Below are 72089 nucleotides of genomic sequence, written 5' to 3'. Positions count from 1 at the left end.
CTACTGTATACATAAGATTTCAATACTGAAGGAATACTGAAATACAGAAAACCAATACTGAAAATTCGAATCCTTCAGATTCGAATTTTCGCACTAATATTTAAAAAAAATAAATATTTAGTTTCAGCGAAGAAGTTCTTGCATCAATTGAAGTTTTATCACTTAATAATATTAAGTACAAATTTTACGGGAACTGATAGAAATTTAGAGAGACACATTGTGCAATGAACAGAATATCGTAAAGTTTCTATTATAGCATGAATTATATGTCAATCAAAATGTGAAGCTTATAAATATTTTACTGAAAAAGCTATTTAATGACAAAATTACATAAAATATTTAATTGAAAATTTTAGCAAACATTACTCCTGTCAAACCAGGTGGTCGCCAGAGACGGCTAGTAAATTAAGTAATAATAAGCAATAAGTAATGATATGCATTTATGAAATAATAAATTAGGAGTATTATGATTGAGAAGAGAGAACTTTGAATATTAAGAAATGTAACAATAGTTAAAAGAAAATGCAAATGCATCGTTCAAATTGGAACGAAGAGAAGGAGAGTAAAGCTTTTGCGTGAAAATGAAAGAGTCTTTAGACGCCATCAGCGGTTTCATGCTTTGAGACTAATGCAGTGCGAGTAGACGAATCGGAAAACAAACGAGAGCGTAGTAGCGGGAATAAGCTAGTATATCTCGGGCCACTGAATCTGAGGATGTACGAGAGCGGAGAAACTAGAGAGAGGGTGAACGAAAATCAACTGAAGACGCTGCAGCTTAAAATTGTTTTATAAAGTGTTATAACTGCTTCTGTTTGAAAATATTTTTACTCCGAGCAACGCCGGGTATATGAATTAGTCTTTTCTAGTTAAAAGTCTTAGTGGGATAAATGTATGAGTAATCTATGATTTTCCATTGAAATTAATATTTTATCTACTGAAAAATACTCCTAAAATTTGAGACAGCACATTTGTCTCTATAAACTGAAGTCATGCAAGCACTGTATGTATATGCGGGTATATATATATATATATCACTTTAGAATAACAAGATAATTCTAATGAAATTTTATGCACACGTTTTTAATTGGCTGACTAAAATTCAAGACGAGGCAAATTAATTTCAACTCATCTGTGACTAGGGTTGGCTGGATTTGTGTAAATATAATGAAAGAGCAGATTGGCATTAAATTTAATCCAAATGTTTCAACCAATTAAACAAAATATTTTGGGTAAATTTTCTGTAATGCACTCCCAAGATGATAACTGTACTTAAGACATAGGGAATGTTTGCACACAACGGTTATCGTAATTTTAATACATGCGCGCACTGTTGATCTTTAAAGGAGATATTTGATTTTGATTGATTTGATTGTTGATATTTAAAGGAGATTCGAGCCTCTCATCCGAAATATCCTAGTATTATAATATTTTGGTTTGATTCGTCTGCCTTTAAAATATTGTTTTAAAAAAACTTAACTTAAATCATAAAGGGTACACACACAAAACGCATTTAATGACGCTATAATGCATGTGTGTTTAGATGTAGTGCTAAAACAGTACAGTAAGTATTATTGTGAAATATAATAAAAAATATAGTTAATAAAATATAAATAAAAAGAAATAAATAACATAAAAGTAATTTTAAAAAAATTGATTAAATTTTTAAAAAAAACCCAGAAATAAAACTAGTATCAGAAAAAAAATTATCTTTTTATTTTAAACTTTAAAGTGGCATAAAAATGATTTTTGTGCGATTATATGTTTTGAAGTTGTTGAGGAATGACCTTAAAACTTTGTTCATTTTTTCATTTGTCTGACATTCATTTTTTTTATAAGCTGAATATCGTTTACATATTGTCTTAGCCAAATATTGGCAAAAACATAACATTATTCCTATCATAATTATCTTATTCTTATACCTGTTTTCATATCATGATGTTCAATCATAGACGAAAGTATTCTTGTACCTGTTTTCATATCATGATGTTCAATCATAGACGAAAGTATTCTTGTACCTGTTTTCATATCATGATGTTCAATCATAGACGAAAGTATTCTTGTACCTGTTTCCATATCATGATGTTCAATCATAGACGAAAGTATTCTTGTACCTGTTTCCATATCATGATGTTCAATCATAGACGAAAGTATTCTTGTACCTGTTTTCATATCATGATGTTCAATCATAGACGAAAGTATTCTTGTACCTGTTTTCATATCATGATGTTCAATCATAGACGAAAGTATTCTTGTACCTGTTTCCATATCATGATGTTCAATCATAGACGAAAGTATTCTTGTACCTGTTTCCATATCATGATGTTCAATCATAGACGAAAGTATTCTTGTGCCTGTTTTCATATCATGATGTTCAATCATAGACGAAAGTATTCTTGTACCTGTTTCCATATCATGATGTTCAATCATAGACGAAAGTATTCTTGTACCTGTTTCCATATCATGATGTTCAATCATAGACGAAAGTATTCTTGTACCTGTTTTCATATCATGATGTTCTATCATAGACGAAGTTATTTTTGTACCTGTTTTCGTATCATGATGTTCTATCATAGACGAAGGTGTACAGTTTTCTAAATTTAAAATTGGAGATAGAACATGTAGTAATTTTATCAATACAACAAAAATTCTTTGAAAGAAAATGAATGAGATTTGATACGATGATTTGGCTTGTCAAAGCAAAGTTCAGGACTTTCAACATCTAGATAAAAAAAAATGTTTGAAACCTGGTTTAAAATAACTTGCAGAAACCTGGCGAAAATTCATCTCTGCTTTAGTTAAGATAGCAATCATATTTTTCAACATCTTTGTCACTAGTTAGTATAAATAAAAAGACTGGAGCTATTTATAGACAGTTCTACAAAGAGTCTGAGATCTGCTTTGCAAAACGGCAGTTATTATATTTCTCTGTCAACTGCTCATTCAGTAAAACTTAAAGAGAGGAAATAAAATATTAAAACAGTCTTTTAGAAGCTCTGTTTAGAAACATCAGTGGTCTATTTGTGTTGAATTAAGGAAGAAGTAAACACATGGAGAGCATTAGAAAAAGAATGAAACAGCCTTTAAGAAAAACATTTACTGTAAATACAACGAAATATTTCCCTCCTCCACTTCATATATAAAATTTGGTTTAATGTAACAATTCGGTGGGATGGTAAAAATTTTAATTGCTTTCTACACATTTGGGAAAATGTTCCGTTTGCTGAGTTAAAAAAAAATGGATTTTCGATGGTACTGAAATATATAAACTTGTTAAAAAAAATCAAAATTTTCAGTATCTGCTATTCGTACCAGATTGATCATCTTTCATATTATTTTTGCAATTTTTTTTTCATAATATTTTTCTATAGCTACAAATTAGAGAACTATGAAACATTTAGAAAAATACTTTTAAAAGTTTTGAAACATTGGGTACTAAAAAATATATTTTATTATCAAGGGATCTGGGTTAGTAATATGGGTCATTTTAATGAAGGACAAAGATGATGGTAAATTATTACTGGAATATTCAAATTGAAATTTTCACTGAAATAAAAATAAGTATAAGGAGCGCTTGTTTCTGAATTAATTGAATAAATTTATTTAGCCTTCATTTTATTGTAGTTCATTCCAACTTTCTTTCGCATATCATGTATCTTTAATATTTCTTGAAAATTGGTTGACGGTTTTGTTATTATTTAATTTAACAATAATATTTAAAATTTTATGCTTTAATTTCCATTTCATCCAATTTCATGCGATACTGTATTGATTTAACTTCTAATTCACGCAGTGATTTTTTTTTTAGGATTAAATGATTTTAATGTATTAATTTTTTTAATAATAGATTTATAATGGAGACGGTTTCAACGCTATCTGTGTAAATATTATCTCTGAAATTTAATTTCTCTCGAAAATTAGAGCCAATCTTTCAAAAACAATGGCAGATTTACAATCAGAATCATGAAATAACTATAAAATTACAGGAATATCATTTGCAATAAAAACAGTGCCAGACAATATAATTAAAAAACATAGTATAAGCCCTTTGATATTTAAAATGTGAAGTTATTCTTAAAGATCTCAAAATGATATTCTGCGTCGTAATACATGAAAATGTTTACTGTCAAGTCTTTCGAAATAATACACTACAACAACACTACATATTCCTGAATATGATCCGCCATTACTAGTTTGAGACAATGCGATTATTTTAAGCTGTTTACTGTTATCGCGAGGAAACTCTGATCTGATTGGCATATTCATAGACATAGTCTCTGAAATGGTTTAAAATCTTCCAAAATAGTGACATTCAAAGCTTTATAACTCAGATATTTATGATCCGAGAAGTATGGAATTTTTGTTATTTGAAATGCTAGTGTTCCAAGAATATTTTAACAAATACGATTAACATGATTAGGTCATTGAAAAAAATTACGAATTCGAACGATTGATACAGAGTTTATTTATTGATTCGAACAGCATAAAATATAATTTTAAGAATTATGTGCAGTTTTTTTTTTTTAAATTGTTAACATATCTTTATCGCTGGTTGCTTAGAAATTAATTGTTGAATTGAGATTAGAGTTGCCATCTGTCTATAATAATTATACATTTCATGATGAAGATTTGATTGTTGCATAATTTTTGTTTAATTTCCACAATTTTTTAAAAATTGTTTTCATCATGTTATCAAAGATAATGTATTAAAATGGATCATTTAATATTTTCATTTGGCTGGGGTTAACATTGCCATAAAAATAAATGGAATGATTAATAATGTATATAATGAATGTAATGCCCTGGCAAATAAATTAAACAAGTAAAAAGGAATATAATACTTTCATTCAAGCGAATAGCAGAGCAAATATTAAAAAATATGTGTATATACAGGGTGTTCCAAAAACCTTGACCACGGCTTTTATTCCTTAAATATTAATCACAGACATATACTGTAAGTTACAAAGTTGCGTAAAAAAAGGTGCAAAATGCTATGAAATCAATTAAAATTTTCAGGGGACTAAATTTCAAAAAATACAAAATTTAAATTTTTATACGGACCCCGTACAAAAAAAAATCCCAGTGCGTAAAATGCGCCCCATCCTCAAATAAGGCCATGTACATAATTTCAGCAATTTATCACAAAATATCTTAAAGATATGAAACTACATAAATGCTGACTTAAACCACTTTCCGATGCCTGGATATGAATTCGCGATGAGGAAAAATCATGTTGGATGTTCGTGTTTTAGGGGTCGTACACAACTTAACAAAGAAAGTAATGATTGAATAAATAAATAATAATTTTGCTATTTATTGGTTCAAAAGAATTAAAAATTTGTAGAAATATTAACTTGAAGGAAAGATTACGTAAAGGAAAGATTACATAAGGAAGGATTACTTAAGGGAAAGAGTTCATAAGTTTTTTTACAAGTTCATTGACTTTGCTATTTTTAAGTTATATTCTGTAATTCGCGATATAAAATTTTAAAGTAATTTTCAGGAAGCATAGATTTTAAAATTTTATTTAAAACTAAAGATATGAAGCATATTTTATTTCCTTATGATGCATTCCTGCGTCGCGTCATCTGCACCGAAGCTGTAAACATTTTTTTGTGATTGGTTCTTCAACAACTCTGTTTTAACATATCTTTGAGAGTTTTCATGATAAAATTCTGAAATTTTGTACATGACCTTATTAAAGGATGGGGCATATTTTACTCACTGGGAATTTTTTGTACGGGGTCCATATAAAAATTTAAATTTTGCTTTTTTTGAAGTTTAATCCCCTGAAAATTTTAATCGATTTCATAACATTTTGCACCTTTTTTTTACACAACTTTGTAATTTACAGTATATGTCTATGATCAATAATTAAGGAATAAAAGCTGCGGTCAAGGTTTTTGAGACATCCTGTATATAGCTATAATATATAATATATAGCAAAAATCTTTATTTTTACATTCACAGAGATCTAAACAATAGATAAATCATCAATGAATGAATAGATGGACACTGCTTTAAACGGTGCAAGCGCCATATTTCGCTGTACGTCAATCGTATGGTGAATGCACAGGCATAAGATAACATATAAAATTATTAAAATTCTAAACCATTTAAGGTTAATATCAAAAAAAAAAAATCCTATAAAGTCCAAGTATTTGAAAAAAAGTCAAATAATTATTTTATCAGCATCTACTATAATCAGAAAAAGGATTTCTCAACGGTATTAAAGAATGAAGTCAATAAAAACTTCAATAAACAGCAGATTTCATTCAGAAGAAAACTAAATATCTTTAAAAAATTAATGATTGGGGAGAAAAGATATAGTAATTTAATATCTTTTTAAGTGTTTGTTATGGACAAAGGGGCTTAGTATCGAATTATGAAAGGTTCTAAAATCAGCCAGCGGAAATGGGCTTTTTTAAAAAATTTTTTTCTTTAGAGTTGTTTAATCAATAGAATTATGATTTTACGGCGTCCTGACATAGGAGTAGTGCGTCTTCTCTGTGATATGGGCATCCTGGGTTCGAGTCCCGGTTCGGGCATGGTTGTTCTTCATGTGTGAGATGTGTGAATGTGGCAAAAGGGGATGTACAAGCGAATGTGATGCGTGAGTAGCAAAATCGTACTCTTGGCCCTTGTTGGCGCTACTAAAAACAAGAGACGCTCCCTTTCGGCTCAAAATCACTGGATTTGAAATCAGCGGGGCTTGTCCATGACAAGTGTCATCAGAAACAACAACATGGTTTTTAAGTATTTGTTGATGTTGTTGTCAACAACAGGAGAGGTTTCTTAATAATTTCACTCAAGTCATATTGTATGTACTATCTTCTGCTAGAGATGGCCCGATATCATTGCGACTTTTAATATTATAATAAGATATCCTTTACTGGCGTAAGTTCAGAGCCTGAATTAAATGGAATTGATTTCTTTAGGAATGGGATTTGTTATATTTAATGGTTTAGATTTATCGATCAGCATATCAGTAGAATATTTTTTTCTGAAAGTGATTTACTTTGGTGTTCAATTATACATTTAGATTGTTATATTTCTTTTTCTTCATCACTAGATGAAAATCAGATTCCTGTGAAGTTGAAGCAATATCACAGCAAGTACGAACATTTGTTCAATTTGAGTAACAAATGATTAGATAGATCAGAAATGGAGTGCAATTTAGAGTTTGAAAAAGTTTTATCTAAAGTAATGGAATGTCAGGAGATTTTGGCTTCTTAAATTCAATCTGAGTAACAGAAACAGATAGGGACTGCAGGATTGTGGAATTTAATAAGAAATTGGGATGCACCATAAAATATTTGCTGTTTTATTTTTGTCCCGATTATTTCCTTTTTAAGTTGCCATCCTGAAGAATATAAAGTATGAGAAATTTTATAATTTTCTCTCACTTTTTTTTACAAAAGTACATTGAGTACAAAGGTACATTATTGAGAGGTACACCATACTCAAATTCCTGCACAGCATATTCAGATCACTGTCTCGCGGCAAGAAGTGCTAGAATACCTAAAATGTTGAGATGAAAGATGGATAGAGAGCTTTATTGTATGTTGATAATGTGGCCCAATTAAATGCTGAAATCGGAATTTTTTTGTGTGCGTGTTTAGAAGCTGCCAATTTCTCCATATTGATATGCCTTCCACTGCTCACTTTCTAATCGTATTATTCTTTCACTTCAACAATGAATAATTCATCGCAATAAAACTCCTTTGAAGGAGTTCAAAGATGCACATGGCGCGATTTGAATATTTGGAAAATTTATATATAGTTTATAGTTTAATTATTTGTTCTGTAAGTTTATTGTAACTACAAGTCACGGGAACGAAATTTTCAATATATTTTACCTCTACGATAATACCAACGAGACCGTTTTCAACTAAAAAGAAGTTACTGAATGAAAAGTTTCTTTCTGTATTCTTTTAATGAGCAAAAGTTGGGAAATTTGTCCCTGTTCAAGAGTTGGATACACTTTGTTGTCCACTTAAGGGAGCAGGTATCCTTTTATACGACATTGATAGAATTTGAAATTCGTCGGCACAGCCCACCAGTGAACCCAAAAAGGGATGACAGTCACCGGTTCTAGGCAGGCATTTCCAGCCTTGCCGCCTACCATGGTCAAAATCCCTATGTTCGGAATCATAGACCATACTTAACGCCAAACCCAAGAAAGAGACTCCTTCTCTTGATCCCTTGCAGACTAATCATTGGTTGGTTGCCAGCTGAATTGATATACGGGGACCATACACTATCCGTCTAGTGTGTCACCATGCAACACGAACACCTCGGAAAAAAGATGAAAGCAGATAGGCAACGGCTTTTCAGAGTGAGCTCTCTTGCTTATCGCTGAAGTTTGGAAGTTTATAAAAGACAACAGAAAGTGAAAAGGAAAGTAAATTGAAAGAGAACGAAGATATCCGGAAACGTTTTAATTTTCTTTTCTTATCACTGTTATTAAGTGGTTAGTATTGGAGCTTGATCAGGATGAATTTTGTGCCATAAGAAGTTTTCTTTTAACTTAAATTATGAACTCGTACATTAACTATGATATCTCATGGGTTTTAACTTAAATGAATACCAGAAATCAGTACATAATCCTCTTCATTTAATGTTATATAAATTGGTTGAGAAAGAGGAATGTTAACAACAGAAATAATACACAGGATTCTAGAATTTCTCTTTATTACACATGGTGATTATAAATGGATATTCCAACTTTTCAGGGCTATCAAAAGAAAATAAAACAAAATATAACTTTGTTGTTCATCGGGAATTACAAATAACAGTTGAAAATTTAAAATCATTATATTCATTATGAGCAATTCCAAAAATACGAGGGATATCAAAGCGATACAATAACTCATCCCATGCTCTTTCAGCATCTGTGATGAGATGCTTTGAAAGCTTGTAGGTATGACTGCCTTAAGTTTATGGACCACATTCGGTAGCTAAGAACAAACGCCTAATGTTTGATTAACTCCAGAAAGAAAATCAAGAATCACCATGCATGAATATCTGCATCTTTTCAAGGCAAATATTGCTCACACCAGGCATGCAGAAAAAATTATTGGATGAATTATAGTACCTCTTCTGTAGGCCTCGTACTTCTGGAGTGGCTCATATTGAAGAATTATAACTGTGTTGAATTTAAACTTTCAATTGCCATGTTTTTGATTTCCGATTGACAACAAGGGTGTACTTTGTTTTCTTTAAACATACTTGCAAAGTTGGGATATTTGTTTGTAATCACCCCGTATACAGTATACGAGAGACTAATGAATATAAAATTAGTTTTGGACAAAAAAATTATAATTGAAAGGAGAAGTTTCCGTCGTGCATCTCCTTTTATGGGCGATTATTGCCCGGAATATTATATGTACCTTAGTATTATTATATGTATTTTTCTTTTCAACAGATATAATCTTTTGTATAAACAACTAATTTTGCTTAAGCCTTTGATAAGCATTTGTATAAAGCTTATTTTGGGCCATCGATTAATCGCTACAGATGCTTAATTGAAAAAAAAAATCCTAATGAACGGAAATCAAATTAATAAACTAATGCAAAATTAAATATAAATTATGACAAATTCCGCTTAACTTGGTCGAATCTGAAATGATATCAAACTAATATCATTGCTAGGTTTGAAGTTATATTTTTGAAAATTCAGATCTTTCACTGAACCTTAAGAAAACACATGCTGTTAGTCATTTGTTATCACCACGAGTGAATTTAGTCTGCAGTTATTCTTACATAACTTTGTATCTATATATATAAAAAAACAAAGAAATCCAGTTTATTATTAATTGCCGAATGGCAACAGTCAAATATAAGCAAAACAGCTTACGAATTTCATACTGCTTCATTTACTGAACATTTTTACAGCTGTACTAAATCAAACGCTTCACTTAGACTAATCAATGGAGCTGGAAAATATTATTAGAAGCTTTATGGAGATAGTTCGTCATGTTACCAAAGAGAACATTCAGGCAAAGAAAAGAAGACATAAAAGAAATTAAGAAATAATCTTCAAACAAAAGGTTCAATAAAATGCAAAAATAAACTTAACCGCTGCTAGTAAAGTAATGGTGGTAAGACTTAAGATTTATGTACCGTTTCTTGCCAAGAGAACATTCATATCAAAATCGTGCCAGTCATCCTAAAACTCTCTAAAAGTCTGTAAACCTGGGTATATAAAGTATTTCAAAGTTGCAATAAAAATCGTCACAATTACATTTGACGTGAAATCGCTCCAAAATATTTCAATTTTAGCGCCCGTATATTAAGCTTGCGTCTAGGCGTAATCCTTATGACTTATCTACGGAAATTGATGCTCGTACCTTTTTAAACAATTATCTAATAAAAATGCTTTTTGTATTATCTTAATATTAAAAAAATTACCTTTTAAATTATATCAATTCCATCAATTCCATAATTCCAATTTTTCAATTAACTTTAATAATATTTTTTATTCAATTTGATACATTTTTTGAAACACTGTTTTTATGGGTTTCAAATTCTTTGTCAAAACCTTCAAGCACGTACTTTTTCTAACCATTTATTCAATCCGTAGTAGGGGTTTTCCTACCGCTTTTATTTAATACCATATTTTGCTTTATTTAATACAGTTTTAATCGAATTCATGTGTTTCAGTCGTAACAAATTAAAAAGTGAAAGTTTTTTTTTATCCCAAAGAAATGCATCCTAGTTAATAAAATTAACAGCTTAAAGAGTCAATGATCTAGACGAATAAACTGGTCGCCAAAGGCAGCTAATTTATGATATATCGTCAAAGTTGGAAAATCATTAAGAATGGCGCAATGTGATTTTTTTTTCTTGGGAGACTTAAAATTTCATATTGATTTTCAACGTGTTATTAAAAAAGTCATATGTCCTAAATAGTTAACATGGCATACAACTATTTGCTTTTAGAGTGAAGTTTCTTTAAGTTATAACACATTGCCGATGTGTTATAACTCGAAGCATTGTCAATGTGTCATCTCTATGACACATTGTCAGAAGAAACAACAGACACGATGAGACTTAGATAGACAATCAAAACAGACGCAATGTCAGATTTACTGTAAAGATCGTAAATATCTTCTCAAAAAACAACAAACGTACTCATAAAAATTCCTGTTTCAAGAAAAGGTTTCAAGAAAAGATTTTACACTTTTAAGTCAATTTGTTAGATAAGATTAAAAGCCAGCCATTTAAAGTTTTTCGCTATAGGAACTGATTTTTCCAAAATTTACCAATAAACCAATATTCCCAATAAATAACATGAAAACGGATTTCTTGAGCAATGGACATAACAACTGGAATAAGTAAGAACATTTAAATGAAGATGAAGAAAAGTCTACAGAATAGTAGATCAATGGTTTCCTGTAATAGGTAGAGTTTGAAACGAGAAAACTAGGAGAAGATCGTTAAAAAGTTGGGCCACGATGATTTGGAAGCAATTAATGCTTGGAGCAGATAGAGTAAGCTCTAAACAGGAGGAAAATTTTTTTTGTTTATATGTATAAGATGTGAAGAAGATATATATAATATTGATGAAACTGGTTTCGGTTATCACTCTATTACAGGCGATTTGTTATGTTAGAAGCATTTTGCATTGTTTGAATATAAAAGGGAAATGTACCACGTAACCGTACTGAGCTGTGTAAATATGTTTAATAATGACAAATGAAATTGTTAATTGTAAATAAAAGTGCAAAACTAAACTAATGTTTTAAACGTTTAAAAATAAAGGGTTTATTCGCAGATCAACATGCCAATAAAAATAAATGAATTTTTTTTGAAATTTTTCAGAATTAACTTTCGTTCTGGGATATAGCGATGCAAAGGGACATTTGTTGCTTCTTGACAATTATGCTGTAACCTTCGATTATATAATACAAAATATATAACGTATTTTATATTATATAAGTAGAATTATATTGTATAATATATAACGTATACAATAATTTTATATATTTTAAAAGCCTGGATATCAACCTGATATGTAAATATTAACTTTTCCTGTATTAGTTCGTTAATAATTGCATACATTATTTAATTTCCTTGGTGATTGGATTGTATCCTTACATAATTACGAAGGGAAACAAGAATAACATCGTTTTATAGCTATGCATTTAGAATCAAAGAATTCCATACCAGTTTGGAAGATTGGATAGAATGATAGGAGGAAAGAGATTAAAAAGGTGGGCAATCTATTCATTTTTCAACAGGGAGATGCCAGCGCATGTCTAATCAATTTCGTAGAGTTGGTATTGTTGTTTAGTGAGCTTCTCTGGATTTTCAATCCGTTGTCTGATACACAGCTGTACGATGAGATGGTATTTTAAAGTCCAAAGAGAGCCAGTTCATATTCCAGAGTCTAAAGGTAGTCATATAACCTCTATGGCATTAAGAATGCGTATTTACATGATCCAAAGGCAGTTTTTGATTTTGAAAATATATGAGTGCAAATAGCAGTAAAAAAAAAGCACGAGTAGTTAATCAAGATTAGTACTGTATACAGTAATATCTCAACTTATATAAACTTGAAATTACTCGATACCTGATTTTCTCTTTCGCTTTAAATATTTTCCTTCTTGAAATATGTTATAAATTTCAAAATTTAGCAAAATAAAACAAATAATGGAAATTTTAAAAAATCTTTTTTTTTTTGAAAAATTTACCGAAAACAATGGCAGAACGGATCAAATTGTTAATGAAGAGAAATTAATAGTCTTGCGCGCAAACAGATATGGAAATTGGCGATAGTAATATGGTGGGTATTGGTATTAATTTCTATAGAGAACTGTTGGCAAAAATAATAAATACCTAACAATCGATGAGCTCATAGAGATAACTGAGAAGAGAGATTACCAAAATTTGGAGTTAGATTACTAATCTGCAAGGCAAATGACAGTTGTAAGACTGATAGATAGGTCTCAATTAAAAAGAATAGGGGATTAAAAATTTTGAAGACTATAGACTCTAATGTATAACCTATTCTAATTACAGTCAAAGAATTAAGAAAAAGAAAATTAGATGTCTATGAAAAATTTTACGGTGAGGTGATAAAAACAAAATCCTTTGAGCTGTTGGAAGTGCTTGTCAGACTACCGACAAAACAAACACACAAACCACCTTTTGTTTTATGCATCATTTTAAATTTAATATTTCTATTTTTATGGATATGCTCCCGATTTTTTCGATTCTTTTATCGATATTTTTTTTCTATATTTTATCGATAAATATATTTTTTGTGAATGCGATGTAAATATTTCTTTAGTCCTAGCCATTAATTCATTAAAGTTTCTAAGTATTTATATGCAAAGTTTGACTCTAATTTACAATCCAATTTATATTCTTTTTGTGGATCCTACCTATTGGGTAAATTCGGAGAATTACTGCATAAGAATGGAACGTGTTGCAAGCATTTCTAAAATAAAAGGAAGAAAGAATTAAAGGAAATTCTAATCTGGAGGTCGAAACATCAAGGAATGATAATGTTCATGTTTTGATTAGTTGATCTTTAAGAATTTATTCATAATGTTACAGATATGATAAGGTGTACACATGAAAAATGTTCTTTCTATTGTTGTTGCGTAGGCGAGTTTAACCGAATAAAATTAAAACAATGAGAAGCATTGTTATAAAATATACTTAAATATTTTTAAAAATTAATAATAAATAAAATAATAATAATAATAATAAATATATAAAAATGTTATTACTTAAAAAGACAATATTTCGAATTTTAATATGATGTAAAACAGACTTTGGCTCAATAAGATGTTGCGGAATTATTGAAGAGTGCGTCAACTGACTTTCAGTGAAAAATCTAATTAAAATCTTGACAAATCGTCTTATAACGTGTTCCTACTACTTAAGAAGGAACTATATACCGAATCTGGCAATACTAAGCCTGGGAAGGATTACTAGATTGGCAAAGTAAGCAACTGCTTAGGGACTCCACGACTTCAGAAGGGCCTAAACCTCTGATTTTTTTTGGGGGGGGGTATTTTGAGATTATAATTAAATGAAAACAGGAAATTAAATAAAGGCCAAGTAATCGAGCTTATCATATTAAAATCAAGTGTAGTTTAAATTAATTTTGGATCATTATTATAGTAACATTCCTAATTAATGACAATCGGCAGGTTCTAAATTATGTTATTTTATAAATTTAGAAAATAACTGATTATTTTTATAATTAAAAAATGACCAATCCTATAATTAAATATTATTTAGATTGCGCAAAAAATGTTTTGTCATTTATTTGTTTTACAATTTTGCTTAAAATTACTTTTAACTCTTTGACTAAATATTTATTTGAAATGACTTTTGTATTTGAAGAGCATTTAATGTTTTGGACATGTGAAGGCGGTAGCTTTTATGTAAGAATTCATTTATTTCTTATTATTCAGAATATATACTGCTGCGTGGTATTGAGATAACTTAAGCTAATTAAAATTACAAAAAAAAAAAAAAAAGGAAACATGAATTCAAAAAAATTACGGGACACTCAAGTGTATCCAAAGGGCTAAATTGCAATTGCATCTTAATTTTTAAAAGCAAAGTAATGAAACCAACTTTTTAGAAAGAAATCCGCCACTAGGCGGTTTGATATTTTAGTATGTCGAAACTTGCCACCTAAAACTACTTATAAAACAACTAAACTAAAATTGATAAAAAATTATTCAGTTTTGAAATATAAAGAGGGGGGGGGAGGGTACGGAGATTTCTATTGCCTAATTAATACGCGCCTGTGCTAGTCGCAACAATTTGGTTTTTAAATAACTTTCAACAATTTTTTGCTTTGTATATGTCACATCACACATCGATAGCATGAGTTTAAAAATACTATTGCCTTAAAAATCATATATGTGCTAATGTTCATTCAATGTTTATGAATTCTTTGATATGATTTTCAAATAATAATAATAAAGGAATGCTTAACGAATAAAATAAGCATTAATTCAAATTTTTCACTAAAATTATCCTAGAAGAGTTCGCAAAAGCATATCTCTCATATGAATGACTAGTTTAATTTCGAATGTTTTTTTTTTCTTTTTAATTTTTAGTGAATGCTTATAATTTTGAATAAACCAATGAAAAGTTGATGGCTATCTTGCATAGGTACATTAGCACAGAAACTGAAGTTATTTAGATTCTAGATGAAAATCATAAAAAGTAGGTGTATCGTTGCAGTTAAATTCTAAAACTTTAGTTAGATAATAAATCATACGCGGAGTGGAGGACAATTGCTGATAGTACGTAATTACTGTCGGCGAGAAATAAATAATAAAATAATTGGTTAATATTTATTCCTATATTCAAAGAATATAATGTATCCATTTACGCTTTTTAACAAGCATTTCAGATTATCATGTAAAATGTATCTTTGAAATAGCCGACTGAAGATTGAATTTAAAAAAAAATTACTACAAGAGAGAAGTGCGCTCAATAAAATTGATGAGAATTAAAATTAAAACAAGGACAGCCATGGTCAAAGTCAGTGGTCAAGGTTAAGGCCGGACGTTCTTCGCATAATTTGCATGTAAGTTCTTGGTCAAGGGTGCATTCCAAGTCCTTTTTTATGCAAATGAAGAGATACTTTCCTAACTAGCTATGCAGCGACTTTTTAAAAAAGAGTTCAAAAACTGACACAGCGAAGCAGATGATGCTCTTCGAGGTCAGTTGGCAATAAAAAACAAAGAGAGGAAGTTTTATATAGCGAGTGATAAAACTAGACGACGACGATGAATAAAAAAAAAAATAAATAAAAAATGAAACGCATTACGTCTAAGATATCAGCACAAATTTGTCGCCCAGTCTTGCAGCTGTTTATGAATGAAAAGATGTTGGTAAAAGAAAAAGAAAATAAAGAAGCAAAATGGTGAATGAAATTTAGTTAGCTCACACCTTTCTTATACGTAAAAGACTCCAAGCTAAAAGTTCCCGGGCTTCCATCAGAAACCAATGAAAATGCAGTATTTCGGGAAGAGACCAACCAATGGCAGTTCTTGATTTTACTCCGCTTTTCAACTTTTCGGTTTTCAATTGGTTCCAAAGTTCATTTTCTTTCTTTTGTTTATGGATTAATTTGCTGCAACACGCCCTTTTTAAATGATATTGTTTTTCGGTAGTAAGATTTCCCTAAAAGCAATGTTTGGTTTAATTTTATATCACGAATATGTAATTGCATGAGTGAAAGTACAATAGAGAGCTCGTGAAATCAAGCAGCGCAACTTAAAAGGTAAATAGAATTTTATGTATTTTTATTTGCAATTATGTATTTTTTGAATGCATTATTATGAATTTTTCAGTTAGATTATTAATATTTGCTAATTTGCCAAGTTTAAGAAAGTTTGGAAAATCTTTTATAGCGATAATGAAAATTTGATTGGAGAGATTCTATTTATCTGAATTTCAGATTCTCTTCTAAAACTGTTGCATTTTAATTTTTTTGCAAAATATACAAAATTAAAAGTCAACTGAAAATCTTTTAAAAATGACAAAACTGATATTTTTGTTTTTAAAATGTTTTATCTGTTTTGCTTTGGTTTGGTTTAGATATTTACTTCAAACAGTTTAAATAAATTATTTTTCAATAAACTGTTTTCGCCAAGTTACAGTTTCTGAAAAATATTAAGGCATTTCTAATAAATGTGCATAATTTCGTAATTACTGTACTTACTGTTTTATACTCGCTTTTTATCAAATTACCATATTTCGATTTTAAATGAATCCGTCAAATATTCAGCTTCGTTCATCCATGGTGATGCAACACGCAGATTTAATTTTGGAATCCTTTTGGAATTTTGCAAGATAAAAATGTAACAGAAAGTGCAGTTGGAGGATAACTGACATGCGTCCATACTTTTTTTTATATGCTTTTAAAGACATGGGAATTTACTGCACTAAGATTTCATTAGCTACTTTTATTAAACTTTTTGCTTAATGTTTACAAGTAGTTTTATCTCAAAATTTAGCCGCTTGTGTTGGAAATATTAATTTATAGTGCTTAGTGAAGAGATATATTTTTAAATTCATGTCAAGTACCTTAGTAGTAAATTTTAAAAATTATGTGAAAAATCTAATTATTAATATAATTATATTATTATATCTAATTATTAATATAATATAATTAATTATTATTATTAATAATATAATTATTATAAAATTATATTTTTGTAAAAATGGCTTTGCCAATTTTTATTCGATCGGCTACGTGAAGAATATTTAAGACGATTTGTACAAATAAAATTTATCCTGAAATCTTGTATATATATCTATGAGCCATTTGGTGAAATAATTTTAAGCTCTAGAAGAATTATTGTATTTTGCAGTTAATTTTCCACATTAATTAGTTTTGATTAAAAATGAAGTTCTTCATAATATGAAAAAAGTATGCTTCAATGTAAATAAAAATTAATTGTCTGCTGTATTGGAATACTTTTTATAAAGCGTTGTGCTAATTAACAATTTTTTAAGTGCTTTTATATAATGAACAAGGTTTTTTTTCTTACATGTTTTCAACAATATTTAAATAATGTGACGACAGCTGTTCTAGAAGTTATTAAGGGATTCGATAGATTGCGTATTATCAAACGTCATATAGAATCTCATAGACATTCACAAGCCATCCTTTTCAGTCCGTTTTTATAATTAAAAATGATTTAACTGAGAAAAAAGTAATTTACTTCTTAATTTACCAATTTCTTAAGTGTATAAATTGGATTTTTAAAAATATAAGAATGATATAAAAATGAAAATACCTCTATTAAAAATGACATTACAAAAAAATGTTGATTCTTTGAAAATGTAAAGTGACAATCTGTTACCACTATTGAAAATGACATTATAAAAAATGTTGGATTTTTTCAAATGTAAAGTGACAATCTGTTACTTCTATTTAAAATGACATTACAAAAAAGTACCATTAATGCCGCATTAGTTTTCAATTTGCAACAATATTAATTAGTTAACTTTTTTTTCTAGTTTATGTCGCGCTGTTTTTTGTACTTTTATATGTAAAAAAGTGAAAATGTGCTAAAGTGTAAAGAAAATATTGCCATCATCAAAGAATTTAATCTGGGGATTTTGACGAATCTTCATATTTCAGATGTCCCTCAATTCGAATAAATAGAATTTTAGAATATGCTTGCATATTTGTGTACTCAAAAATGTTTTGAGTTGGACAAAATTTACTATATGGTCTTTTTTCTAAATTTGTAAATTTCTATCGAATTTTGAATTATCTTACTCGAACAACCTTCGATGATTGATTTTTCAAATCGATATAAAATGGATGCATCGATATGAGTCTGTCTAATCTGGTTTTCAATTTAATAAAATGGTTTCAAAAATTTATGTGAGATAATTTATATGCATTTTTTATAAAAGAATCAAAAAGATTTTTTTTTATAAAAAATGTCCAATATAAATAAGCCTTGCAACAACTTTCTTTTTTGAAATCATTTTAACTATCTTGGTAAATCAAATTTTCTTTTTTTATATTCTTGGCGTGAAATAAAAAATAACCATAAGAATTTATAACAAGCGCATCAGTTAGGTAAACAAAATTTTTGACTTGGTTTTGACGTCAAAAGTCTAATTTATATATGTTGATTGAAAAGGGAAATGCCTAAATTGCATCCTCGATGTTCTTTATAATACGAATCTAAACCTAAAAAGAGTCGTCATGTTATCCAATTATATGAAAAAAGGTAGAGAAAACATCACTGTTTTTTTTTTATAAGACTGATTTCAAAAGTTTTTTTCATAATTGCAATAGAGTTTTGGCAGAATTGATTACCATAAGAAAACAAAGGCAAATTGAAAAAAGGGATAGAACGAAATACAGGAAGCAAAAGGATAAAAAAAAATCAAATAATTTAAAAAAAAATCTTCTTACATGTATCAAGAAGATAAAAGAAATTTAAACATTAGTTTCTTAATTTAAGACAATTTTATAAACGAAAAAATTGACGATGCTTGCAAAATTTTCACTAGTAAATATTTGGAAAAATCAAATTAGTTTATGATAATAAAAGAGTAATCTGTCATATATATTATTTTCTTTCAGTTTTTTGAAGATTTTTGAAAAGCAATATCGAAATGCATTTGGAACGAATTCCATCGAGTGATGTAGAATCGAGAACATTCGATTCCGCTTCTTCCTCTCCGATATATACGACAATGTTCGAAAGCTCCGAACACGACGTTTCCGACTGGTGTGATATTTCAGGAAGCGATGGACTTTCTTTGACCAACAATTTAGATGGTCGAATGTCGACTTTTTCTTACGATACGAGTTCATGTGATGGTGAAAAGAGTCTACCGAGCGACTTAGCAGACATACCGTTCGGTAATCTTCTTTCCCCAGCAATAGACATTGACTTCAGCAATCATCCATCATCTTCACCTTTGTATTACGATGGCGAAGACAGTGACGATGGGAGTTTGGATTCTGTACTATCTTGTAGTGATAATACTGAGTTTTCATGCTCTCGGCAACAAACTTATTCATCATGTGCCAAGAACAATATTCTTGATGATTTATGGAACACTCCCATGACCAGAAACGACGATGGGATCCCACTGAATATGACATGTTTGAACAAAGGGAATTTCTTCAGAGATTTCAAAGCCAGTGATGAAGATACAGAAAGCCAGTCTCAACCTTTGAACAAAGGTGTTCAAGACCAGTGGCTTGAAAATTGCAAATTATCCGATTTGAAAAGCTCTGATGTTTGCGAGCTTTTAGATTATGAAGAAAGACTGAAGGAATATTATTATTCACCAGTTGATTGTGGGTCTACATATCCTGAATCTACTGATATTTCATCAGAAGTGTTAGATTTTGCTAGTTATCGCAATAAGGAATCAACAGATTGCAATGAAATCCATCATGAACTTTCAGTATTTGATGAAAGACAACAACAAGTCCCACCATCTGTAAACAAATCATGTATGTACGCATCTAAACAAAATGATTTGCTAAGACTCAGTACAAATACGGTTATAAAGAGGGAAAAAGACTCAGACATTGAACCCAGTTCAACTACAAGAACTGCTGAAATAGAAAGACAGCCAGCCTGGTCTCAACCTAAATGTCGAAAATCCAATAATTCTGGCTCTTTCATCTGTTACTGGGTAGACTGCAAGACTGTTTTCCAAAGCCAGAGCAGCCTTGTTCGTCATATCGAAAAATTTCATGTCGACCAGCGGAAAAGGGAAGACTTTAGCTGCCTTTGGGTTGGATGTCCAAGGAAACTGAGGCCGTTCAATGCCAGATACAAACTACTCATTCACATGAGGGTGCATTCCGGAGAAAAGCCTAACAAGTGCATGGTAAGTTCCGCCCCCTTCCACTTTTTAACAAATTCAGCTCAATGGTTATTCGCTATTCTACAAAATTGTAACATTTCGAAAATTTTTATTTTTGCCTAATATTGTTTTACCATTTTTTATTCTTTATTTTTCACCAAACATTGCTTAAGATTATAAAAAATGAATGTTAATTCTTTTTTATACATTCCTTATAAAATATTCTTGAATATTCATTCTTAATTTAAATCACTGCATCTAAAAGCATAAAAATACAATTGTTTTTACAAATCAAAAATATAAACAATTTTTTAAAATCAACTATTAAATTATTCAATATTAACTAATTAAGGAAAAAATGGTAACTATATCAATACGAATCAATGCTCAGTATAGGTAATGTTTATCTAATTTATATTTAAATCGAAATATATTCAATTTTTCAAAAAGTAAAATTAATTCGATCTTTTTGAATTTGCTGATTTCTTATAATCATCAATAACTTACCTTGCTTATTTGTTTAAAATATATCAAAAGATATTTTTAACAGAGTGTTAATTTAAGAAATTTTTTTTAATATATAACTCAAAAGTATTTTTATATTGATTAATTTTTTGCACAGTATTTTTATAAGTATTCACACATGTTAAAGTTATGGCTGCATTAACAAAGATTTTAAGAAGAAATAAATTGTTTTATGTGTCTATCCGCTCATTTATGTTTGAAGAGTATAATAATGAAATCTTAAATATCTAAAATATATGAAATACTATTTATTGAAAAACAGTAACGGTAATAAATTAGATGAAACAAAAAAAAAGGCAGTAGTTCAGATGTTTTAATTTTAATTTACGTATCTGTTCTGTAAGCAATTGGATTACAGGATAATTTTATAATTTTAAAATTTATTCAGGTCATAGTGCCCTATTAAAACGTTTTTCCTTTCTTTTTCTTTTTCTGGGAGCCCTCCTCCTCCTCCTAGTGTTTGAGTATGTCAAACTTAAACATTAATAAGGTCCAAATAAAAAAAGATATGTAAGCAGTAAATAAACTTAAATTTTTATAGAAATATAGATTCATTCTGAAAATAGATTATTAAAAAAAGTTAGGGCATCGGATTAATTTAGCACTTGTTCTCGACAGTTGGCATCTGACACCATCTTCTCTAATTCGAAGAAATGCCTTGTTATTAATGATTGCTTTTAAAACCGAAGTGAAGGTCTGTAATTCTGGAACTGACAGGACACTTTTTTTCTTTCATAAGTGTACTTTATTGCTCATCGAAAAGTATTTCTAACCATAGAGATAATTTCATATGCCAGTTTTCGAATGTTCTTAAGCCTGCTGGTTTGTAATGTCTGTATAAATAAATAAATATTTGTATGCTATTATTAATAATAATGTAGAAGGTATTAATTTATTATTGTTTTGCTAAAATATTTTTCACTATTGGTGGACGAATAATCTTAATAATCGATACAATGTTTTGATTCACTATTGATCTGTTTTATGACATTAATATAATTAAAAATTTAAAAAAATTATACTATTTAAAAATGTAATTCAAATAATTAGATATTGAGAAAATAGAGCTAAACGCTTTTTTTAAATTTTTTTTTTATATACTGTATATTTACTGGGCCACAATATATGTTACTGATCATGTGTGCTTCGTCGGTCGCGAGTTGGGATGACGAATTCAAATGCCTAATAAGCGAATTCGGACCCACGGAAATTTGTTATCAGAATTCATCAGTACCGTTTTATATAATACTGCATTAAAAAGTCCTTTGACAGTTTTTTTCCAAACATTTAGTGTCTATGGCTTGAGATTATTGAAAATAGACCCAGTCAACACATTAGAATCATACCAACGATACTATAGGACTGCCAGTAAATGAATGTTATTTTAGGGAAGCACCCTTGGATAAAAAATTGTTTGAATCGGATGTCTAGTAAAGTTTTAGTAGCAAAACATTTTAATTCAAATTAAGCGTAAAAAATATTAGAGGAAGAAATTATTATACTGGTTCTACTGATGACTTAGAGACGTTATTATTTTTTTTAGATCATGGAGAAACAACAACTGTACTGTTAATAGTATAATTTACACTAATTTCATTAAAAAAAAAAGTCATTCTGGTAATTTTCATGAATATATAGTGTGTGAAATGCATCACGTTAAAATAGCAGAAAACAGTGAAATTCATAATTACATTCATTTCTCAATATATAGGCTTTCTTCTGGTTAAACAAATGAATTATTTCCTAGAACATTTCCCAATGATTAAATAATTAATAATGAATTTTAAAAAAAATATTTTAATGGTAAATGAATCAAAATTTGCACCTTAAACGCATGAACAAGCGAAAGCATTATCGATATTCACTACAAATTACTTCGCGAATAAAATCCACGCAACAACTAATGTGTAAACTTAAAAAATCATAATGAGAATGACCATTCAGTTACAGCTATTAAAGATGCATTAACTGAAGAGACCCTTAAATGCAGGATGGTCGAGGATTCTCACCCATCCTAATCGCCCTCCATCAACAACAAGAACCCGGCTGAGTAATCATCGTTTAGCGCGCCTTGACCACTCTTGAACCTAAAGAGGCAACCTTGACTGAAACTTTATCGCTCTCCCGTAAAAACTTGGCAACTTCATTACCATTTCTCGTTGACGAACCCATTCATATCTCGCCTCCTTCCGATTCCCACGCCACACTTTCAAGGGCGGAAGTGCCAGTCGCACCCAGAGCTGGAAGTAGTACGGCAGACTTTTGCTTGTTTTGCGACTACCCCCATTTTTTAGAAACGGCGTTAAGTGTTAAGGTCAGAATTATCGTGGATGATGTACGCCGGCAGATAATGTGACAGAGCGGGAAAACGCTGGCTTTACGGTTATCATCGTTTTTTAATGTGGCTTCAACGAAGAGGAAAGTAATAGCGGTTGAATGAATGAGCGCTCCAGAGATAGCATCGTTAAGACTGAAGAGTTGTTCTTTGGACGAAGTGTAACTTTGTAACCGCAGACAATCGAAGAAGGACTTTGTATAATAAACCATTCAAGATGTAAATAGAGATGATGAAGTAGTACACTGATGACACTGATTAGTAAATATTATCGAAACTTCACTTTTGTATTTTTCCTTTTAATGGTATCAGTTTACTTCAAGGGATAGTCATCAAATGCTCAGCTTCAGTGCTGTAGCGAGGTGAATAAGCTCAGATATAAGAAGCGTTATAGATATAAAATATTGGTGAATTTTTGTCACTTTTTAAACAGAAATATTTTGAGAATTCGAAATAATAGTATCACATCCGTTTACATTTATTAAGGCTCTTGTAACAGTAACTCAAATAGTGCCGCTGTTGTACCCTTCAGGACCAAATTAAGCCTTTTAGATACCATTATATTAACCAATTAATTGATAAGTGCCAAATATTTCATTGCCACAAGATTGCATTGGCAAATATTGGGGCAATGAAATCTTTAAAAACCAATTATTTTTCAAAATAAATTTTAATTTAATCTTTCTTGTGGTAGTTTTAAGTAGCAAGTTTTGACAGATTGAAATAGTAAAACGCTTAATTAGATGTCATTTTCTGAAGAGCTGACTCTAGTATATCACGAATAAAAAATGCATGACTGAAATTTAAAATAAATTTTAAACAAAATAGCAAAAGAAAAAAAAGACAATTTTTCTTAATGCAATCTAATATTTTATGATAGGATCCGGTATTTTTTGAAAAAATTATAAAGCTCCGCATTTAGAACTATAAAGTGACTTAGTATAAAAAATTCTAAATGATAATTAATTAGAAGTGTTACAAGAATATTTTTCTCAAATAAATTTAATCATTTAATTTTCACTTGAATAAGTTGATTGCACAGTTTTCATAATTAAAAGAAAGGAGTACAAAAATGAAATATCTTTCAAAATACTGCAAAAAAATTTCGAAGTTTACAATTATGGGGTTCCTAGATACAATAATTGCCTACTTTTGTCTATTTGATAATTCGAACCTGCTTAATCCCAGTATAATTTTGGAAATCCATTAGGGTTATTTCAGAGGATAAAAGAAATCACCAGTGCACAGTGAACGATATTTGTAGTATTAAAAAATATGCAATAATAAAAGTTGAAGACTTTTTAAAATAATAAAAATAAAACAATTATTAAACCTCCAGCTGCGTATGCCGCGATTTCCACCGATTGGCAATCAGCCCATTTTATGTTGCATCCCACATTTTTCGCAGTTTAGAGTGTTTATTTTTACGATTACAGATTTTTTTTTATCATATCATATTATTATCGTGTAGCATATAGTACCGTTCACTTTGATTGAAAAATAGCTGCAAACATCGCATCTAAATAGTGATTTTAAAGAATTACGCAACCAGAGAGTTAATGTATTAACACACACACACACACACACACACACACACACACACACACACACACACACACACACACACACTAAAAATGTAATTCGTAAAAGTTGAAGAGAATAAGGAATTTCTTATTCTTCTTTCTTCCGTAATTTTTCCTTTCTTTCTTTCTTTCTTTCTTTTTCTTTCTTTCATTCGTAAAATCTTTTAAATTTTAATGAATAAAATCCAAACTTTCCTTGTTTGAATATTGATAACGATCTAGTTACCTAATCGTAATGTTCCGGGCTAGGCATCTTCATTATTTTTCCTAGAGTTAGGTCCGATTAAATTTAATTAATAACGACAGTTGGATATTTGTTCTTAGTTCCTGATATTTATTTTTAATCACCTGATTAGGAGAATACCAATTTTCCGTGCTCACTAGTGGAAGGTATATTTGTCAACAACTAAATTAACATGTAGCAGAGACTTATTAATTTTGAATGAGACAGGGTTTAGTTTAGTTATATTCAAGTCTCATTTTAAAGCAGGAATAGAGCTATTTTGGGACGGACCTCGCAATTTTGAACCGCGGTCAGATGACGAGGACGACACCTCAGCTGGTACCCCTCTCCAAACTTTACACCACACCAGTGGGAGGACGGATTTATTGTGTACCATACCCGATTACATGACGGTTCTTCGGTGGAATCAGCTCTCGAACCTGAAGCCTTCGGGTTCCAGAGGCCGTGACCTCACTACCAGGCCACCGCGGTCTCCAATGAGACCGGAATCTAGAATCGTTGAAATTAGAGTCCTGAAGTCTAGACTGCCATTTTTCACCGAGGCTCTTATATACCCAAGAGTCGATATAGTGGTGGAAAAAATGAGAAATATGAATAATTATCTTTTTTCAATAAATTCAGAATTACAAAAGTTATTACAAAAGAATGAAGCATTTTTTTAGCATTTCTTTTCGTTCAACGTAGGTGAAGTTTGAATTTCAGAATAAAGATTTTTTGAGATATTACAAAAGTTAATATTTAAGAAGACATGCATCTCTGTTTCGGTTAGATTTTGAAAATTGAACGATATTTTCCAACTAAATTTTCATTTTTGCACACTTGTTTCAAGAGGGAAGTCTTAACTAAAAAGAAAATATTCTTTGAAAAATGAGAATTTCTTGGTGCAGACTTTGCATACATCATAGCAGTTTTATACACAAAATTTCTATTATCTTTGTAGGTATGAAACATGAGGTGATCATAAAAAATATTTATCTTAAGTTCTTTAAAAAGTTGCGAATGGGAAATTTATACAAGAAGTAACTTTTACTTTGTTATCCTAAGAAATATCTGCGTTAAGTATATTTCAAAAATCGTTTCATATTGTTACATGTAATATTTAGCACTTAGATAAAGAAAAAAATAATGAAATTATTTTCTTCAAAGCTAGTGGAAAGCTCTTAACTAATCTAAAACGTACAAGCTTCGATGCAAAATCTTGTTTTGTTTCACAACTTTAACTATATACCAACATATTTTTTCATTATTTTTAGTCCCTGAGGTTGTGTTTAGAGACGAGTTCGAATTCTAATGATACAAAAACAAATTAAAACAGAAAATAAACTTTAACGATACTAGTGATAGAAAATACGCTTTTTATTTAAAGTTGAGCTTTGAGCAAAATTTGTTTTGTCGATCTTCAAAGGATTAATTACAAAGGTTACATTTAGTTTAATTTAAAAGTAAGGAAAAGACAATCTTCCAAGTGATTCTAAGTTTATCATGTGTTCTCTAAAAGCGAAATTTCTCGTAAACAAACTTTTTTTAAAACTAAAATGTCTGTTTTACTTATGTGGAAAATGTCAGTTTAAATTATCGTTAACTATTCCTCAAATTAAAATTGGAATTTCTTTTAAAAGGACAAGGATTCTTATCTTGGCAAAATACTTATATTTTTTTTTATAGATTTAGAATTTTTAGCATAAATTAAAAATTCTTCATGAAATATTCATTAAAAAATTCGCGATTCGATTCTTCACTATTATTGTAATTAAGTATGAAGTTTTTCATTTCAAAAATGGCCATGAGTTTGGATTTTAGAACGAAATTCAAAAACTACAAAGTAATATTTAAAAGAATCTGACATGTACTGTTCTATTTCATCTACTGTTGCAAAATATTAAATCAGATTCCTAAATCGAGGAACCGAATACAATGCAATAGAATTTATTCCATGATATACGAATTTTTCACCCACATGAGTTTATAATCTGTTGTTTTACAAATTTTACCCACAACCTGACACATCATATTTATTGTTCTCCATCCACATTGGTCTTTTAGCAAAGGGGGGGGGGTGAAAATTTTACAGTTTCTTGTACACTGCCTCCTTCATGAATCACCAAATGAAGAAATCCAATAGTTTGAGGTCCGGGAAGGGTGAATATATCCACGAATTATTCACATTTGTACTGATTATTTATTCATTTGATTCAGTTAGTCAATAGTAAAAGTTGAAAGATAATTTACACTGTACAATTCGGTTTATTGTGGATAAATGTCATTAGAAGTTCTCGGTCTCGTTTTTAAACTACAATTGTCCTTTTTGTTTCAGATGTTCAGTTGATTTTAATACTGTAGTGAATAGCTTAACAACTACGTTACACGAGCAATTGCTTTTGTATTGTGGTCATGTTACTGGGCTGCGAACCATAAGGTCCCAGGTTCTATCCCCGCTCATACCAATCCGCTACAATATTATTTTATTTTCTGGAATAATGAATGTATCATAATAGTAGATTTTGAAACACATATTTATTTTTATTGCTAATTTTTTATCACCCTTATGTAGAGGATATTTGACAAAAGGGAGGGAGGGAAGATGCCAGCTCAGATATTCTTGTATTTTGCTATAGGTTCACAATTAAGAAGTTACTGAGAAGTCTTTGTGTAGTTTTAACAGAGAAAATTAATAAACAAGGTTTACTAAAGTAATGGAACAGGTCATTTGAATAGTAATTAAAATAATAGTAATTAATTTTAGTAATTAAATAGTCATTTGACAAATCCAATAGAAATGAATCATTTTTACAATCGAACATGAAACTGAAAACGCAAAGGACGTCAGCCACACAAGACAATTAAAAATACATTTTTTTAATATATATATATATATATATATATATATATATATATTTACTTATGTAAAAATCAGTTTTGAGGGATAGTATTTTTGGAAATTATTGCAACAAAACGCCAAAATTTTGCTTAGATTTTAATTTAATTAAAATTTAAAAAAGACACTGTGAAGGTCACACTTCCATGTTCCAAAATATACCTATGTCAAATTTAGCAGCTGTAGGCCAGACAATAATATTTTTATTGAGCACACATTCTCTATTATTATTAGAGACTAAGATTGTTTCATTTCCTTTGTAAGCGGGAAAAATATGAACTAAGGGTTTCGAAAAGGCGATCTGGAACTTTTTTTTGCCAGCTTTATAATTTTTAATTCTTTTCTGCGATATAATATTTTTTAAATTAAAGAATTCTGTTTTCATTCACATGATTTCAAAACTACTTGAATGAAATGCGTGAAGAACTGGGAACTTGGTGAAGACGGAAACTTATGGAGTACTCGTAGCTTTTCCGGTCCCTATCAATGGAGTGTCGGAGAGCTAATATACGTCATGTCGAATTACATCAGTTTTTTTCGACCGGGACATAAAAAAAAATGAGAGAGAGAGAGAGAGAGACAGGAAAGTAAAGTTGCACCAACAACTCTCAACTTGTCAACTCTGTTCAAAAGTACAAAAAACTTGACCTCCGTAACGTAAGTTGACCTTTTTAACCGTCATTGAGAGATACTAACGTTGGAATCCTCTTCATGTCAAGGTCATTCGGTCGATGAAATATCCAGAATATTCAGTTATCCTATTAAAGACTTTTTTTCCCTTTAATTAAAACGAAGGCTTATAATGATGTAACGATATTAATAAATATAAACCGATGATATGCGTGACAAATTGGATTCTTGCTTTCTCATCCATACAGAAAAAAAGAAAGTTTTTCATGATATCCAGAATATCCTATTATTCCTTTCAAGTTTTCTTTTCTAACTAAAACATATTCTTGCAATGACGTAATAGAATTAATACTATAAACCTATGCTATGCGTGTCAAATTGAATTTTTACTTTCTTGTACATAAAGACGGCAAGAAAGATCTGTAACCATGAAAAAAAGTTCAACCTCGAGATTTTTAATGCATCTACTTGTTTATAAATTTTCCGAGTCCGAAAAACCATATTTGGAATAGTGTTTATCTGTGATAGCCGAAACAAAAGCAAAGATTTAAAGAGCTGGCATTTGGTTATTGTCTTTATTCCCAAATTATAGATTTATTTTTAAATCTTAGATGAAATACATTGACGGGAAGTCTATTTGTCCCTACGTGTGCATGTTAACAACTTAACTAAAAAATTTTATAAGCATAAATAATTGAAATTTGATCAACCGTTCTTGATACCGCAATTATATCCATCGAAATAATGATCCAATCAGTAAATGAATAAAAATCTAAAGAATACACTCGATTTTCTTCACAATATTGGGAAATTAAACACTACACTTGGCCATCTGTACTTGTGGTGAATAGCTTATAAGCAAGTTAATAACTACGCTACCCAAGTAATTGCTTTTGTATCATGGTCATGTTACTGGACTGCGAACCACAAGGTCCCAGGTTCTATCCTCGCTCATCGCCAACCTGCCACAACATCATAATGTCTCTCAATCCGCCACATACTCAAATGCACAATAAAATGAAGAACACTCAGATGAATTTAATAATAATAATGATGGTGGTGGTTGTTTTCCAGAATTTATCACTCTTCCAACAGTCAACGAATGATATTAGAAACTATGTAATAACTTTTTAGAAAGTTCAAGACACTAATTGCTAATTTATCGAAACTGAAAAACATATTAAACATAATCGGAATATTAATCAAGAATTAATGTCCGAAAATAGAAGAAATAAAGAAGAGACATACGTTTTGTTCAATAAAGAATAGTCCCCCTATGGACGGTTGGAGAACTTGTTAAACTTTTACGAGGCCCTCAGGTAATTCTCTCTTAAGATTCTATAATAGTGAATCCACATTTGGTACTAAATTCATTGCACGTATATTTAACTTAAGTGGCATTTAGAATGTCTGCTTCGATATTTTAGTGGGAGGTTAGAAACACTAAGTTAAATAAGTATTTAGAAGTTGGGACTGCCCCGGGGTGATTTGGGGTATCTCGCTTTATTATTGCGACCGAGATAGCAAGTTCCGATACATAGCTAAAGTAGATTAATTTTCTCCAATACAACCATATACTGCTACATGAGAAGGCTCGCGTTGTAATTTGTATAAAACAGCTTATTTCGAATCATTCTTTGATATTTTTTAGAAACATATTTACATTTGAAAGCACACAACTTTCTGAAACATTTATTTCCCAATTATTTGCAGATAAGTTTTGTATATAGCATATATATAACCTTTATATATGCTATATTTATATATTTAAAATAATTAAAAAACGATGATAAAGAACTAGTATTCTAGCTCCAACCACTCCTATTTCTTATTCGTCAATTCCTTCCTCCTATTCCCTCTTATATTTCACCAATTTTTATTTCATTTGAAAGCTCATGACCCCTCAAAATATTGTTACCATTGATCATCTATCCCACATAAATTCCCACTTTTAAAGAAATTTCAAAATCATTACTTCTTAGTTCATTTTCTATATATAAAAAAAACAAAACAATATACCTCACGACTGAGTTCTTCAACTACAACCACTATACCAATTACGTCATTTTTTTTTTTAAATCTCGGATGGAAACTCGTGATTCCATGATCAACTTAAACCTAAAATCCTTAAAAAAACATAAGAATTTAAAACCCACAAAATTAATTTAATTTAATCTATTAAAATCTTGGCTAGCACAAATAAATGACTTTATCGCTGGTGAATGAAGATAGCGAATGAAGTAATTATGAATGATAGTGAATGAAGATAGCGAATGAAGTAATTGTGAATGATAGTGAATGAAGATAGCAAATCAAAATTTCATATGATCCTCTATTTTTTTTTTTTTTTTTTTTTTTTTTGCGTTGCATCAAATTAACATTAGCATTTGTAGCAAAAGTATGCATGTACCCATACATTTATATATAAAAAAAGAAGAAAAATGTTTAGAATTGAATTAAATTTAGCTAAACTTTTTTGTTAAAATTTTACTATTAACTATTTACTTATAAGCTAAAGCACTCACGTTTCACTTGAAACCAACATATTTGAGACATTTTTTTCCAGGAACGAAAAGCTGAACTCAGCTGATTAACGTGAATTCTTAATTATTTTACTGTTAACGTAATGTATTATTTACATTACAAAAATGAAAACAAACTGCGGAATCAACTACGCTATGTATATATTCTTACTCTTCAAACCACTAAATATGCTTCTAGAATTTCAAATTGCTTATTTTTGGTTATTCTAATTGAAAAGTATCCTTCACTTTATTTATTATTCTAGAAGAATATTCTCTTGTTTTATGGAGATTGGTTCTGAGATACAAATGGAAAATATTTAGTGGTTTAAAAATAGAGTACTTAAAATAATTTCTTTAAAGATATTTATGAGGAAATTTTCATAATGTGGCTCAAACCTCTTTAATCTTTGCTATCAACATTCCCAATAAGATCATGTTGCATTTTAGAATCTCAGAATTTTTGAAATCCAAAATAATTCTTGGGTATTCGGAGGTATCTTAAAAGGAAACATTTATCAAAATTTTGAGGTGGAATTTTTTTTGAACGATTTTAATATTTTTTTCGTTCTGTACATTATATTTCACTAAGAAAAATAGAAGGATATGGGTAAAAGGTATCGCAGATAGTTGCTTTTAAAGTATCTCCTTAGTTTTCTCTGGCAATTGTTCTTTGAAGAAAGAAATATAAATATTGTTAAATGGCAGTATGAAAAAAAATTTGTAAATTCTTTGTAAATGTAATATGGAATTGCTAATTTTAAAGCATTGCCTTAGTATTTTTTGGCAACTGCTCAATGAAGGGGGGAACTATAAATATTGTTAAGTGACAGCATTAAAAAAATGTGGGTTCTTTATAAATGTAATATGAAAGTGCTAATTTTAAAATATTGCCTTGTTTTTCGTTGCCAGCTGTTAATGGAAATTAAGAACATAAATATGTTATATGGTAGTATTAAAAAATGTAATATGAAAAACAAACAGATGTTGGCAATGACCACTTTTGATCAGTACTCAAACTTTTAAGTCCATCCAGTTTCATTGGTGCCAGATTTTTTTCTTCTAATCTAAGCATATTTAAAAACACTTCGAAAAATCGGGTGACCAGAGGAAAAAAAAAAAAAAAAAAAAAAAAAAAAAGGCCAGTCTCTTGTGGCACTTTTAGAGACCGAAATAAATTATCTCCCAACGAGTCAGTGGTGAAAATTAAGGCTGAGTCACTTCGTTTTCCAGCGCTGACACCAGAGTTAATGCAGTGTTTCTGGCTTCATTAAGAAGAAAAACATTGCTGTGAAAAAAAAAAAAAAAGGAAGAATCTTCCACCCTCAGTTGTCTGGCTGCTACTGCCTTACACCCCAAACGACCCCACTTGTTAAAGGGCAAAAGGAGAAGAGGGGTAACTGAAACCGTAACTGGATAGCATCTTCCTGTCACTTGCTTTGGTGGTAGATAGGGATCTGTTATAAGCCGCTGTGTTTTTCTTTTTTCTACACTTTTCTTTTCTCTTAATTCTGATTCATTCATGAAGAGAAATATTCATTCAGAAGTTCTCAGTAGTAGTGAATTTATTCAAATCATTATTTCAATTAGAAGTTTCTATTCTTAAGACAGTTTGTTTAGATGCCTTATTAGTAATGCCATTGTAAATATTAGAAGCTAAATTTTTCTTTAATGAATTAATCAGTTCATTACATCCTTCAGTGAAATCTCATTCATCAGTTCATTCATCATTCATTAAAATCTCATTCATGAATAGAAGAATATTTAATAATTCTTATTTAATTGGATATAATATAAAGGTTTTTGCAATATGAAATTAAAGGGAATTTTCAATGTATATTATTAAATAAATATATATATATATGTTATAAATTTAAAGAGCTATTTTAAGAGAGAGAATAAATAGATAATTACAAAATAGAGAATTACAGAAACTTCCGCATGTCTGGAAACACACACACACACACACACACACCACAACAACAACAAAAAAAACCCAACAAAAAATCCTAACAAAACAGCAACAATAAAAAAACCCAACAACAAACAAATAACAAAAAATCCTAACAACAAAACAGCAACAATAAAAAACTCCAACAACAAACAAATAACAAAAAAATCCTAACAACAAAACAGCAACAATAAAAAACTCCAACAACAAACAAATAACAAAAAAATCCTAACAACAAAACAGCAACAATAAAAAACTCCAACAACAAACAAAAAACCCCGCAGCAACTTAAAATTAACAAAATCACCCAACAACAAACAAATAACAGCAGCAACAACAACAACAAAAACTCCGGAAAAGTTACGGAAAAAAAGTTATATATTGCAATCCATGTTTTCTGAGCGAAAAACAATAACTACGCAGCGTATAACTAGCCGTTAATTGTTGGACATAGTGGCGTGAAATGCATTGACGGCAGTAGTGTAGAAGACTCATAACTCAAGCTGTGTTCCCACTTTTGGATAAAATGCTGTGCAAAAATGTCGATAAATACTTCGATGGAAACATATGCTTTATTCAAATGTTATGAATGTACTTCATGGCATTAATCGCTTCTTTGACTATACTAATCGCTACTGATTTGCCTGACATAAATTGCATGTATGTGCACTTGAACTTTCCACCGAGAAATTTGCTGTGTGTCGCATAATTATGGATCTCTTAACATAGTAACTTAGTGCAATTAACGTGAAGTAACTTATTGCAATTTTCTTTTTTGACAGCGCAAAAATGCTTGAATTTCAGTTTCTAATTTCAGAATGCTTATTTTGAACCGTCTGTGGCTATTTTCAAACAGTAATAAGATTTTTTTTTAATCGCTGCATCTTAAATTTAAATAAATTCTTAAAAATAAGTAAATGCTTTAAAGTATATTAAAAATGTATTCAACATAAAACTATATTTTATTTAAAAGCGTCAGAATAATTCTGTCTGCAATTTATGTTTGTGCAATTTGAAAACAACGTAATTCAAAATTTATTTCAACATAATTAACAGCTTAATTTTATAACTATTAATTACTTAACTATCCTCTTATTCATTACTATTATAACTATTAATTCCTTAACTATCATCTTATTTATTACTATTATAACTATTATTCCTTAACTACTTAAATTCCTGAGTGGGATATTTGATATAAAATACGAATACGAAAATGATATACGAAATGGAATGCGGAATATGATATAAAATATGAATTTGAAATAAATATTCTGGAAAGAATATTTTCGATTCATATTTGAAAGGAAACTATTTTTCTTGATAAAATAAGCTGCTCTAAAATTATTTCTATTTTAGAAAAGTTAGATCCTTAAACAAGACACATTATGCTATTTCATTTTATTTTTTTATCTACTTTGCATTATTAGAAAACTTAGAAGAAAAAAAAATAAGACAATATAAATAAAATATAAATGAAAATAAAATAAGACTGAACTAAATGGCGAATATTTTTATAATAAAATGAAGCTTTTCCGAGAATGTATAAATAATAAAAAGTTACAGAAAAGCTATTCATTATTTGAATTGATTGGAATAGTAAGAAATGATAAAACCATTAAGACAAACTTATTTACATTTTATCAAACTTCTTAGAAATAGAATTTGCAAATAGATAGGCTTAATATATATCTTTGGGGCATATGGCAATGATGAGAGAATAAAATAATTCTTTTTAAAATATTTCTAGAAAAACAAAAACTTCAATAGTACGAAAGCAAAGTAACAGTTAGAAAATTAAATTGCAACTGCTTTGGAATATTTGAAAAAAATAACCTTTATCTGTGTTATTTCCATCTATAATCACTTTCCCCATAGCAAAATATAAATGAACCAATTTATTGTATATTCTAAAATAGGAGAATTTCAAAAGATATCTTTTGAAAAGGATGCTTTTTAACAAATCAAAATTTTCTTTTATCGTTTTTGTTGCTTTAAAATGAAAGTGGAATGAAATATTGTTTTATAGCAATTTTTATTATTGTAAAACTGATATTATGATTTCCGCCGTTTTTATACGTTTATGATTGTAATTTGCAATTCCAGTAAAATTATTAGTTAATGGTTGAAAATATTTAAAATATGCCACTAGAGGAGGTTTCATTTCTTATGAGAAAATATTTCAATTTTTAATGCACTTCTAAACATTTTAAAAATTTAATTTTCTTACAAAGACGAAGTCAATTATTCACCATTGAAATATCTGAAATAATTTCTAGAAGACTTTCTGCAAAATTGTCCTTTATTTGTGAAGGCAAAAAGTTTAAATATTCACCTTTTTTTTAACTTATCTACTTGTGTTTTTTTATATATAATTTATTTTTGTACTGTGAGGAAAGATATTACTGTGATGTGCAGAGGCTGGTTTTCGTTCGAATCTCATGCTACATATCAGTTTTTTTTTTATTCTAAGCAATTATTTATTGAGAATCAAACGATAAAAGTTGTAACAAAAACAGAAATGATGGGAAATTACACCAGAAGGGTAGTTCTCTCATATTTACTTCCCTACTTCGTATAAAAGTTGTACATCTTGGGCTCGGGAACATAGCAGGTAATTGCGCATTATTATTTGTATATTATTAGTAAACAATAGTTATAAATGGGCCTATCGGTTGCACTTTTTGGCGATTTTTTGGGCATTTATCACTGGGATGCGGTTAAAACACAACCATAAAGCTAAATATGCATTTTGGAAGACTTTTTTTCCAATCGACAAAGATATTGGTCAAATATTTGACAAAATTTGACAAAGTAATCGCAATATTGTATACCAAATTTCATATTATTTAAATCCTTTTATATAACATGACTTATCGCTTAAGCACAATAACTCTTGTGCTAAAGGGCTTATAGTCAGCCCTTTAAAAGATATGGTTCAAAATTTAATAAATATATACAATTTAGATGCTAAAATTGAGAACCAAATTTCATTTACTTAATTTATGTTTTTGAATTATCGAGTTTATATGCACGTGAAAGTATAGATTGACAGTGTCAACTCCTTGATGGATTTGGTGCAACAATTGATATACATTTTAGATGTTAGGCCCATGTACTAATTTTCCCATCTAGCTCTTAATGTTTTGTAGTTACCTATATTCGGAAAATTGGTTACAGAATCTTCCTTTTGAATAATTTTCGTTAAAATTTGATCTACAAATTTGATGCAAAGATATTGCATCACATTTCATCCGCAAACGTTTTTGAGTTATATTCATAGACTGAAAAAACTCACTGACAATTATTACTGATTTTTTTTTGGGGGGGGGACTCAGAGTGTCCTGAAATGTGGGGATCTCGAATTCAGATACTTTAGCTCGCATTTGAGAAAGTAAAAAATTGTTCACAGTAGATGCTAGACTCTTCAAATTTGAAACATCTTTGCACACTTTTTTTGAACCAATTAGAGGACTACCAGGTCCTTGTCCTTTATTGTCACATTTAAAAATATTTTCATTTCATACTTTAAAGCGAAATCAAGTGTTTGAATTTTGTTTGGTATTTGTTCCTTACCCTTTTTAATCTTTATTTCTGTATTTATGATACATCATGCATACAGTATGATGTAGCAATCCAGGACATTTAATGCAAATTCTAAAAAAAAATCCATCAGTTTTTCAGTCGTGGTTATTTTAATGTGAAATTGAGTCAAATCTATCTATTTTTTTCAGTTCGGGTCATTAAATTGGTATTACGTCAGCCCCAACTATAATTCCAATTTGTCAAATCTTGTTACCTTATAGAAACTGAATGATTTCATCATAAATACTACCAAGGACATTCTTTTCAGAAATTTTTCACTAGTTCTTTAAATGTTTGCACATACATGTTCCTCGTGGTTTGGGGACAGGCTAGACGCATTCCATTCCCCGCACGCTTTCTGCATTTTTTTCCCCCTCTGCCTGCTGCAACATGTCCAGGCACATGCCTCTGGAGATAGTTTAACCCCTTCACGTCCCCTATTGACGAATTAGTGGCAGCTGCACAACAAGTTCGTTGCTCTGCACCGGATGCTGCCACTATCAGGTTAGACACCAGACGCTCATAAAACACGTGGTTATTATTATTTTTTTCAACTGTCATAGGGGCTTTTCATTTCTGCTGTGACTAACGCCGAGCACGCGTTTAAACGAGGGTTGGCAGATATATTCCCCCAGCGAAGGTTTTCTTTGTTGGATTAAAAAAAAAAAAAAAACGCATGGACGTCCAGGATATCTTCTTTCTTAAAGATAAGGGTTGTTCGTGACCCTAATAGATGTAGTGTCCTTTTTTTCATCAACCCCTCGCAAACTTGTTGGTAAGTTTAGAATGCAAACTTCTAAATATGCTTTGTGGTAGTTATCTTTTTTTTCATGTTTGATGATTTGCGGTAATGTAATGGGATAGTTTGCTGTTAAATATGTTAATCCTTTTATCGGGGACAAAACAGGCATTGTATTAGTATAAGTGATATTACTTCAAAAGATATGTAACGTGAAAATTGTTGTTACATATGTTCTTTAGCCATTCATAACATTTTTACTTTTTATTGCAGAATGCATTTATGATATGCAACATGCTTATGTGCATTGCATACAAATATATTTGACCCATCGTTTGAGGTTAAATATATGAAGAATTTAACCCTTTCTAGGGCCGTGGGAGGTATGCTTCCCACCAAATTTAACAATCTTTGTATGAAATTATGTCGGTTGGCATAAGTTCTGACACATTTTTTTAGTAAGTCAGAAACTTAGATGCTTCAGTTCTTTATCTCAGACAAAATAATGTGTCTTGATTTGTTACTTAATTATTAATTAACCAAATTAATTAATTAATCAAACTAAATTTATCTAATAAGCTAAATGAATCCCTTTTCTTATTCTAATTTCAAGCCTAAAAATATTTTAACATAATATGACTGGAAATAAATGTCCTTTTAAAGAGTTAAACTATAAGGAACTGTTTTTCAATCACTAGTTAAATTATGTTATCTTCTTTTCAGATCTATATTTTTCATTTAGATTTTCAAACATTTCAAAGAATACTCATTTCAAATGTATCTTTTGGAGGTAATTATATCTGTTCACAGTTATGTGATGGAATAAATTTAAAAATTCAATAAAAAACAGTAAATTTTGTATTGAAGTGAATGAACTCTTGCAGGGAATCAAAGCTTCTCCAGATATTCAATTATTAAAACACCACTTCAAAAATTTTGTTGACAAAGTGCCTCAAGATCCACAGATTATCATTGAATTACATCATCATTCTAAACGAACAAATATTTTTTTAATGATTTCATTTGCCCCAGAAGATGTATATCATTTGAACGGTTTTTTAATTGAAATTTTGCATATTGGAGGTTTCTTCCATTTGTATACTTTTTGAATCAAATAATGGAATAAAAAATTTGATGTTTTATTTTTTGCATTTAATAAGTTGGGTTTTAAACAGAAAAAAAAAATGGCTGATATTTTTGAGAGAAATTTGAAGTACGCCTTCCCTTAGTCTTAGAAGTAAAATCTAAAATAATATTAATTCATATTTTCAATCATTTTGCATGTCATGAATATTATTTTTCACATACAATTCTATGTTTAAAAGATACAGACTTTCATGCTAATTATGCTTTCCAATATGAATACAATAACATTTTGTATATTAATTTTAAAAAATTGCAATATATTTTATGCATATTATGATACTTCGAACGCATTTTGATTAAATGTGATATTTTTTATTATTAACAATGTGAAATATATTTGAAAAATTGATTATTACATATATGAATTCTGAATCCAAAATAATGAAGCATAAACAATTAAGTTAACAAGTTAAGCGCTAAGTCTATTTTGTTGTTTTTTCTGTCTAGCTCGTATATCTGATTTTTTTGATATGCTTACAATCAGAGATCTATGTTAAATTATGATAAGACTGCATGCATTTAGATGTATTATCTTCCTATCGCCAAATTAAATTCTAATACGAGAATATAATTTTAAAAATATATATCGTCAGTCAATAATGACGAACGCAACCTGAAAGAAAATTATATTGTTAGCCTATAGTGACTGATGCGACTTGAATGAAATGATGCGCCAAAATCAGTCATCGTTGACTGCTGTAGTTCGAATGGAAAGTTTAATGTTACTCATATGTAAACTAAATTAAAAACGAAAAAGAAATCAAAATTAAATATTGCTTTTTGTAGGCAACATTCGTTGAAGAAAAATGCTTTTTACACATTTTCAATAGCAAACTAACCTTAGCAAAGATGTCCACCATTCAATTAGTTATGTTGAGATGTGGTGACTTAATGATAAGAATTCGGATTCGGAATCAAAGGTTTCCACATTCAAAACTGTCAATTTCATGCAAAATTTGCTATCTAGAAGTTCAATATCACCAGTGACTGACTCAGCGCTTAACGTCTTAAAAACTATTAAACCTTAACTTTCCAATTTGAAGGTACACGAGAATTTTTTTTTGGTGGTGGTGGTGGGGAGGAGATCACGAGGGCTACACTCTTTATACAAACTTACGCACCACACCAACGGAAGGATTTGATCACTGAAACGTGTTACTCTCCGGTGCCGAAACCAAAATTCTGTCACGATGCAATTGGGCCCATTAAAAATGATCCAAACAAAGAATAATAAAGAACAGAAAGTATTTACCTTTCTTCAAAAAATATATAAAAAAATGAAAGCAAAAACCGTCTGTAGTGATTTTCTCTCATACTTTTTAATAAATGTCTTTATCTCCCTCCCCTCACCTAAGATGTGGATCTTGCTTAAGGGATTGATTAAGAATCGAATGCCTTGCATGACACAGACGAACAATAATTCGAAATATAAATCTTTTGTGGGAGTCTGGCAAAAGATTCAGTAAATCTGTTATGCGAATATGTATTATGGACTTCTTTTTTGCATTCCATTGAAACCAAAATCTAACACTGAGTAATATTTGTAGTCACAAGACCACACACTGAATTTCATTGATTTAAATCGTTGTGTCTACATGCATGCGAAAATATGGACTGGCCTGATGGACCGTCAACTCTTGGACAAATTTGGTTCGAAATTTCATGCAAATCTACAGTTTATATGCTAAAACTATATACCAAATTTTATCTCTCTAACTCTTTATGCTTTGTAATTATTGAATTAAGTTGTACTTATTGGAAAGATAGATTTCCTCTGAATAGATTCATCTGAAATTTGATAGAACCTACAAATTTGATCTGACGTCCATACATTATATTTCGTCTGTCTAGATGAAAACGTTTTTGAATTATGCTCACATACAGACATAATGCCAAAAATATGTTTTTCGGAATTAGGCAGGTCTGAAACGTGGAGATTTGTCAAAATCTCGAGGTCAAATTCCTTGACGATTACAATATTGTCCTTGACGATTCCTTGACGATTACAATATTGTCCTTGACGATTCCTTGACGATTACAATATTGTGATATTTAAGGATTATATTTTCATATATACTTTGTATATATGAATCTAATAATCTAATGCAGTTACTTTTTTCAAATTCAAAGCATGCCATTAGTTTGCATGGGAAACTAAACAAATACAAACATTATTTTTTAAATTTTGTTTTCAATCATTAAGTACTGCATCATACGAAGAAAAAAAAAAGTTACTCAATTATGTGGCAAAATAAACAGATTAACATCCTCCATCATTCTTTTATTGAAAACAGAAAAAAAAAAAAAAAAAAAAATGAAGAGATTCTTTGTCACTGCCAAATGTTCCTCTAATCGCTAGTGTGAAATGATGCAATAAATCCGCTCACCCTGGGGATCCTGCGGTCACATTGGAAGCTTCCGTGTTATTGCAGATGTTGCCGGGTGGTTGAGGTTCTGTTTATTTTCGCTACTTTTCCTGTTTATGTATTCCAGCAAGGGACCATCCTGTAACCGTATCTGTCTGGGAACTCGTAATTATAGGCCTCGGGTTTGAACTTTAAAATTTCATTTTAACCACACTTTTAAAAGATTCGTGCAGCTGTTCTTTGTCCGTTTAATATCAAACTGGCGGCGCCGTGGATTAAACGATATTAAAACATTTTTTTTGTTGGTAATTTTTGTGTGTGTGTTTGCGGTGAGAGTAAATTTGAGTTTACACTTCATTGCAGAACATAAATATATTTTCGATTTAATTCATTGGAGGAGAATGAAATTGTGCTTTTAATACCTCGCATCTAATTATAAAAAAGAAAAATATGCTTCATTTCCAGGTTTTCATGAATTTTTACATTTCAGACCTCAATACGTTCACCCCACCCCCCAAAGGAAGTGTATCCATCCATAAACGGGATCATCTAGAAATGTCACAAACTTGACGGATAGCTTGATTTACTCTCTTTACATGAATATAATAGAATTACGCTGAAAAGTTTGGACAAAATTCGTTAAAAAGAGACCTGTTTATCGTTTATAGTTTATCGTACATAGATTTATTTAAAATCTAAAAGCAATGATAGCCTTTTATACAGCTTTCAATCTCAGACAGAAACGCAGGTATTTCATCTGAAATTTTTTGTATAGTTCTTTCACATTTAAAATCTTAATCGATACAATGTAGAATAAAAGAAGCAATTTTTCAATCTACCATTTTTTATGACAATATTACTCCGTTTCTATGTATTCCCATCTTTAACACTACCCCATCGTTTACAACACTTTTCTTTCATCCCTTCAAAATAAATTTTTGTGGTAATTAACCTCTTCGAGTAAGATTTAATAATGAAAAATTGTCCGCGAAATAACCATTTAATTTATATTTAAGAAAACTAAATTTATTTTGTAATTATTATTAATTGTATAAATTGTTAGTTAAAATTATATTATTGATATGGATATAATTGTAATTCGTAAGTTCAAATTTAACAGTTTTTCAAAATCTCTAATGATTTCGGATTGGCCCCTAGTTTTCGCGTTTACGCTAGGCAATCTCGTAAATTACTTTTATTTCAGGCATATTATCAAATCCATTCAGGAGATGTGTTTGCAACCCAAGGACATTCATTAAAATCACTTGTTAGTCGCTAAGCGCGTTTTCATCTTCATGGTAATATTTCATTATCATTTGTTCCATTATTAGCATCGGGTAAATGCATGCTTATTTCTTCTGATTTTTCTGAATCCCTCCAATCACCTTGACCTTCATAGTCTACACTATTCTTATTCATTATGGGGTTTATTTCACAGCATGTTTTTCCTTTAGTAAGACCTATGTCCACACTAAATGTTTATAAGACTGAAATCCACCGACTGACAACAATTTGGCCGTAAATCGTACCAAGACAATCTAACTGCAAACAATATGGAATAATGATCTATGATATCAACAGAAGTAATAAAAGTGCTGCCGGATTTAGTACCCAAGAAATTTTTAACCAAATTTATTCAATAGTAACTTCAGTCGCATGGCATAAAAATCAATGTCTATTTCATACTATATGGCATGAAAAATCAACTCATCATTATACTCATCATTACAGTAAAATGATGAGTTATACTCATCATTTTACCGGACGGGGTTTATGTAACTGATTTTCTTCCATTTGGTTGAGATTCACTATTCCCCCCCCCCTCCCCATCAACTTAAGACCTTTAAGGGTTTCTTTTGAACTTTAGATATTTATCTACAAAGTATATTAAAAGTAAAACATTTTAAAAGTGTTTTATATAATGTCATTACAGTATATTTTTTATTCTAACTTTTCTCTATATTTTATATTTATTCTCGAATATGTTATAATTAAATTTTTGCTTTTTCAGTTTCTTGGTTGTGACAAAGCCTTTTCCCGCTTAGAAAATCTTAAAATCCATTTCCGGTCCCACACGGGGGAGAGACCGTATCACTGCCAGTACATCGGCTGCCCAAAGGCTTTCAGCAATTCTTCAGACAGAGCAAAACATCAAAGAACACATCAGGACTCGGTGAGTTAACAAGAAATTAATAATGAAGTGATTTAACCACTAAAAGCAAATACAAAGAGAAAGAATCATAATCATGATTCATTTCCAAATAATGACACTGCCTTTTCTGAGCTAAGCTATAAAAAATCCGGTTACAGCAATTCTTCAAATAGAGCAAAACAAAGAACACATCAGGACTCGGTGAATTAACAAGAAATTAATAATGCGGTGATTTAATTACTAAAAGCAAATACAAAAAGAGCGAATCATAATCATGATTCTTTACAAAATAATGACGCTTGTTTTTCTGAGTTAAGTTATAAAAAATCCGGTCTTTTTAGTATCATATTAGATGACTTTCCAGCTATACACACTAAACAGCTGTTTAGCTCTGCTAAGCTGTGAGGAGATGGAAGTGGGATTGATAAAAAAGTAGGATTGCTTTCCATATTTGCCAAATAAATAAATTTGTAAAAAAATATGAAATCGCTTTTCACACTTTATTCGAATATAATTTATTAGGTTCCTATCAATCTCAAGTTTGAATTTTTTTATGATTACAGTTCTCTGTGTGTTTTATATATATAAGGCAGTAAAGATACAAAAATTCTGAAGACATAGAATTTAAGAATAATCACCAATCATTGTAGGAATATCAAATCTAAATGCATATATAAAAAATCTATTATAAAATAAAAACGTAAGATATGAAATTAACTACAATATGTATAACAAATCAAAATGCAATATTTAAAATTTTAAAGTCTAAAAAAGATTCAAGTTTCCACTAACCTTAAAATATGATCTGTCTCTATTTTCCTTGCCATATGATGTGGAATAAATGCAAACGACGATACTTTTTTCATGGCTGCTCCGTGAAGACTGACGGCTTTTCTTTGGCCTTACATTCTTTAACTAGTGCAAAGTTTTAAGAATGTTTTGCGAAGAAAACTCGCGTTGTCTAAAACTAACTTAACAGTAATTTATTTTACAGTGAAAATTCGAGATGAAGTAATCATTTAGAAACCTGAATAATTCCAATCTATTAAATCTAAAACAAAATTTTAGCCATAAAATGCTGAATAAATTTAATTAGGTGAAGCAAAATATATAAGATGAAGACAACATATTGTTTCATTATCAAAATGGCGCTTATTAAGTCTATAAGTCAACAAACAAGCTTAGCAAACTGACTTCACTTCAAATTCTTGAATGAATACAGAAAACTATTTTCAGAATTGAATTTTACCTGGTCTGGTTACTGGTACACTTATGCAGTCTAGTGATAATCGTCGCATATTTTAAAACTTAACACTTATCTATAATTATTGCATTAATTTACGTTAGTCTGTACAAACCAGAAATTTGAATTTCTCAACTATATGTTATCACTGTTTTGCAGTGTTCATAAAATTCTTTCGTTCAGTTCAACTATTCAATTTTGGATTTCAAAGATCTCAAAGTCAAACACTCCTTCCTACTAGAGTCGCGGCAGCAACTACTGTCAACAAATATTTAAGTTCGTTTAAGTGTTCTGAAAAGAAGAAATTCATATTTTCTTGAAGATTTGACTTCAAATTCAAGAAATACATTCCAGATCCTTCAGTATTTTAAAAGATTTCAGATATTTCAATCTCTGTTTGAAAATCACATATTTAAAGGAATTTCTTATTGACCTTCAGTTCTCAGTGTATCAACCACTCAGAAGTGATATGATATGAAAAAAGACTTTGAAGCAAATAGTATGTTGTCAAAGTGTTTCATATTAAAGAAGGTAAACAGATTCAAAGTTTTCAACGGAAGCTGTTAAGATTAAGAACCGTCTACATTTCTTCATAAAATGAATTGAAATGTTTTCTCATGTTAAAAGATTTATAAGTCTAATCTGAATTAAAAAAGTGATTTTTTTTTAAAAATGTGGATAGACTGAGGCATCAATGGTTACGGAACATCACTTCATTCATGACATTTAGAAGAACTGATTTCATGAAAATTCTTTTTGTCATAATCGTTGATTGATTATCATTTCATTGATTAATTATTATGCGAGAAGTATAAAGATTTATAAAATTATTTACTATTGTAAAATTTCTATTAATAAAAATCTATTTCTTAAAAATAAATACAGATAAAATTTGAAAATGGATGCAGTTGTGCTATCAGGAACCAAATCCAAAATACATACGTCGAGATTTAATTAACTTTATATAATATTCTAGCCCCACCTTTCCAAAAAAAGTAATTATTACATTATAATTAGTCTTCAAATTACGGAATTTCGATTTCGCATTCAGACAGAATTTGTTTTTATATACCTAAAGTCTATAAATTGAGTGTTGTTTCCCAATTCGTAATTGCTTTGGGAAGTTATCATAAATAGTTTTTAATGGAAATTACGGTTTTTAAAGTTAATGCGGTATAATTTTATGCGGTATTCTATTTAATTTCTTAAAAGGTTTCAAAAATGACTTAAGTATTGTTTCACACCGTTATGCTTTAAGTAGTTAAAAAATATTACGAAGTTTTTTTTTTTCCCAAACACTGTTATTTTAGGAATTAATTCCTAAGAGGGGTTCTGTATTACGAATTGCATTATAATTTTTCAACATTTGTTCCTCATAATTATCTTGTTATGTGCGTTATTATTATGAAGTATTTAGTAATTTTTCAGTTATTTTAAAAAAAATTGTTTTTTTTTTGTATGTAATTATTTTCTAGGCATGCTCTTCTTTTTCCTTTAGCAATATATAAATCAATCGACTTTGTTTAGAAGACAATTATGCCCAAATGAAATATTTTTTAAACTTAACATCAACATTAGCTTGGTATCAAATAGCTTTAAAGTTAAGGTCATTATAAAAACATCGAAAGTTATGTGGTTTTAAGTATTCCTCAATACAACAAATAAAGCATAATTAAAAAAAAAGTAATTCAATTTATTCAAACATATTTGTAGCCTATTCATCGTATATAAGCAAATCAAGTTTAATACGTCTTGCAAAATATTCTATTGCAACATACATGAGTTCAATTAATTTTCCCCTTCTAAATTTAGAAGCCATATTACTGTCAAGAGCCCGGGTGCAACAAGCGCTACACAGATCCTAGTTCTCTGAGGAAGCATGTGAAGAATCACGTTCTTCGTATGGAACAACTCAACAAAAGGGTAAGAATTTGATAGTTTCTTCATCATGTATGAGCATATAGTTATAAGAAAAATTTCAATCGGCTTAATTAAATCAATTTTAATTATGAGAAAATCTTTAATCTTGTAAACATAAAAATTTCGAATTTTTTAAAATAATATATAGTTTTATTTTTTTGTATACTTTGATAAAATATTGTAACCACAAAAAAAAAAAAAAAAAAAAAACTAAAATAAAATTAAAATTGACAAGGTTTTGACGAATCTTCATGTTTCAGACCTTTTCCAATTGAAAAAACATATTTTTGACCCTATATCTGTCTGTTAGTTCGTCTTAAACTCGTCATCTATTCTTTTTTTGTTTTTTTTGTTTCCTGCTTGATTGTATCAGTCATTGAATTCTACACATTACGATTGATACATCATATAGTTTACAGAAAGTTCGTAAAACGCAATCATTCTAAAAATGTCTAATGATTTGAAGCATGTTAAATTTTAGTTAGTTATTGGTTAATATATCTTGCGTTATTTGGGATTAAAATCCTTTTATGTATAATATTTTGAAAGTAAAAACTACATTCGAATAAAATATTCTAATATGAAAAATTCTTTTATCGGTTGAAACGGTTTTTAATTAAAATTAAAGTATCATTTGAACCAGAGAATTAAAAATTTTTTTCCATAAGTTACTAATATTTGTTATATTAGCCTTAAAATTTTTATTCAGATATTGAAATATGAGAAACATTTAACAAAGCATTTTGATATAATTAATTGAAAATTAATTGTCATTAATAAAAATAGGAAATAACCCAAGTCAATTATTATTCTAGATACAATTTGTTAATCGTCTGCTTTTAAAATTTTCTTTTAGAATTTTGCTAATGTGTTCTGGCAATAATTCTTCCTGTGTATTATTCTTGTTCTTCAACAATTAAATTTTCTTTTTGCAAAAAAACTTTACTTTCCTTCTATTTATTTGAATTTGAGCGATTGACGATGTTTATCTTGTTGTTTAAGCATCATTAAATCACTACTTTAAAACGAATAAAAATATTTCCAAAAGATTGTATGTATTTAAATTAGAATTTTTAAAAATTTTATGTTTTTCTATTTAGTTTCATACGTAAAACCTCATATTGCAGTCAAAAATTGATTAAGATAACTTTTTATCCTGTTTTTTTTCTCCATACTACAAATACTGGGATTTTATATTAACAGATTTTTATCATTTTATTTTAAGAATTAGTTTTGAATCTTTTCACAATAGAAATTGGTACAAAACACCAATGAGATTTTAAAAATTCGTGCTGTTTTCTTTTTTCAGATAATTTAGTGAACACGAGCAATGAAAGTTAGAAGTTCATTTAATTTAACACATTAAGCTTTGAGCCTATTTTGGTATACTTGCTACCTTGCTGACAACCAGAGCTCTAAGTTAAGTTGCTATATGATTTCATGTATTTAGGAGCATTATTTTGTAATTCCCACATTAAAAATTATTAAGAAAATTTAATTTTTTAAATGTGTATTATCAATCAATAAAGACTACAGCAGCCTGAAGGAAAACTGTGTTGTCATTCACCGTGAGTGACACGGTACTGAATTTTTAAATAAATCTATTACATTTTATTTTTTGCTTTGGAACTGAAATCATAAATATTTTTTTAAATGCTATCTTATTTTTTAAATTATTTATGGCTTTTATTGTGAACTCTCGCAATGAAAATTATTTTTAACATATTTTATAACACTTTTTAACTTAGACATCGCATTTTAATAATTAAAATTGATTTTTTTAAAGGGACGATCATCGAAAGCCGCCTTTGCAATTGGTTCGTATTTTTCTAATTCTGTCGAATGCGGCGATTTCAACTCTAAATCCTATTCAGAAAATTCTCTAACAGGTAACTGTTATTACTTTTTATTTCTTTTGTAATTTAAAACCTTGATTTTAATTTTTTGGAGTTCTTTTGAAAGATTATAAATAAATAAAAATTCCTTACCGGAAGAATATGAAACGAAAATAATTTCAAATGAGGCAAAATCACTTACATGGAAATCTGCATGATGTTAAGGAAAAACTAGCATTGCTTGGTATGCCCATTTCACAAACAATGAGAGAAAGATTTCACAGATCTCTTTGCATAAAACGCTAACGTACGTAGCATGGAAATAGTTTTTTATTAAATATTATCGAATGGCAACAGTTAAATTAAAATAAATCGGCTTACGAACGTTTCAGATTTCTACAACTGCACTTCATTTAAAATTTCGTTCAGCTAATTAATGGTACCATAAAATATTATTAGATTAGAAATTTTTGGATAGAGCTCGCCTATTCGATTATATTAAATGAGGCATACTGGTAGTATGTACAACATATTATGCAAAGTGAGATGTAGTATTATTAAAGAATATAAAGTACAAGTTGGTTTTAACAAAAATTTATAGTTTATTTATTGTTTAGTAAATTTCGAAATGATATGATATAGAACGTGATGAAAATTGAAAAGATTTTTCGTTTCGTCGCATAAAAATATTTGAATCGAATAAAAAGATTTGAATCGTCTTACTTTATCTAATATCGAATTCAAATTCAAAACCAGCAAGTCAATTTGAATAATATACCATATATTTGTATTTCTCTAATGGAAAGAGAAACTGAATTTTAAAATCATCTAATGGGACAAATCTAGTTATCTAAACAGCATAGGCTTATATCTCCCCCCCCCCATATAATCTGATATTCTGTAATCTGGTATTTATGCGTTTCGGATTGTTTGATTTTAAATGCTGGAACGGTTCATAGTTCATTAAATTGGAAATAAGAAGACTGAAATCGCAATGAAGGATAGAATATTTGAATAAAATTGACATTTATATTTGTCTTAGAGTATCCCGAGTTCTTATCGGTTTTTTTTATTGTCTAGATACCGAGCATTCAGGGAGCTTTTCTTCAGACAGCGAAGAAGCCTATATTCTTTCTTGGAGCAGCCAGACATTTGTGAATGATGGAGAATGGTTAGTAGCTTTTTTTTCTCGATATGTCATCTAAAATAATGGCGTTTAATATTTGCTGTAGCTGATACGCAGCCGCATATTTTCATGCGGCTATCATGCATCTGAAGTTTTATAAGTGAAAAATTTAAAAGATTAGTTTTATAAAAAAATATTTCCTTTATAATTTATTATCCTGAAAAATTTAACTATTTAAGAAAGGAGTGCAATTTTTTTTACTAATTTGCGGAACTTACCGAAATTGATTTTAATTTTATAATTCTAAATGCATCTTAAAAATCTGCTTGAAACATAGAAATTTAATTTTTCATATAATTCATGTGATGAATATTCTAATATCTAAGGCATTATAACAATTTTTGGATAATTAAATCATTTGTAATGAAATATATTTAGCTGAATTTCTAAAGAGCTTTAAGGATTATGGATTTTTTAAATGGGTATATAGATATCAAGTATTTAATAGAAAGCTTAAATTTTCAAAGTTTGCCTTAATTTAAATAATTAATTTTATAAATTGTTTCTCCTCTTAATTTATAAAATTTGCGTTTACTGAAAATTGTGCATTTTGTTGATCCGCTAGAATTATTGCTGGCAATTCCCTTTAATCCTAATTGAAGTCTAAAAATTTTGCTTAAAAATAAAAAAAAGTTTATTCAATTTCTGTAATAATAAAATAATCTATAATAATGAATAAATAATAATCTTAAAATTAAAAAAAAAATCTGATGATATTGAATGTTTATGGAAGTTTTGTTGAAGACATAAGTTTTTTTTTTTAACTTCCCTAAAATACCAATATTTCAATTGTTTTCTTATATCAAATAACAAAATTGTATTTTTAAAAACGATTTGACGATTTTTTTATTTTTGGTGTTTTTTCTTACTAAAATTTAACCCAGTATATAATTTAAAAGTTTTGCTTGAAAATAAGTTTTTTTTTCTTTTATTCAAATGAACTATCACTATATAGGAGAATTTATTTAAGTTGTGCCAGAAAACCTCTAACAATATATATTTTGTAAAATTTTGTACTGAAATGAGCAAATTTACATTTATAAAAAGGAAAAAAAAATTAATGTTAAATTGCATATATATCTTAAATATTTCTTACTTTGACTTCATTTAGTTTTAAAGATATACATGGCTTTAAATTTTATTATTTGTTTTGAAACATCTTTATATGAGAAATATATGCTGTAATTTTTAAGAATTTGCTTTACTCCTTAATTTTTTCCTTTTATTCCCATCTTTATCATATTCCAACATGCACCGACATGTCCTCGGAAGATAGTCGATTTTTTAAAAATTCAATGTTGCTGTATACAAAATATTAAAAAATTAAAAAGTCTTGTGATGGATGTAATGAAATAAGCTGATTAAGATCTTTAGTATTGTATTTTTTTTGTAATTTTTCAAAAAGAAAGACCATTAATATGCTGTGAACCATACTGATACTGTCTCTGACGATGTTAGCGGATACAGATTCATCTTACCAGTGAGAGATTTAACGTGTTTAAATAAAACCCATAAAATTTTTGATAAGAAATATTTAGGTGCTTTATTAATAAATTGTAATTTTAAAATTTTATATCACATCCTATGCTGTCAATGCCAACGGATATCGTAGTTCGGACGAAAAGTGTAACGTCAGTCACCGGTGACTGGTACTGTCTGGATGGAAAATTCAGACTGACAAGCGCTTAACGTGTTAAGCATGAATGGATGCTGATTTCTTTTTCTAACCTTGGGGAAATATCATACTGAATATTCTTATTCTTACAGGAACGAATTCCTCATCGAAAAAGAAGAAAACGATCTATCCAGTCCACTTTTGACCGATTCACCCTTCGTGCCGGATCCATTCTGATTCAAGAATTCGCTGACTTCAAACGAACAGTATGATTTCTTGCAGTGAATAACAGAAGAAATAATGTTATTTCGAGCAAAAGAAGAAATTGGTTGATATATTCTTTAATCGCTGGTATTAAAAAGGAAGGACATGATTAAGAATAAAATCAAAGAATACATAGCTTTATGATTCATAAAGATATATGTGACGGATTTATTTTAGAAGGATTTGTTTGATATTCAAGTCTTACAGTCAGTTTATTTATTTCCTTTTATTTTTGATAATATTTTAAATGTTTTACTTTGTCAATGCACGAGAATTGAATTTATATTGTAGTTTTCAAATATCTTGAGAATTTTTTTTTATTGTAGATATTAAGTCATTTTAAATAGATATTATGAGAGATGCTCAGTCAATAAGAAAAATTTAATCCTTGATTTTTTTTGCTCCATTTCTTATTTGAAAATACTTTTTAAAGTTAAGTAGTCTTAGGCATAACTAATTCTATAATGGTTTTTTGAAATTGAATATTATTAATTTATTCAAAGTTTATTTTATCTTTCAATTATTAATTTTAATATAATTCCCTACCTTGAAACTAGCATTAAATTTTGTAATGCTATTTGTTTTAACATTAATTAACACTGCTTTTTTGATTATTTTTTGAAAGTATTGCAAATAACTACAAATTGTTCTAGGTCAGAAAAAGTAGTATTTATTTATGTTTTGGAAAACTTATAGGCTGTTGATTTTGAATACATTTAATGAATTTGCTTTTGCCTTTTTCCGGTTTATGACAATTTTTAGCATCAAATGTTTTCTTGAATTCTTTTTTTAATACAAAATGGTAAATAAATTCGAGCACTGTAAAGAAAACAAATATATAGAGCACTGTAAAAAAAATTCGCTTAAATCATGAGAATGAAATATTGTGATGATATTATTCATTACATTTCAAAATAAAGAGAAACTAATAATTAAAAAAAGTAAAAATAATTACAAAAAAAAATTATTTTTTTTATATGTTTCTATCAAATGTGATTTGTCCTATGTTTGTAATTTTCATGTGTGTAAAGATTGGTTTTCGTAAGTTATTTTTCACTAATATTCTGATGTATTAGACTTTTGAAATTCTTTACAATTGAATGTTTCTGACAACAATACAATATTCAGATACTTTTAGAGTGTAATTGTCCATTAATAGTTTAATTTTATTCTATTTTAATTTATACGTACGGCGTCATCTAGTAGTGAATTTCGAAAAAAATGATTATACGATTTAATAATAATAAGGAAAACAAAATATTACAAAAAAAACCCCCGAAAGATTAAAAAATAATAGAAATAAAAGTTTCTTCTTGAAAAACGCTTTTATAAGTATTAAAAAGTATAAATAATATTTTTGTCAAAAATCTAGAGATAAAAGCATAAACTTATAAACATGAAACAATAAAAACAATGCGATAATGAATGAAAATGGCAAATGAAAAAAAAAATACTTTTGAGCCTTAATAAAAAATAAATAAAGGCAATTAAAATTCATATTTATTTAGAATATCTCAATCAACGCACGCTTTTACGATTTTTGCTTTGAAAATTTCAGTTTTTTTTTATTAAAAATAATTATATTCAGTATTTTATTACAGTAATAATGGCGAGAATTTTAACATATTTTCTTTATTTTCATCATTAATCATGGAGATTCTGTTTTACTTAAATGTGCTATCTGCATTAATATTTAGAGCTTTATAAAAGTATTTACATATATTGTATGGTTGTATTTACATTTCCGAATAAAAATGAATTAGGATTACAATATAATTATTTTATTATGATTATGTATAAATCAGATGCTATTCAAACTGTACTCCTATCATTCTTTCTTTTGGAACTTTTTGTGTCAGTGTTTATTCCCATATTCTAAAAGTCCAATATATTTATCTAAGAAGAACATGTTAGATTTTCTGAATATGGAAAGAGTCTTGAAGAAGTCTAATATGTTCTTCTCTCATATGACCATAATGCTTATAGATTGGACATTATCTGTAAATTATGTGATTTCGTATTCATGTTGTAAAAACGAGTCAAAATGCTCTACAAGGCAGTCTATTAGATCTAGTCTATAAAATTTAGTATGTACTCCCTCTTAGATAATAGGGGCTTATAAATTTTTTTTTATTTTTAATTAAAAAATTAATCAGAATTTAAACATTTTCCCTCTTGATGTTTGAGGTATATTATCTAATAAAAATCCCTTTAATTTTTGTTTAAAATTTAAAAAAAAATGTTTTTACCAATGCTAGTTTTATTATTTCTATAAAGTTAATACCCTGAATTTAATAAAGAATATATTTAAAAATACATTTTACATTAATAGTTTTCATTGTTTTTGTTTACTAAATTTGTACACATGCGCGTAGTTATAATATTAAACACGTTATGCGCGTAGTTATAATATTATACATGTATGTTATTGCTGATATAATTAAGAGAAAATTTTTAAAAATAATAAAAAGCCATTCAAATGAAATTAAATATTTTCATGTTATTAATTTTTGAATTAAAAATTCAAATTTTTCTATTTTTTTTATACCACAGAACTTTCACTAGATATGATTTATTTCTGTTTACTCTGTATAAAAATACCATTATAAAGTACTAACTCTTTTTGAAATGAAATTCTTTCATGAAATCTACTTTTTAAAAACAGATAACAGAACAAACAGAGCGTTTGATAAAACAATGATTTTTGATATTTATTTTATATCAAAAAACCAAAAATTACAAAGCAATTCAAAAAAATAAAAAAATAATAATAATCTACAAATGGAAAAGATTGCTTTTAAAAGTAACATCTATATTTTTTATAAATTGATTTTTTTTGTTCATTTATGTATTTGTAGTTGTTTTTATAAATAAGCAACGAAACTGATCTCAATTTGTATATATTGTTTCTTTAAATTTTATGTGGATATTTTATGTTATTTTTATACTCATCTTATGTGACATTTAATATGTGGACCAATTATCAGCGACAGCTGAAAATACATTGTTGTTTCTGATTAAAGACATGAAATAATTATTTTTCGTATGACAAGATATTTTTTTAAAAGTATTGCTCGGTGGACCAATTTACTGTTATTTTGTATTTGAATATTTTCAATAAAATTGTTTTTAATTTTGAAGAAACGTTTATTTATTTATTCATTTTTCCCTTTTAAAATTGTTTAAATGTTTTCGATTTTAAAATGCTGTGCGGATGGATATTGCTTTCATCATTGCAACATGAAAGATAATAAATATATATTAATTAAACCAACATAAAAAAATTCAAGCAAATTGTTATTTAGTAGATATTTTTATAAAAAGGATTTATAGGACGTAGCCTTTTTAAAATAGGGGAAAGGCAAAGAGAATACTTAGACGCTTCACTATCAGCATGCATAAATATATTTGCACATTTTACAAATAATTTCTATTTCTACTTATAAAAAAGGAGAGAGTATGTGCATGGAATTCTAAATAATACGCCCTTTGAACAAAAGCTTCCAAATTTAGCACAAATATATTTTAGAAATTGGGAATATGCATAATTTTAACTGCAAATTAAATTTTTTTTTGTAATTAATTTCAAAAATATTATAGAACAAAAAGGAATTTTTCACAATATATATATATATTTACAATGATACCAATTGTGTAAGTTTTGCTTGAAGATTTAATTAAAAATTTAAAGATTTTTTTATATGTTATATATATTTTACAAAAATATTTTTGTTATAAATCAAACCGAAATCTTTTTCAATACTTCTAATATATCTTTCAGCTTTTTTTAAAATTCTATTTTTGATAATCGAGATATAAAGATGCAGCTTATTTTTTTTGTATTGAAAAAGCTTCTAATTAAAATATCTTTTTAAAAATATTATTGAAACTTATTGTAATTATTTAATTGCAGAAGAAGTCAATAACGAGAATTTTTTAGTTCACTCATTTTAACTAATTTTATATTATAATTTTTTTATTGAATCATATTTTTATTAAGTAATTCTCTGATTTATAACGTATACCAAGAAATATACATTGTAATCCATGCAAGATTTCAATGGTGATTGATTCTTCTTTCTGCGCTTATATTTTTTACAAACATGTTTTGTATCAGGAACTAAGCGGGATAATCTGAAATTAAATTGCATTATAAAGTCACAATGTATAAAAATAGACGCGCTTAAAAAAATTTCATCACTTTTTACTTTTGGAGTTAAACCTTAATTTTAAGTAAAATAAATTTCAAAAAATTATTAAAAGCATATTTTAATAAGAAACATGCTTATTATAGAAAAAACTAGTTGCCATTGTTGACTAGCTGATTCTATGGAGTTATTAGTAATATTTAGTTTCAGTTAAATCTTTCAGATATAACTTCATATCCATGATTCCATCAAATTTTCAAACATAAAAACCAGGTATAATTTTACTGCTTTAAATATGATCAGTTTATTGTGCACAAGAACTTGTCTAATGGAGACTAAACCTAAACATCATAGTGCTGTTAAAAATGTAAGTGTTTATCTATCTTCTAAATTTTCCCATAATGAATCTTTGCTTTTTAAATTCGTTTTGGAAACTGCACAGATATTAAACAGAATCACTCTTCTTTAACTTAGGAAAATCATGTGATCAAATATTTGATGAAACAAAGGAAATGGTTTGACCTTCATGGCAACAATGTAAATTGCTGTTGATTATTTTTTCAAAAAATAATAAATTCTCAATAATAAATTTCAATAATAAAGATATAATCTCAATAATAAAAAAAATAATAAATTTCAATAAAAAAAAAAAAAAAAATAAATTTCAATAAAATAATAAAATAAATTTCAATAAAATAATAAAATAAATTTCAATAAAATAATAAAATAAATTTCAATAAAATAATAGATTCAAAAAATAAAATCAAATAAATAAATTAATTAAATCAAAATAAATTCTGTTGATTATTAATTCAAAAAAAATTGCACAATTGGTAAAGTGCTATTATTAAAAAGACGAGTTTTTAAATTCTGAAACGGTGTAAAATTCATTTTAAATTTTAATTAGCTAAATTGTAATTAAGATTCAATGAAACTGCTCCGACGTGCATATTCCTACTTTCCAAGTTAGATATACGCCAAATCTGGCAGCTGTAGGTGAAACCGTTTGGTCTTTTGAGCGCGCACGCGCACGCGCACACGCACACCTTTTTTATTGGAAGAGAATAGACAAGTCATAACTTCATTCATACCCATGAACGTGAAATAATTCTAGAACGAAATGTTATAATCAACAATGAAAACGATTTGAATTTCTTTGCAACAATGGAATATATTGTTGTAAAAGACGCTTAAAATATTTTTAGAAACTGATTAAAATAGAAGAAACATTATAAAGCAAAAAATTAGTGTTATTGGGAAGGCGATGTTTTTTTTTTTTTTTTTTTTTTTTTTGAATTTTGAGATGATGTAAAAGATATTTTTATACAATAATATTTTCTGAAGCTACAATGAAAAAACAGCAAAATCTTGATTAATTTTTAATTAATTCAAAATCTGATTAAAAATACAAAATAAAATGTTCTCTAAAATACACATTTCTGACTTTGAAAAGTATATGCGCGAAAGTTTGTAATTTTGAGCTTGATGATCTGATTTGTAGAGCACTAATGAAAATTATAGTTTGAACTTAATACTTGTAAAAACTTTCGAAAATTCTAACAATAAGCAAATTTTATAGTAGCTTCGGAAATAATAAAAATGATTATTTACAGTATATATATATATATATATATATATATATATATATATATATATATATATATATATATATATATTCCGAAATAAAGTAATTTCTGATTTTTCATGAATGCAATCAATGATTTAATGGAGTTATTTTTTTTAAAGCGATAATGATAAGAAAATTCTGAACAATTGAACATTATCTCACTCTCTATATATAAATGAATACCCATTTATTTATTTATTTGTCTGAAACTTATAGAATACTGCTTTGAATGAAAGATTCGAACCAAATACGGTAAACCTATTTCTTAATACTTGGAAGGATTTACAATACTATTATAAAAATTATCTACACCCTTTTAAAAGAGGAGATTAAAGGGGTTAAATGATTTTACGTTTCCTCATCGTAATCTTGGGAGGTATTCAACAAATATCTTGAAATTTAAAAATTTACTTTTCAGCGACGTTGATATGATAGTTTTTCTTTGGAGTTTCAATCAATCTTTCAAAATTGTTTATGAAAAACTCTAAAATTATGATTAAATCATTAATAAAACTGAAATTCTAAATAAACTGAAGTTCTGAAGTCTCTTTAAAAGATAAATATTTTGCAACGAAAAGTATTTTTCTCTCTTTTTCACTCATACAGAACAGAATAATGATGGTGGAATCCTGGATGTAACTAGCAGTACTATTAAAAAAAAGTTTAAATGTAAGAAAGCTTGTGAAACCATTTGAACATTTAATTCATTGTTGCCAAAACTGTGTTGGTAAATTCTTTTAAAATCAAGATGAAACTTTATATATTGCATAAACCATTTAGAAAAAGACGATTTAGAAGTAAATTCAATTTTTGAGCGAATGGGGTTTTTGAAGTTTGCAAAAACTTGGCTTAGGAGATTTCAGAACCACTTTTTATTAATACCCATTTAAGGGTTTCTGAATCTATGGGGTTTACATTAAATGTAACTTTAATGTAACAAAAAGAACTGATACAAAAAAAGCAGCCCTGGTAAATCCTGTTTGTGCCTGAAATCCTTCATCGTGAGTTATGGTTCCATATGAGCTTATGATCTAAAGAGTTTTTACTGAACAGAGTTTCAAGAAGTATTGTTAAAGAAAGAATGCAGAAGAAATAGTTCAAGCGAGTTTTTTTGTGTTTTGCAGCAACCATGTTTGAAGAAAACATGCTGTAGTAAGGAATTTTTTCTCATGACTTTTTTCAGTGTAACTACAAAATAATAAAATAGATTCGAATGCAACAATTTTTTTGAAACAGAAAGAATATTTAAAAAAAATGTAACATAGATTGCTTCATCCATTTATTTTAAAATGATTGCTTCATCTATTAAAAGTTCTATTTGTAAAGTATTTGTAGTTTCTGGAATTCAACGAAACTGAAAAAGGTAATCGTAATTTATCAGTTTAATCAACATACCATTTTATGCTTTAATTTCATAGAAATGCTATTGACGTTGCGGAATTAATTCGCCAGGTGCAATTTTAGCAAAAGCAACTATGTCAAAACTTGATGAGATGCAGCGCCATCTGTTGAGAAAAGAATACTTTAAAATGTATTAGAATAAGTATTATTGGCATTTTAAACTTAATTTATTTAAACTAGAATTTATTTCATTGTTGCACATTTTATATATGAAAATAAGAAAGTATTCATTACAAAATATTCAGGAGAAACTCAAATATTAAAATTTATTATTTACTATACCAATAATTTTTTTTTCTTAGCTGAATTAAAAGTTTTCTTTTCAGTAATTTAAATATTCAGAAGATAGGGATTTGCGTTTCGTTTTTTGTTTATCTGATCCCGAAATAAAGATCAGAACAACATCATCACCATACATGGACATGGTTTTGATGGACACTATTTCTGTTATTTCTTTTCCAAATTTCTAAAATGATGGTTAGTCCAAAGTCCTCTATAGTTGGGGCTGAAAAAATGACGAATTTTATTTACTTTAAATTTTGTGGGAAATGGTTGACCACTATTTAACTTAGTTGCAATGATTTAATTTCTTTGAGTTAGATTATCTTAAATAATCCCTTAAAAATATAAAGTTACATTTGAGGCAATGATAAGATAGTAGTTTCAAACATCAGAATATTTTAAATAAATTTAAAATTGCATTCTTTTAAATTCTCGATAAATGATGCTTTTCACTGTGATAATCAGAATTTTGTAACTATCTTTGATTGCCATTTTTAAGTAAGAAAGTTTTTATCGCTCTTATTTGAAATCCTTATTGCAAGCGAAATCTAAAGTGTTCAAAATAGGTAACTGATGCTTAAATTTATTTAAAAATTTATAAAATGCATTACTTATACATCTAATAATTAGTTATAAAATCTTATATATCTGTAAAATTTCGATTTTCCTATTTTAAGTCTATCTGTACTCTGTCGCACTTTCACCTCATAGAAAGCCGATTCTAAATTTGAATTTTTCGTCTTAGTGACACTGATCAAGCAATTTTTCAACTAGAACAAAGAAATTTTAGAATAAAGGAAATACGGTGTAGCAAAGCAGTAAAACTTAAAATTGAATTAGAAATATTTAAAAAGACAAATCTATTTATGATACAATGATATAAATAGTCTGAGATAGAAGTATTTTTTTCTCAAGTTTTCAATTATTTATATTAATTTAAAGATAATTGCGAATATATATAACATTAATAACAAATATAAGAATTGATAAGAAATGATTTTTTTTATTCTAGTACATTTGAGCGAATAAAAAAAATCATTTTGAAAAAAAAAAAATTAGTCTGGAATTTCAAGATTATACGTTTTCTTATTCAAGTTGTTGGGCAGTTTTAAGAGCGTTATTTTGGTAATATACAATTCTAAAAATTTTTTTTATGGAAAAAAATGTTGTCGATTCCTCCTCTAAATAAAAGTAATATAAATAGAAGTTTATAGTTTGTTATCAAAACAGGGTTCCTTCACAAAGTCCTCTTTGAAAAAAAATGTGGAGTAGTATTTTTTGAATTTGTTTCATAACACATTTTTGAAATAGGATGATATGGATATTAGTTCAAAGAAATGTCAAATATAAAATTTCCCACTTAAGGGCGGGAAAACAACTAATAATATCCCTAAGGAAAGATGTTTGCCTGGAACTATAACAACAAACAAACTGTTTATATTTTTAGCATGTTTTAGTATGAATATTTTAGAATATGAATACCAACAAATTGATATTATAACTCAGATGAAATAACCTTAAACTAACAGCTAAAACAAATATGTTTTTAAAGGATAAAAATGTATTTTAAAACCCTATACATATTCTACTTGGTGTATATTTCCATTTATGTAACTATTGATACAAAAACAGGATAGAAAAGGTAAATATTTATAAAACTGAACAGAATTTCACATTCCGTTATAATATGATGAAGATACATATATTTACAAAGAATAGTTGGAATTTTAAAGTGAATTCGCCTACTTATGCGTTAAATTAGTTTAGCCCAAGTGAAAAGGCGGTTAAAAAAATGAATACTTTCTTGAAAACGAAAACCATTTACAAGCATTGAATGTATGAAAATAGTTAAGATTGTAGTGAATAGCTTATAAACCAGTTAACAGCTACGCTACCTGAACAATCGCTTTTGTATCGTGGTCATGTTACTGGGCTGCGAACCACAAGGTCCCAGGTTCTATCCTCGCGCATCACAATCCGGCACAAGATAGAAGAAGAAAAAGGAAATAAAGCGTTTTCTTTTTAAAAATGCTCTTGCTAAATCAATGGGAATTGTCCTTCCAAAATTTTCTCGATGTCCTCAATAAGCAATAATTACGAAATATGGGTCTTTGGTACAAATCTAACATTTTTACTGAATCTGTCATGCGAATATGTATCTTGAACGTACACCTTTTTTTATGGCAGGTAGAAACCAAAATCTGATACGGAACTACTGTTGTAATTACAAAATCATACACCGAATTTCAATAAGTTAATGTATTTACATTCATTCAAAGAAACAAAGATAAATACTTCGATCTATTTGGATCAAAATTTATTAGAATCTACATATTAATTTTTAAACCTGAATACCAAATTCTATCGATTTAGCTTTTTACATTTGAAGATATTGAGTTCACTGGTACTTGGACAGTCAGGCATCATCTAATTAGATTTCTTGCCTTTTTCTTTCAAAATATATACCGTTTTCACCCAGAAATTGGAAGTGTGGAATTATTTAATTCCCTTATTCTAGTCGTGTAATCTCATCGCACTCCTTTGTCTAATGACATCAATAATTTCGAAAAACTTTAATCTTAAAACAGGAGCCAAATTAACTCCATATTTATATAGAAGTTTTACAACAAAAACAGTTTCATTGCAAGGTAAATTGTAAAATGCTGTTTATAAATGATCATACAATTTTAATCGTTACACAAAAAGAACCATGAATGCCAAAATAATCCCAAGGCAAAACGCAAAAGATATTTATTATTTGAAAACTACATGCTAAATTTTTCATGAAAGTTGGCAATAGCCTTCAAAAAGAACTATGTTTTGAATTGCATTTATTCGGCCCTTTTTGTAGGACACTAAAAAATTATATTATTAATATATTCGGCATTGATTGGAATAAAAATATTTTCAATTACTTTAAAAACAATGAAATTTTTTTCGTAGTAACATCTTTTATTAATCCTTTCCCGTAAAGTCTGAACCCTCAACCTACAACTAAGATCTTCTCTTCGTTTTATCTCGTACTTTAAGCTACTTGGTACGAGGTAGGAACTCTTGAGACTATTTTTTTCTTTCTTTTATTATTATTACCCTTCATTACTTTATTACTTCTTTAATGTATTAGGGTTTTCATTGCAACAATCCGAAATGCCGTTTTCTTCTTTTTAGTGTTTGTGTGCCTGACTTGAAGACAATATTAATACTCCTTTCTTTTAGCTCTAAGCATTCTTCTTTCCATAAGAATTGGATTCTTTAACCTTGAATGACCTTACATACTAAAAGATCGTTTTAAAATATGTGAAAATTACACGAAGCATCGCAGAGACAAGAATTCAACATATATCAATGGATTTGCGAGCACATAAAAAGTTGTCCATACTGCGAAATAAAATTGGAAATGAAAATTCTCCCCTTTTTTATATAAAAAAGTAATAATTTTATCATAGAAATGCAGAAATATGTGAATGAAATATTTAACGAAACAATATAATTGATATGAATTTAATTATTACAATGGACAAAATATTCTTTGTCATTTCAATTTTTCGTTCTTTGAATTTTGTTTGAAGATTTTTGAAAAACTTAGTTAAAATAAATTATTCGACTTTTAAACTGATATCATTCAAACGATAATTTATATCATTTAAAATAATATAAAAATCGATTTCGTGCAATAGTTATCTCAGGAGTTGTTAGGTGGGCAAAGAAAATAAGATAGTATATATAACTTAGTACCCATCGGGTCAGTGAAATAACCTCACCAAAAGAAAATTCTGTTTTATTTAGTTTTTGTGAAATCGTCTTAGAATAACTCGCATAGCAAAACAGATGCAAATTTTTTGAGAAAATAATTCATACAGGAAAAGGGATAGGCATCCTTGAGAGAATAACTTAAACAGAAAAAAATTATTAGGAATGTAAGGATAAGAAAGATATTAGAGATGCTGTTTTTACTTTTATGCAGACATTGTTCTGATAGCAGTGTCTGTATTTTGAGATGAGAAATGTTTCTACTAGAACAGTCATTAACAATATTTAATATCTGAAGAATAAATTGCATAATAAATAACCACTATGCAGATGGTTAGACTTGGTTTAATCAACACAAATTATTTATTATGATACATTTAATTACTTTTATCAAATATTGCTGCTTTCTAATTATAGGAACTAAACTAGAAACTCTTCAGAAATATGTAAGTGTCTTGAAAAATGTTTTTAAAAACTATCAGTTTTCAAATTATAATGACCAAAATAAGAAGCATCATATCTTTAGAAGGTTTATTAAGTGTTGCAGATTTCCTTGATCATACTTAATCTGAAAAACTCATTTTCTCATAAGAATGACGATATATATTTCTTAAATAATTTAAAAACTCCTCTTTGAAGAATAAAAGTATTTTAAAATTAAGAAAGTATACATAGTGAAGTCAAACTGTTTAAAATACATACGAAATTTTTATAATTATTTCTGATAATACTGAAAATTTAACTTCTAATCTTTCTTTCTGAAGAAACTTTCTTCAAAATTTTGAATAAAAGGTCACTGGCTCCTTTAAATGGAAAAATTCCATGGGAATGAAACAGAATTTCTTGACATCTGCAACAAATTAATTGAATTTGTTCACTTGGTATGACAGATGATAAAAGAGCTTAATGTATCGCCAAAAATAAGTTTAAAATGGAGAGATTCTGTCTTAAAACGTAGTATAATGAAAGGATGCAACATCGCTTCGAAAATTATATAACAGCAAAAAAAAAAAAAAAAAGGAAGAATTTTCTATTAAGAAATAAAAGTTAAAAAGAACACAAAACTTGTTCCCAATTGTATTCATACTCGTGAATTGTGAATTGGAGAATTTTATGATTGATTTATTCAACTGTCAAAGTATGCAATAGAATGACAAAGATCTTAATAATAAATGTTTCAAGAAATTTCTTTTAAAAAATTCTCATTTAAAACAAATGCAGACGATAGTTTTAATAAGAATGCATTCCGAATTTTAGGATGAAAGCAGATGGCTATTCTGGTAAGAATACATTACGAATTTTAAAATAAAAGCAGACGACAATTTATGCTAGAGTACATTATGAATTTAAAATTGTTTTTGTGTGCTTTAACAAATGCTTTTATTTTTAATGGATTCCAAAAAAAAAAAAAAAAAATGCCGCCTTTTTATGTATTGAAAGTACTGAGAAATAAGGATCCGAAACACAATTTTCTTCAAGAAACACAATTTTCTTCAAGAATAATCCATAATTTTTTATCAATAAGCTGTGAGCCACTGCGATATTTTCAGCTTATGGTCATATATATAGCATAAATCAGGAATTTAAACATCCTTAACGGGTGAAAGTTGCTCGTAGAAACATTCAGGGAAGATTTAAATTGAAATTTAGGTTTTGATGGTGACAGAATTCAATAGCAGACATTTTTCTTAGTGATACATGTTTATGCACTTCAAGATAAAAGCTTAGAACCCTGTTTAAAGACGAATGAATAGAAAATATTGCAGAAAAAAAAATTTATCTTATTTTTTTTGTAATAGTTGCTTGGGATTTATTTAAAGGATGATTTTTTTAAAAATTAGACATTTTTATTTTGCTTATAATTTGTAATTAATTTTATAAAGAACATGACATCTCAATTTTGAAATACAGTAAACTTTGGATTGAATGGATCTAGATTCAACAGATTTCTTACTATATAAAGAGAGTTTGACTATGCAGTAAATGCCAATGGAGAAATTAACTGAAGTATGCAGCTTTTCTCTCCTATCTAATATAAAATTGTAAGTAATATATTTTTATTAATATAATATATACAATAAATGCTTACATTTACCTTGACATAAATTAATTTTTATTTATAATATTCTGTTATAAATGTTATTCACAGTGTGATTTCCGATTTATCATTTTATGGACATCATTTGGTTCAATTCATTACTACTCAATGAGAGTTTATTTTATTTACATGCCAATGAAATACAAACCAATCAATTAATAAAATATAAACAAATTAAAATATTTAATTAAAATTAGCATTGATTAATAAGTAGATCCCTTTTTTAGCGTGAAGAAAGTTGTCAATGAAAGATTATTGGATTGAATTTCATACTTTATTTGGAAGGAAATCTCCAGCTTAGAACTATAAAGATAATTTGAAAGAACATCATAGAATCATATTTGCCTTTGAAATAAACATATTTGCATATGCTAATACCGAAGATATAGTTACCGTCAAGTTTATAGAAAATAAAATTAGATTATGATTCAAATATGATATTTTATTTTAACATATTATATATTTGAATTTTCTCTTGACGACAGTGTTGAGTGAAATTTTGAAAACAAATTAAATAGTTTTATTTTATTTTAGTTTAGTTATATTAATGTTTCGTTTTAAAGCAACACTAGGGCTATTTAGGGACGGACATTGTAATTTTGAACCGTGGTGCGATGATGAGGACGGCTCCTGAGCTGGCACCCCCCTCTCCACACCACACCAGCAGGAGGACGTTTGGCCCAGACGGATTTAACGTGCACCGGACTCGCTTATACGACGGTTCTTCGGTGGAATCGGGTCACGAACCTGAAATTCTCCGGTTCCAAATACGAGGCCTTACCACCAGGCCATCGCGGTCCTTAAGAAATTAAATAGTCAGTATTAATTGACTATGGTTCTAAATTATATGATTCATTTCCAATAATGGCTAAAGGATTAATTTAAACATTGATTAAAATCTCATTCGATTCAGAATGGCCATTTGACTAAAATCTGCTTCAGTTGAAGCAAAGAGCTTGCTTTGAAAAATGCCCAAATACAGAATTTTTAGCTGGTTTAGTTAGTATAATTATATTTAAGGAGTTCTCAAAAAGTATTCACTTTTAAGAGAAAATATTTAGCATATACTGTTAATAAAAAGTAAGAATTCAAGACTGAGTGAAAGAAAATAGAAAACTATTGAAATCCAGTGATTAATACATCTGCAGATTTATGCATTGAATATATAATAGACAGGAATAAGGATGTGGCTACTAATATACTTTCTAATAATAATTTTTCCGTATATTAAAAAGGCAACGTAACCATTTTGAACTTAATTTTAAGTCTACCGAGTTTCTGACTGAGCATTGAAACTCTAAGGCCTGTTTGAAAATTCCAATTTGCCGCCTACTATCATGTTTTTTTGCTACTGTGATGAAGTTCAGGATGCATTTTTGCTACATAAATAATTTTATGTTTTATTTTTTATATTTTGAATATCTTAATTTAATTTTGTTTCCATAGCTTTCCCATTGCCTAATCTAAATTACTGAATGTTTCTATTTGCTTGTGAGCATTAAATTTTTTTTTTTTTGTAATTACATATATTTTTGTTTTTTTGCTACTCGATTTTTTATTTTCTTATTTTTCCTCTTTTTTATTTTTATATATTTTTTTTCCCTTTTGATTTGCATTTTTACTTATATTTTCTTCATTTTAAACTTCCCCCGCTCTCAGTTGAGTATTGACTTCTGTTTTTAAGTCTTGTGCTATACTTGTTGGTATACAAGGAGTTTATACCCAGAGCCCAATAAAAAAAAAAGGGGGGGGGGTGGAGGAATGAGGGAGGGAAAATGAGCCTATCTGTGCAATTTTGGAGACAGAAATGTAACTTTGTATGTTATTGAAAAATATAAGCAAAACATTTTACTCCAACAATTTTACATTATAAAAATCCATTTTTTAAAGCTTTCTATTATCAACCTACTTTTTGAAACTTCCTTTCTACAACCAACCATATTTAATGTAATTTCTTAACTGAAAATATATGTCTAGAGCAATACTCAGGGAAATAAAAGCTCGTTCATCTTCTTTGGGGTATACTTTATATATAATTCTTATCTAATGGCTATCTTACGGTGGAATAAACTATGGTATTAACAAGAACTTAAGAAAAAGCTCACTAATAAGTTAATGCTCATGATATAACTGAGGATTCCCAGTAGGAGGAAGGTGGTTAAGGACGACTTTGCTTTCAACCACAGTTATACATAGAATGATATAGCCTTTTATTAATGAACCGCACATTTGATTAATTTCTGTTAGTTTTCCTTCTAGTGAACCACAAATATGGAGCAGTACCTCTAAAAGACCTCCAGACAGCAATCGATTTCTTTACTCTTGGAACAGCATCAAACTTCCATCTCCGTGTTACAACTCTAATGGATTAAAATGTCCGACAATACTGTTTCGATATCTTCACGATATTGCCTAGTCAAAATATCGTGCATTAACATAAAAATATTTTATAATGTCATGAGTTTATATGACTAAGTCCTTCAAGATCATTTTGATCACCATTAATTACTATATTTCTCATGACAAATTATGCTGAACCAAGTGAAATCTGGACCACTACCACAGAACCTTATGTAAGACGGAACCAAACGTATATGAGATTCATATAACAACAATTTAAATATTATATTAAAGAAAAGAAAGGAGATATTTGGTGTTGATAACATAAAGTTAGAGAAAAACGCTTATTAATCCAACGAGAGTGCTTTCCTGTCTCCTCTCGACTTTTTCCTAAACTTGGATAATATAGCATATTTTTTTCAGTTTGTCTTAAAATAATTATTCATTACCTGAACGTATACACAAAGGAGTTGGAAAGTAGCTGACAAACCCTCGAAAGTAATCTGAAGTTCTGCAAGTTCTACTGTACCCTAAATTTCTGCATGTTGTGATGCAATACTCCACGTTTTGCATAGTTTAATGAAACTTCGGGCCAACAATCTCGCCAAGTAGGTAAAATACTTTCATTTTATAGAGTTCGTAACAAACAAATCTAAAATTTTGACCTCAAGATCAATTATAAAATTTCATTTATCATTATGTATTTCTGTATTATCACCTTCGCAAACTCAAGAATATATAGATTGACAAATGGACCTTACGTTGATTGAACCAAAATTTTATGTATTTTTATAAGATTTATAACAGAAATTTAAAATTTCTGGCGATGAAACTGTGCAGGAAATTTCATTCATCTTTGGTTTAATAAGTTAAAGTATTCTTGGCATAAAGTACCGAGATCAAGTTTTGAACTATACAAATACGCACAATTAATTTTCAGAGCAAATGTATTTATTTACATTATGTAGATAATTACTGTGCAATCTCTAATGCTGAGTTCATAATAACTAGAACTCTATTTTTAAATGACATAAAACAAGTACCATTGAACAGTAAATAAAAAATTCCGAAGCTCAACTCTTGAGACAACCCCCCTCCCCCAAAGAGTGCCGCGTCCGCGGTCTTTGATCAGTAAAAAAGACATATACAGACCATCTATCAAACACGACTGGACCGCAGACTTTCAATTAGACACACTGGATAGACGACCTTATTCTTCAACTGATTTTCTCCAAAATACGTTAAAATCTTTGAATTTGATAGTAGGGCTACATACCAATTTTCATCTCTCTAGCTCAATACATTTTTGAGTTATCAAATTCATATACAGATAGACAAACACAATTTAAAACATATTTCTACCGATTTAGGAAGGGTGGTCAGAAATATGGAGATATACCAAAATTTGAATTGCGAACACTTACTCTTTGTAAACTTCGCATTAAAAATTAAGGTTTCCAGTAATAATCCCACCTGCGTTTCAAATTCTACCACAAATACCTTTTAAACTGAAATTCTGTATCACTCTTTCTATTTTTGCCTTCATTTCTTTTGAAATCACCAAGAATATACCCCAGAAAACACTTTCTTTCGTTCACTTTTCGATTACTTCGTATGGCATTTTCAACAGTTAGAAACGTCTGGAACTCATCAGGTCTCAAAAAAATAGATACTTTGAAATATGGACTTTTATGAAACTCCTTTGTAATACCGCTCGAAGTTGAAGACTTCAGCTTTGAAAGAAATAGTTTGTGGAATGGTATAAAATGGAAAAAAATGAATAAATAAATAAATAAAATATGGCGAACAGTAAGTGCTTCAAAAATTGAACTTTTCCTTTGAGATGACGCATATAAATCAATCGTTTTGAATTTTCCAATTTACGAAATGGTCTTTTTTTTTAAAAAACCTCTTTTCCCCTCCCTCATTTCTTTTATGGACCATCCATTCATATTTTCGATTTCATCTTCTCCCGCAGCGTATATCTATCTATATCTTGATATCTTATATGCTTTGAAGAAATATTTGAAAGCGGAAGTTTTTAATTTCAAACCATGTATCGGTATCGATTTAATATTAAGTTTGGATTGAAGTTGGAGCTCTTCATTCGATTCGTAAATGGAATTGATTTAAAAAAAAAAACTAGATAAGAAGAAGTTTGTTGCTTTTAAAGAATGCTTTCGATTTTACATTCTTAAAATATTTGAAAATGTAAAAGTAATTTACAAGCGTAACAGATGACATAAAACTGTATTTGGAAAGTTAAGGAGATAACTTTTATCTAAAAAAAGAATATCTGGAAAACTGAATTTCATTAGGCAGGTTTTTTTAAAAAGTAAAATTGTTTTTTTTGAATAAAATATTTAGATACGAATCACATATTGATTGCATATGAATATTTTTCAATCTTACTACGCATATGAACTTGTCATTTAAATAAAAAAAAATCATGGATGCACTTAATTTAACATGTTATTCAAAACCATCTGCTATATTACAGTATTCAGTTTACAGTTTATATATCATTACTTATATTTTTGAACTTATACTTAGTTTTACCATGGTGAAAGTCCGAGATGGCGCTAGATTACATTGTTAGCATGAGAGCAGATAATAAAAGGCTCCAATAGTTAGTTTTAAAATATGTTTTTTTTAATTTAAAATTTAAAAATCCAGTTTTTTGAGCAAAGACACCTATGTAGATAAACTTAAAAAGCAAAAATATTAAATATAAATACCTAAGTAAAAAACAAAACAAAAACGTGACTCGAACCGAGGACCCGCAACACACACTCCATTCATGTTCTGACCACTATATTGCACTCCTAAGTGAATCCTCCCTGTGTGAAATCTCGTTTTTCCTTGAAAGACTCTTTTATAGATAAACCTAAAAAGCAAAACCTTATAAAAACATGAAATTTGATTCAAATCGTTAAAACCCTTTTCGAGATACACGAAATAAATTTATATATATACAAGAATTATTCGTTTAAAGTAATAGGATAAAAACATCTATAAAAAATCGCTTCATTTGAAATTGGTGTAATTAAAATGAATATAATAGACTGTGATGGTGCCAAATTCCACCTCTAAATCCACATTTCAAAATCAAATAAAATTTTTAATAATTCAAAACAACAATTATTTAATATTTTATAGTGTGTTGGAATGTTTTTCGCATTTATTTATAATCCAATCGAATTGCCCCCCCCCCGAAAAAAAAACAATTTTATTCGTTGAAGTTAGCTATAAAGAGCAGAAGTTTGCAGCTGGGTCTAAGTTTGCACCGGGTTTCCTCTAAGTTTGAATCCGGATATATTATTGGAGAAAGATTGATGAGAAGTGGGAATTTAAGACATCATTTTTTTTCTTTTTTTTGCGTGTTTAAACAAAAGTTAACTTGCGTTAAAATCTTTAAAGTTCAAAATTATTGGTATTAAAAATAGTATAAAATCAACTATGTAACATTAAGATAACATAATAAAGGTAAGAGAAATTTTTTAAAGTGCAAATTGGTATTTTTTTTTTATCTCAGCGAAATTTTGAGATTTCAGATTTTAAAGGATATTATAAAGGACGATTATAAAGTGATCAAAATTAAATTTCACAAAGAAACGTCGTAATGACAGATGTTTCTTTTGGAAATTTAATTTTAATCACTTTATAATTATTAATTTTTTGATTTATTACCGACGAACATTAAATAACAGAGAATTGAGCGCAACGGTAATTGGAAAATGAAATTTTAATGTCTTTTTAATACATTCTTACAAATTTTTAGTTTTAAATTTAGTTTATTATTAATATTTTTTTAAAATTGTAATACTCTTTTAATGTTTTGTTTTTAATGTTTTTTTAAAAAAAAACTATCATTATAAAATCGTTTGAATAGTAGAATAATACCTTTAGAGTGACATCGAAGATTCATTAGAGAGATTTTTAAGAATGGAAACTAAAATTCCTAAATCAGACTTGCAGATTTCGTTATCATTCTAATTTTCACATAATTTGAACATTTTTCCTTTTAATATATCGTTAGATTTCTTTTCAATTTAATTCAAGCATGGTCTAAATTCTTTTTATAGATTTTTTAAAAATGTTTTCATAGTAATTCCTTAAAAGTCATTTCCCCCCGTAAATCCATGTTAATGGTGCTCCATTACCTGGAGTCAATTCTATTCCAATTACCATTACCATACCATTCTAATTTTGACTCGTAAGAATCAAAATGTGAATGTATACTCCAACAATGAATCATGAATAAATTTTTAAATTTTAATAGCGTCTTTTGCAACAAGTCTAATTTCATCGTCTCTCTCTCTCACTGACTTTTTTTTTCTTCTGAATATGCTTTTCTGGTCATTATTTGTTCAATTTTTATTTTCTGAAGTTCCACCCACAATATCATTGTCATAAGGAAAAAAAAAATGCAATACCAATAATATTTTCTGTTTTCATAACATTAATTTATATTATTGTAGCTTTGATTTTTCTATCATTCATTACGTCACAACTAACGCCATGAATGAATTGCTAGTGCTCTTTGGAAAGTTTGAAATTGTGATAGAATTACCCTTCTTTCTTATATTCAATAACAAGTGCAAAAAATGAAAACTCAAAAATTGTATATTGCTCAGAAATGGGCCAAACCCTTCAATCAAATTAATTATTTTTGAAAAATTGAATTTTTTTTCATGATAATATATCTTATCTGTATCTTACGATCAAACTATGTCAACATAAATTCCATATCATCTAGGGTTGGTATATAGGTTAATATTTCGTTTTGTCCGCACCATCCGAAGTTAAACTTCTGCTATTTTCACTGCGTTTTTACAACCATCTAATTCCAAAAGAGTTCTTTATTTCTTATCAGAATAATAAATTATCGATCTCTTATCTGTTGCATTCCGAAATAAAGATAGTTTTCGTTTAAAAGTTATAAAAAATCTTGTCACTTATCTGATTTTCCAGAAAATAGTCCATTTTATGTTTCCAGAAAATAGTTCAGCTTCATACATAGCATTCTAAAATGCTAATGATCTGAAAATAATTAAATATAATCTAAAACTTAAATACAATAATCATTTAAAAAACTCTAAATTCGTAAAATTGAAAACAATAACCTTCCCCCTCTAAAAATTCATATTTAATCTACAATGAAAAATATTTAATACTAATTGAAACATCTGTATCTTAAAAAATGTTGATATAATTATATATAAAATGAAACATGAAATTCCACTTGTGTGGGCAATACTTAAATTAGTATCCATTGATTTCTATGCAAATAGACAGCAGGTAAGCTTGTGTTAGAAAAGCACTTTAATATCTTATACCCATATTGAGAAATCCATCTTAGCTGTCTACACACACTATAACAGAAG

The 72089-nt window shown here is 28.5% G+C and overlaps 1 protein-coding gene across 1 annotated transcript; it reads left to right on the top strand.

Moving 5' to 3' along the window:
* Window positions 1-16210: 16210 nt before the first annotated feature.
* Window positions 16211-51449, top strand: LOC129962924 (zinc finger protein Xfin-like). Its single transcript, XM_056076925.1, has 7 exons — window positions 16211-16264; window positions 19097-20364; window positions 42853-43014; window positions 46049-46159; window positions 47943-48045; window positions 49072-49162; window positions 50945-51449. Exons 2-7 carry the CDS (start codon window positions 19129-19131, stop codon window positions 51027-51029), a joined length of 1788 nt encoding a protein of 595 aa, XP_055932900.1. The 5' UTR covers window positions 16211-16264; window positions 19097-19128; the 3' UTR covers window positions 51030-51449.
* Window positions 51450-72089: the final 20640 nt, after the last annotated feature.

The sequence above is a fragment of the Argiope bruennichi genome, chromosome 3 (assembly GCF_947563725.1).
Source record: "Argiope bruennichi chromosome 3, qqArgBrue1.1, whole genome shotgun sequence".
Classification (NCBI taxonomy): Eukaryota; Metazoa; Arthropoda; class Arachnida; order Araneae; family Araneidae; genus Argiope; species Argiope bruennichi.
Note: the sequence above shows the minus strand (reverse complement) of the source record. Positions and strands in the feature narration are given on the sequence as shown.

Excerpts from the sequence above, each read along its gene's own strand:
- LOC129962924 (XM_056076925.1), top strand. The coding sequence starts at position 19,129 with ATGCATTTGGAACGAATTCCATCGAGTGATGTAGAATCGAGAACATTC. Across the intron at positions 46,160-47,942 it reads TGGAACAACTCAACAAAAGG|GGACGATCATCGAAAGCCGC; the intron begins GTAAGAATTTGA and ends ATTTTTTTAAAG. Across the intron at positions 49,163-50,944 it reads TTTGTGAATGATGGAGAATG|GAACGAATTCCTCATCGAAA; the intron begins GTTAGTAGCTTT and ends TTATTCTTACAG.